Genomic DNA, 72,089 nt, shown 5'->3' with positions numbered 1-72,089 from the left:
CACTCAAATCTATTTCTCTACCCCATAAACCACTCCTTCAGTCTCCTCACGTATCACTATTTTACTATCAGATATATCAGTCTGGATGTCGCACCACTTCCTCAAACTTAATCTATCCAAAACTGAACTTATCATTTTTCCTCCCCCACATGCCACTTCCCCTGATCTCTCTGTCAAAATTGATGGCACAATGATCAGCCCATCCCCACATGCAAAGGTCCTAGGAGTAGTCCTAGACTCTGAACTCTCCTTTAAGTCGCACGTCCAATCACTGTCCAAATCTTGCCGCCTCAACCTCCCGAACATCTCCAAAATATGCCCCTTTCTAACCAATGACACAACAAAGCTCTTAATTCACTCCCTGGTTATTCCTCGCCTCAATTACTGCAACTCCCTCCTCATTGGCTCACTCATCACCTCCTCCCATGCTCGTCTCCAGGACTTTTCGAAAAGCCTCTCCAAGCCTATGGAACTCCTTACCCTGATCTGTCCATCCATCTCTTACTCTATTAGCTTTTAGACGATCCCTGAAAACCCTCCTGTCACGTACCTGTTTGGAGGCTGAAATGCCCAGAGGGATCCCCTTGCGGCTGAGTGCAGTACACCCCTGAAGTTGGGTACAGAGGGTGTAGTGCCCAGAGAAGTACAAGTTGCCAGATGGATCCAGGAGAGAAGAGCTGGTGTATACCTGAAGAACACTGGGTAATACAGGAAACACAGCTGGGATGAAGTCTCCAAGAATCCTCGGTAACACTTGGCAAGGTGTGCACAAGGAACAGTAGTGTAAGCCAGGCCAGGGGTCAAACACAGTAGATCCAGCAGGAGGAAGAGGCAGGTTGTAGAAATGGAGACAAGCCAAAGGTCTGGTATCAGGAAGCAGGCAGGAACAGATAACTGTAGCAAAGTCTGTGATACAAGCCGGCATTAGGTACTGGAGGAGGTGACAAGTCGGTGAAGCAAGCCAGGGGGTCAAACCAGAAGAGCAGATCAGACAGGTCAGGAACAAGCCGGGTCACAATGGAAAATCCAAACAGCAATTGTACAGGAACACAGTAAGGCTGAAGACAAACCAGCAATTGCAGACACTAGCAGGCTTCCTTATATAGGCCCATGTGACCTGCTGGTAAAGATACTGGGTCCTAAAGTCCTTCTCCTGCCAGAGATGCTGGGTCCTAAAGCCCTTCTCCTGCTGTTGGTTCTCTGACAACTGGCACTATTGCCAGTTCTCCTATGGCTATTTCCCTGACACCTCCTCTTCAGAGAAGCCTATCCCACCCACACCTAACAACTGCATTTTTATTTTGTACATCTGATCATCCCCCACAGCTATTACCCTTTTGTTCCACTTGACCCTCCCTTCTAGATTGTAAGCTCTAACGAGCAGGGCCCTCTGATCCCTCCTGTATTGTATTGTAAATGTACTGTATTCCCCGATGTTGTAAAGCGCTGTGCAAACTGTTGGCACTATATAAATCCTGTATAATAATAATAATAATAATCTCAAACTTCCAACCACCCGTTTGTATACAACCAAACATCTAGCTTCCTCCTACTCAAACACATTAATCTCTGTAAAACATATGCTAGCAAAAGTTTTCTCATTTGGGATTGTACTGAAATCTTAGATTTGTGTGCCTCCTCCCACATTAGAGCATTACAGCTATGGTATTACAGATATGGTAAGTTGCCTTACCTGAGCAGTTGTGCAATGAATCCTATTGAGAAAATATGATCTAAATTCCACTGGGGTTTAGAAGTTTTGTTATTGTAACTTTTGTTTTAGGCAGTAAAGGGGATCACAATAGGTAGGGGAGGTATTTAATGGATCTGTAGCTACTACTCTTACTGCCCCTATCACTTCTGCTACTGTGTTCCCAAATTGCATTATACTACAATACATACAGTATGTGTTTGTTTGCAGGTGGGAATTTGGGTAATACATAGCTCCTCTTCAGGGAAGCATACGGCAACCTGAAATGAAAAAAACAAACAAAAAAAATGAACTCTGTATTGTAAATAAGACCAATAAATCACACTTGTCATAAAGTACATCTAAAGCCAAAACATGTTTTTCTTTAGTTTAGTTTTTTAGTTTTGGATTGAGTAGGGATTAGTAGGGTTAGAACCCTTGTTTTTTGCTCTCTGTGTCCCCCTGGAGAGATTTACCATGATTCTTGCCCCAGAAACACAACAGTAATGTAGGCCATACACAATGCGAATTTCAAACGAAAATACAAATCGAAAGTAAAATCACTTGTTTTTCGTATCGTTAGTGTGGTATGTGCAACACGCTATTTCCATACGACAGCCGAAATTGACTGATCCAACAGGATTGTTTTTACGAAAACCATCCAAATTTCGTATCATTAATAGGAAAGTTGTACGATTTGACCTAAGAAACTGAACTGCTCATGATCCCCGGAAAATTCGAACCAGAAGGAAAACATACAGAAAAAACACTAACGAATGTTCGACTACAACTATATAATGATATTAATACAGGAAAAGCTATAGGCCACAGTAAAGTCTGATGAGGTGCCACCTCATCAGTCTGCAAGAAAAGTGAAATAAACACAAATGCCTGTGCATGTATAATGGCCATTCACACCTTCTATGACAAAAAATATAAAGAATGCAGGCAAGAAAAACCTACTGTAGTGTTTCACACCACATTCGCTATAAAAAAAAGAAAAAGAGTACAGCAAGTCTGCTTCATCCAGGAGGTGCCGACATGTCTGTGAGCAAAGTGAAATATACACAAGTGTCTGTGCATGTGTAATGGACCTTTCAAATCATGTACAACATAACAAACATCAAGTGCGTTGAATACAGGTGTTATCACATCATGCATATAATGATTAAAATAAAGACACTCCACACCAAATTTTAACAAGCACAGATTTATTGTACCAAACCCAAAACAGGAATGGTTTCATGTTTGTACCGTATGTATGAACAGGTATAATTATTTTCTTTATTAAAACATAAACTTCTGAATGCAAAAATATAACCTCTTTATATAAAATTACTATGCATTTTGTACAGTAGTAGTGCAATTCTGAAAAAGTGAACATTATCACAGTAGGGATGCAGTGTGCTAGTGTCTACAGGTGGACAACAGTACTGGAGGTAGACAACCACAAGCATATAAAGTGTCCAAATGTACAATAGGTATGCAATATACAAGACTGTACAGTTGGACCAAAACATAGCAGGTGTACAACTGCATTCAAATGTAATGAATTCTTGTAAATACATAATTACAATAAAGATGTAGTGTGCTATTCTGTACACGTATACAAAAACACCATAGGTTTACAAAAACTATTAAAGTTTGACAAGTGGCCATATGCACTATAGGTATTCATTGAGCTAAACTGTACATATAGTCAAAACATTGCCTACAACTGTTGTGTCATGTTGAAAAGGGTACATTTGTACCATAGGGATCCATTGAGCTAGGTTGTACAGATGGACAAGAACACTGTAGGTGTTCAAGTCCATTACTGAAAAGTGTCCATTTGTACAATCAGTACAGCTGTGTGCTAGACCATACAGATGGACAACATGATTGCAGGGGTAAAATTACAAGTGAAGTTGGACAAGGGGACAAAAATGTCTGCTGTTCAGTAAATGGTACAGAAGGACAAGAACACTGAAGGTATGTATAACAAAAGTTGCCGGTTAATGTAAAAAAACGAACCAGGGTATGCAAGAAAAAGAATATAAACATCTAAACAATTCAAAATTTTGATAATTGGTCAACAATCTCTTAAATTCTGCGTGGAACAGAATTCAGGGTAGTGCGAACTTTCTCAATGTCAGCATTTAATAACATTAAATCTGCAATAATTCAGATCGCTAATGCACTGTCAAATGTTGAGCTACATGAAACAGATGATCGAACAACTATAAGAAAAGCCAAATTATTAAAGAAAACAAAAAACAAACACTATTACCAAAAAAAAGCAGATTAGAAAAATATAGTTAATTTACCTAAAGTGGTCACATGGCTGCTCTCATCACTCCCTTCAACGGGAGTCAGTATAATTACCGTCGTGTCTGTCACCATGTCAGACTGAGCACTTGTCTGCTGTAAATCCTGGTCTATTTCCACCTCTTCATGCATCTTTTTTCTGCTTCCTATTAAATGCAAAATATATATGAATGACTTTTAGGTGCAGGTAAAGCATTGCAATATCATTTATACATTTGCAAACATGAAACCTTTGTATATTTGTAAAGTCAAGCAACCTAATACAATGTAGATTCCCATTCAAAGCAGAAAGAATGCACATGGCATATACAGAACATAACACTCACAAATGATGGCATAGGCATACAGGAACATAATACATGCATACCTAAAATATAGTACTTACTTTTGAGGATTATTTTGTTGATCTTTCTAAGCTGATTTCTCTTAATTTCAGGTCAGACCATCACTTTCTTACTTGATCTTTTGTCCGTTCAATGCCACGGCGTTTGCATAAGACATGTAGGACCTTCTCTAATATTGCATCTTTGCATATGTTCATATTGCTGTATACTTGCTCACGACAATCATAATCCTTCTTTTGCAGTATATGTCTACCATCTCCTCAAAAGTCATGTTGGTGGCTTTCTTCCTTCTCCTTCCTTCCTCAGAGAGGAAACAAAAGAAAGAATTTGGATTATGATACTGCTAATTTGCTGAATGATGCATCATCTATTATGAAACAAAAGGATAATGAATGTGATGCTGTGGGTTACCTTGTTGCACACAAGTTATGTAGGATGTCCATGCAACAGCGAGACTTATTTGAATCTCTACTTCATAAAATGCTTGTCATTGGACTTAAGGGACAGCTTACACAAAACACAGATCATATGGGGTAACAGGGATGTACTTCTTACCTACCTGTACCATCTGTCCCGAACTGGCAGATGAGTAATATGTCCCAACCACAAGCAACCACAAACTGGGCAATGAACCAAGAACCACATCAAGATTCTTGGTTTCATGACTCACAATACACTAATCTGTGAATATTTTTTCTTTATGTGTTAACTGTTCTTGTTCTTGTTGTGCACCTTATGTTGAATGTGAAACGGTCATTGTTAACTAACGATATTGTTAAATAAAAGATATATTCTGTTGCAAAATGTCTCTTTTTGGAAAAGGTGTACTTCTAGATATGGATTTTCTTAGAATTAATAGCATTTTTGCTAATTCTAGACACATTGCTGAATTTTAGATATTCTAACTCTATTTCATATGTATTCATGTAACATACATCAGACAGTTCACCATGTTTTCTTACCTTTAAATACTGTGGTTGGAGCACCTTTACTATGGCCTCATACGTTTCTGGTATAATCCAACCTAATGATTGGGCAGAAATTCTGGTTGTAAATTTCAGGTCTATCAAAAGACCTGCCTGTTTCCAAGAAATGAAGGGTTGCCATGAGCCTCTCCTCTGCGCTGATAGCCTTTCTCATACAGGAGTCTTGTTTGGTGATATGTGGCTGCACATGAGATAACAGCATCTCAAATGAGTCCTGTGTCATCCACAAATAATTTTGATAATCCTCAGGATTATTTTCTCTCAGGTTTGTCAGTAGGTTTACATGTCAGAATTTCTCACGTTGAAGGAGCCAGTTTTTTGTCCACACTCTGCTCTTCCTTCTATTTCTTCTTTTTTTCTTCTCCTCCAAGGCTATTATTCCAATTACCATGGCTGCCATTTTGTGCTTTCTATTGTACCTCTTGAAAGGCATTTTTCTCTGAACAAATGGATGTGCGCTGTGAGGAACGAATGCTCTTTTTGCAAATAGCGTGACCAGATTTTGTACAGTAGGGGTGTGTCCAGTAGAGGTGTGGTTAAAAGGTTAAACATTACATCACTTCCTCTATTGGCATGAAAACAGTGTTTGGAAGTACGATTTTCATACCTAATTGATGGTACACTCGCATGCTGTACGTGAGCGCCGCTTTTGTTTATCGCTCGAGAAATCGTTCAAAATTCGCATTGTGTATGGCCTGCCTTAGTGATAGGAAATTTTTCCAAAGTGGGGGAATATCTCAAATATCTCTTAACCACCTCAATATTGGGCACTTTCACCCCCTTCCTGCCCAGACCAATTTTCAGCTTTCAGTGCTGTCAGACTTTGATTGATATTTACTCAATAATGCAACACTGTACCCCTTTATAATTTTTTTTTCACACAAATAGAACCTTCTTTTATTGGTATTTAATCACCACTGTTTTTTTTTGTGCTACAAATGAAAAAAGACTGAAAAAATGCATTTTTATTAGTTTCTGTTATAAAATGTTGCAAATAAGTAATTTTTCTTCATAAATACTGACAAAAATTTACACTGCTATAGTTCTTTGGTAAAAATAACCCAAATCAGTGTATAGTATTTGGTTTATGTAAACGTTATAGATTCTACAAGCTATGGTGCCAATCATTGAAAAGTTATCACGACTGACAGCCTATCCCATTTCTTGAAGCCCTAACTTGCTAGGACAGTACAAATATCCCCCTTTTTGTAAAGTAGATTGGCCAAGGTATTTATTAAGAGGCATTGTGAGATTTTGGTATTTTTTTTCTCACAATTCTTTGGAAAATTAAGAAATAAACTATTTTTTTTCTTTTTTTAAAAATTTCATATTAACAAGTTATTTCTCACACATGGCATAGGCATACTTGCAACTACACCACAAAACACATTCTGCTACTATTCCTGAGTATACCACATATGTGAGACTATTTCATAGCCTAGCGGCATAGAGAAGCGCAACATCCAAGAAGTACTTTCAGGCATTATCCACTTTAAGACCATGCCTCCTTCTGACACCTTTACCACAAGTAAAAATCAGTATTTTTGCTAGAAAATTATTTAGAACCCCTACACATTATATATTTTTTAACATAGACCCTAGAGAATAAAATGGTGGGTTTTACTAATTTTTATGTCACACAGTATTTGTGCAGCAGTTTTTCTAATATAATTTTACACACTAATGTATTTTAATGAATTTCAATGCACACAAAGACAATATAATACCCACATTTTTGCTAAAATATAAAATATGGCATTGCGTAAGATACCAAACATGTCACACTTTAAAATTGCGCACGTTTGTGACATTTTATAAGCCTTAGTTGGTTACCAGTTTTAGAGTTACACAGGAGGTCTGGTGCTAAAACTATTGCTCTCGCTCTGACGTCCATGGCGATACCTCCCATGTGTGGTGAGATTTGCTGTTTATTTATGCGTATGAGGCCAACGTGTGCATTTGCCTTTGCATGCAAGTAGGGGGGTGCTTTAAATTTGTATTTATCTATTGGTGGGACACTGGTACGCTGACAGATGTTTTTGTGCACTTGTACACTGGTACAGATGTTAATCATCCACTGGAGGGCACTGATAGATGTTGATGTTGCAATGGAACACCATTGCCCTATTGCAGATGTTTTTGTGCACTGGTACGCTGATACAGGTGTTGAAGGGACACAGGTACACTGTGACAGATGTTTTGTGTTCTGGTACAGATGTTCATAGGACACTGTAACAGATGTTTTATGCAGTGGTACAGATGTTCATGGGGATACTTCATGGGACAGGCAGCTGTGACAATGGTTCTTGGTGTACTGTGTGGAGATGGCTGCAGTCTGTGTGATCTGTGACAGCTCTCTATGTAAAATCATCATTTATGCCACGTACACACGATCGGATAAGCTCCCATCAGACATTTGTTGTCAGAATGTCTGATCGTGTGTACACAGCTTTACACAATGAGCTGTCAGCACAGCAAGGAGAGCTGACACAGAGACATTTGTCCCAATGCGCCCAAATCCTGATCTGTGATGGGTTGTATCCAAAGATCACAGCCATCACAGGATTGTGCTGCTGCACTGCCTCATGGCCAGCAGTGCACCCATTCTGAGCAGCGACATACAGGTACATCCACTCAGAATGGAAAAGCTCCCACCCAGCCATACCAAAAAAAAAAAAAAACATTTCAACACTATACCTCTATTCCTATTTTAGTGACAACTGAAAAACTGGACTTCCCCTCCCCAAGTTTGGGCTTTCGTTATACTTTAACCATTTTAGTACCAGTCTGCAATACCCTTTTTTTTATCAGGTAAGTTTTCAGTTTCAGTGCTGAGATTGACAATTACTCCCTCATTATAGCTTTCTTTGCTGGAATGGACTACTCTTTAAACTATTTTTTTCATCTAAATGGTTTTACCTTAAAGTATTCTCTGCATTAAGGTTAAAAAACATTCCATTGTGCGCTCCCTCCCTCTCTAATGCTTCCCTGACTCCTGTATGGATCCAGCGATGTGCCCATCTGCAGGTCATCTCTCCCTTTCTTCCTGGTCTCACAGGCTTGCTGAAAACAGTGGGAGCCATTGGCTCCTGCTGCTGTCAGTCAAATCCAGTGTGTAGAGAACAGGCGGTGGGGCTGAGCCGCACTGTGTGTGTTTACCTCCATAGCAAACAACATATTATGGGGGCAGACACAGAAGAGGGAGCATTGGCAGGGGTCCCCAGAAGAGGAGGTTTGGGACCGCTCTGTGCAATACCATTGGACCAAGCAGGTAAGTATAAACCTGTTTTTTATTTTAATGTATGTTTCCCTTACTTTTTGTTATACAACATAGAAAATTAAAATGCCAGGGCTGTACCATCATTACAGAAATGAGCTATTTTTGGAAAATAGGCAATCCAAAGTGATCTAATTTTTGCCACCATTTTTTTTTAAACGAAAAAAAAACGTGTTAGTTTGAGGGGGGTAAATTGGTAAATTAGTAATGGTGCACTAGATACATTAATGTACTAGTCATACACAGAGGGAGGAGAAGATGAATGGGTTAATGTAAAGGTTACATGCAATGTAAGTATAGAGATAAAAAGTTTGATATTCAGATGTGCAGGATAAGATAGATGAAAGGGTTAATCTATAGTTACTGCAGGGACCATATGTAGCTGACATATACAGGGGAGGAGGGAGAGGTGAAAGGGTTAAATCTGTGTAGTGGCAGCTGATGCTCTAGAACTAATGAACAAATGAGTCAATGAAATAGGAAGGGGAGATCTCCCATATGTAAACATTACACTTTTTACATCATGTGATCACTGTGATAACCAATCACAGCTATCATCTGGTACATAGCCACTTGGATCAGTGTGTACACAACATTAAAAGGCACACTTTCCTCCCCAAGGGCAATTTCTGAAGTGACTTTTTTAAACTCCAGAAATAACTTTATTTTCAAAAGGGACTGTATGAGTAGCTGATGCATAGTTTTATTATCAAATGTTTTGAGACACCTGCCTTTACACGCACATGAACTTTAATGGAATCCCAGTCTTACTCTGCAAGGTTCGTCTGTCCAGCTCTTAAAAAACAACCCCACACCACAATCCCCCCTCCCCCACCAAATGATTTAGACCAGTGCCAATCAAGGCCCATAAAGACACGGATGAGCGAGTTTGGGGTGGAGGAACTTGACTGGTCTGCACAGAGTCCTGACCTCAACCCGATAGAACACCATTGGGATGAATTAGAGCAGAGACTGCGAGCCAGGCCTTCTCATCCACATCAGTGCCTGACCTCACACCTTCTGTAAGAATGGTCAAACATTCCCATAGACAAACTCCTAAACCTTGTAGACAGCCTTCCCAGAAGAGCTGAAGCTGTTATAGCTGTAAAGGGTGTGCCAACTCAACTCAATATTGAACTCTATGGACTAAGACTGGCATGTCATTAATGTGCATTTGCATGTAAAGGCAGGGGTCCTAATACTTTTGGTAATATAGTGTGCATATATATATATATATATATATATATATATATATATATATATATATATATATATATATATTGTACATATTTATATTACTGTGCAAAAGTTTTAGGCAGGTGTGAAAAAATGCTGTAAAGCGACCACCCTACGTACTACACATCTACTGCGGCACAGTGGGCACTGTGCATTGGATTGTGTATCTGATCATTTGACACAACACAAGCTGATCAGCAGGTCCTGGCCAATGATTGATTGCCAGGACCTGTTGATCAGCTTCATTATTAACGTAAACAACACAGAGTTCTTTATACTGACAGGTGATCTTGCTGTTTTTTTCTATTCCCTGCAAAGAAGAAAAAAACAAGATGGCTTAGTAAAAGCAGCACATATCATGCACATTACACATTGTTAGTCACACAGTTAACCCCTTGATCATGCTTATATGTTAACCCCTTCCCAGCCAGTGTCATTAGTACAGTGACAGCATATAGTAGTAGCACTGATCATTGTATTTGTGTCACAATGGATGTCAGTGTCAGTTAGTCAGTTAGTGTACACAAAACCAACTTCAGCTAATGTCAGATTGTCCGAAACACTATCACATGACTGATAACTGATAACCCAAATTACTAGTATATAAAAAAAAAACAGTATATATACCATAGTCCATAGACACTATAACTTTCACACAAACAAAATATTGTACAATTTTGGGGATTTTTTTTTTTACCAAAGACATGCAGCAGAATACATATTGACTTAAATTCATGAAGACATTTGATTTTTTACATTTTCTATTGGATATGTTTTATAGCAAAAAGTAAAAAAAAAACAAAAAAAAAACCCAGTAGTGTTTAAATATCACCAGAGGACAAGTTGTTAAGAATGCTTTCAGAAATAGAACTGTTAATAGGTTATTTTTATCAATTAACAAAATTTAAACTAAATGAACAGATAAATCTAAATCAAATTAATATTTGGTATAACTACCCTTTGGCTTCAAAATAAAACGCCTTGTCTTTCATCTGCTGCATTAAGTTTCCTTGGCTAAACACTGTCTCTATGTTCCTCAATGTTGCACGATCAATGGTGTCCTCAATGCTGACAAATACAGGCAGATAATTATCCATCATGCCATACCATTAGGTAGGCATAGGACTTGTCCAAAATTCATTCTGCAGCTGGACAATGGCTCCAAACATACAACCAATGTCATTAAGAACTATCTTCAGCGTAAAGAAGAACAAAGAGTCCAGGAAGTGATGGTTTGGCTTCCCACAGAGCCCTGATCTCAACATCATCGAGTCTGTCTGGATTACATGAAGAGACAGAAGGATTTGAGGCAGCTTACATCCACAGAAGATCTGTTGTTAGTTCCCCAAGATGTCTGAAACAACCTACTTGCTGAGTTCCTTTAAAAACTGTGTGTACAAGCACTGTGTGTACCTAGAAGAATTGATGCTAGTTCAAAGCCAAAGGATCAAAGCATAGTCACACCAAATATTGATTTGACTTCGATTTTTCTTTTATTCGCTCACTTTGCATTTTATAAAAAAAAAATATATATATATATATATGTATATATATATATATATATATATATATATATATATATATATATATATATTAGGTCTGTGGAAATTAACAATTAGTTCCTAGATTAATCATTAATTTTTTTGATCAATCAAAATTTTTTTGATCGGTAGGCTGCCTGCCCTGGGGCCGCTTTGGGCCAAGCTGTGGCTGCAGAGCAGCACTCCACTCCCTCCTCCTCCTCCTCCACTCTATGTCATACACAGTCTGCGGGCATCTCCTGCTCTATGTCTCTGAGCTGAGTGTGAAAACTTTGGCCGTGCTGTGAGAAAAGTCCCGCCCACCTCCTAGATCAGCTCCTGTGATAGGCGCAGTGTTCTGTCTATCACATGAGCTGATCTAGGAGGAGGGCGGGACTTTTCTCACAGCGCGGCCAAAGTTTTCACACTCAGCTCTGAGACACACAGCGGGAGATGCCCGCAGACTTTGTAATCCAGGCACAGGCACTGACTACAGTGAGGCTGCGATTATGGGCACGGTGAGACTGCATTATGGGCACGTTGAGACAGCATTATGGGCACGGTGAGGCTGCGATTATAGGCACGGCGAGGCTACGATTTTGGGCACGGTGAGACAGCATTATGGGCATGGTGAGGCATCGATTATGGGCATGGTGAGGCTGCGATTATGGGCATGGTAAGTGTGAGATTATGGGCACGATGAGACTGCATTATGGGCACGGTAAGGCTGGGATTATGAGCATGGATAGGCTGCGATTATGAGCATGGTAAGGCTGAGATTATGGGCACGGGGAGGCTGAGTGGCTGAGTTTATGATGTGTGATGTCCTAGCCATGCTCCGCTATGTCCGGCTTTGGCCATTGCCATAACAACGGTGCTAATTCAGCTAAAAGTAGTTGGATCTGTATGTGCGTTATAATTAATCAAAATGAGTTGATTAATCGATTAAAAAAAAAGATTAATCGAACACGAAAATTTTAATCAGTAACAGCCCTAATATATATATATATATATATATATATATATATATATATATATATATATATATATATATATATATATATATATATATATATATAGATATCTATACCTGGCTAAAACTTTTGCACAGTATTGTAATACCGTATGTATTATTTTAAACATGACTGCAATTATTTTTGTTGTATTCAAGTAATTGTGACATGCTTGCACACACAAAAGGCAGACTGGATGTACTGTGAAAAGGTTAGTTTGCTTTGATTCCCAGGCCTACAGTTTTCAGTCCTCCTTTGCTTCCACCTTCATGTCTAAACTCTCGCCTCCTACAATTATAGACCTAGAGAGTTTCCAGCTTATTCTACCTGTGCATTAGAGATTTTCCCACTGATGCTTACTGTATTCTGTACAGCATTTAAGAAAATTAAAAATTGTGTTTTTGGGACATATAAGTTGGAAATAACACATCTTCTTCATCTTACCTTTCATGAAGGAGTATAGTATTACTTTAATTGAGAAATTAGATATATACAGTACTTTGATATTTCAATTACATTGTATTTACATCAATTGCATTGTTTTTTTTTGTACAAAAAGTTAATTTAATAAGAATAGCCCTGAATAATATGCAAATTAACTCTTCCTACACACATTTTTAAATGTTACATTTTACCATAATTGCGATGATTTTATAATCATAAATGAGTAACAAATGAATACCTGAATTGGAACAGGTGACTAAAGTATTGTCAGTCTGTTTTATTTTATTGTAGTTTAGTGAAAATTTGTTGAAAGCACTGTCAGATAATGCCTACTAATTGAACTTGAAACTATTCATCTTTAACAATGACAAATAAAAAGCAAATTGTCATATGATGTTTTATTTTCTAAAAGAAAAATGTATAAAGAACTTAAAAGCAACTGGTAAAATATATATTTGCGTAAGCATTTATAGCAATAACATGCTAAGTGGTGTTGGAGTGTAACCACTCGAGTATCTGCAAGGTCAATGCTTTGCTTTAGTATTGTGTATCATTGTACAGTGAATATAATTATGTAATAATGGATTACTAAGTAATTTATTGGATTTATAAAGTACTTTAAACCTAGAGGTGAAAGGTACTGTACAAACTCAAGGTTGCCAAATAATTCATTGGTAGACAAAAACTCCTAAGAATAATTAGGCTATAATCAATGTGCAAAGGTAATCAAATATGAGAAATGTTAAATAATTAGACATCTATGTGAGAAGCTACTAGCATTATCTAGTTTGCATTTCTGTTTTTCTATTTTATCAATGTGTTTTTTTGCAAAGTGATTGCTTATGAACACAATAGTATTGCATATTTCTAATCTAAAGTTGTGTTAAACTGTACTATTACATAGCAGGCCATAAATGAGAACGGCCATAGGGTAGAAAATGAATAATTGCTCAAACCAAAATAGAAATGTCCATTTGATTAATCATGCGACAGTCACATCTTTATTTTGGAATTTGTGCAGCAAACTTACAATATTTTTCCGATTCAACAACTTTTTTTAAAATCGATTTCTTCAGCTCATGTACATTTCATTTTTAGTTTTTGCCTTGAACAAGTCCCCTATTAATGATTAAAAAATTGTTTGTTCTTAAAAAAAGTTTGCAACATGTTTGTTCATTCAGTTTCAATGATGCCGTAAAAATCCCCTGTGGCAATGGGTAAACTAATAATGCAAAAAGTTAACAATCAGTCTATCTACCTGAATGCATGTTTGTTTTACTACTTATCTATGGCCTGTCTAACTAAAGCTGTCTAAAAACATTGGAGGGTCACTAGCTATCCCTGTAAGACTCAGGAAAGCTCTTTTTACAAGCTTTCAAATTTCTATTGGGCTTACATACTGTATATAGTATGTGTCTATAAGGGAGGGATTGGGGAGTTCTGTGGGCAGCAGGCTGTTTTAGGGATGCAATAACTGTTAACTGAGAGAATCATCTGAGGTATCACCTCGGTACTGTTTTTTAGAGCCGACGGTCGGCTTTCTTGTGATAACAACTGATGCAGCTAAACAGCCACTTGGCTGTTATTAAAAGCAGTGGGAGGGAATATCCCCCCTTTCCGCTGCCTTCCATGGCTCACCCAGGCCCCTCCCTCCGGCAGGCCCGAGAGACCAGCATGTCATCCGGCTGGCCAGAAACCCGAACAAAGCTGGAATTGGCTTTGATCGGGTCTCGGATCTATTAACTAGTTTACTGAAGACTTAAAGGCGCCAAATTTAAAAAACATGACAGTATTCAAAACTGCCGAACTTGGCGTTTTGAATGCTTTTAAGTGCAAAGAAGGGATTTGGGGTCTTATAGACCCAAGATTGCTCCATAAAGAGTACCCGTCCCTGTCACAAAGATGTTTACATTCCTTGTTACAGCAATAAGAGTGATCAAAAAAAAAAAAAAAATTAAAGAGACAGTGTAAAAAATAAATAAATAAATAAAATAAATAAGATAAAAAAGTTTTAATGTGCTCCATCCCTCTGTGCTCACATGCAGAAGCGAACGCATACATAAGTCGTGCCCGCAAATGTAAACAGTGCTCAAACCACACATGTGAGGTATTGCCATGATCGCTAGAGAGAGACCAATAATGCTATTACTAGACCTCTTCTGTAACTCTAAACCTGCAGAAATTTTTAATGCATCACCTATGGAGATTTTTTTTGTACCATAGTTTGTCGCCAATTTTAAAGCATGGCATATTAGGTATCTATTTACATGGCGTAACATCATCTTTCAAATAAAACAAAAAAATTGGGTTAACTTTACTGTTTCATTTTCTTTTAATTCACAAAAGTGTATTTCTTGCAAAAAAATTGCAAAATTGAAAGACCGCTGCACAAATACAGTGTGACATAATATATTCAGCAAATGCCATTTTATTCTCTGGGGTCTATACTAAAAAAAAAATATAATGTTTGGAGGTTCTAAATAATTTTCTAGTAAAGAATATGGATTTTAACTTGTAAGCAACAAGTGTCAGAAAGTGGCTTAGGCATGAAGTGGTTAAATGGACACAAGTACGTTTACACCTGCCAGTCCACTGATTACAGTGGGAACAGATTGTCTTTGAATCATTATTATATATATATATAATATCACCACATTGATTGAATAATCCTATGGTTGACTTTTGTAACAGTAAGCCTTGATGGTGTATGAAGATCTGCACAGCTAGTTTTCTGCATGTGGATTTTGTCAATTATAGCAACCTGACTAATTTCAATAAAATGTTCCTCTGTTTAAACTCTTAGTTTATGCTAATCAGCCCCAATTAACTCCCTATTCTCCTTCTCTCTTCAACAATTATTTTCCTGATTTGCTGATTTTTTTGTTTCTATTTTCATAACTATTAATATTTAATCTTTTTAATTTTTTCTTTGTTTGTTACTATTTTTACAAATTTAACACAAATTTACATATTTCCCATTTAAAAAAGCACAATATTAAAAAACATTTTGTTGTGTTCTATTATCTAAAGTTTGCAAAAAAAATCATTGTTGTAAGACAATATCATGAAAAGAAAGCCTTGTTTATCCTAAACAAAGCAATATTTTTATTACATTGTTATCTTTAGTAATGGCAAAATTATTGTGGAATAAACAGGTTCAAATGGTTAAAGTGATACTAAACAGAGAAGTATTAATTGTCATAATTCATTCACCACATAATATATATATATATATATATATATATATATATATATATATATATATATATATATATATATATAAATAATGCCACTGTGTTTTTTTAAATCCTCTAGGTACCTTATTAATGCAGCACTCTTGTGTGGTCACATGATCTTTCCTTGTTCTTTGGCATCTGCAGGGAAAGATCCTTGAGAGGGGCTGTGCCTTGTCAGCCCTGATTGGTGCTGTGCCAGTCACATGACTAAAAAAAACAGTTTAAAGTGGTGTTCCACCCAAAAAAAAAAAAAAAATTCATGAACGCGCCTAAAAAAATAAAAAAAATGTGGAAAATGTTTTTTTTTTACTCACCTCTAAATGGCTGTTGCTAGGGGGTCCCTCATAGTCTGCCTGCTTGAGTGCCCGGGCTCTTGACATCACTTCCCCTCAGCGCAGGAAGGGCTAATCTCTGCCCCCTCCCTCTTGTCAATCATCTGGGACATGTGACAGGTCCCAGATGATTGCGTGGCCAATCACGCCATAGCCGGGCGCCCACAGTTACAATGCCAGCACTGCCGAATGAAGGGGGAGATGAGTGGAGCTTCGATCCCCCACATCACTGGACCCTGGGACAGGTAAGTGTCCGATTATTTAAAGTCAGCAGCTGTAGTATTTTTAGCTGCTGACTTTTAATTTTTTTTATAATGAGAACACCACTTTAAGAAGAGCAATAATAAAAAAAAATATCAAAAGAACTGGTTAAAAGCGCTATATCTTTATTGAACATCAGATCTTTATCTGTGCATTAATATGTGTAAGTGGAGTTAAAGATGATGGACCCTAGCTTTCATTTTGTTCAGACAGCAACCAAGGCTCTTTTTTACTTTACAAGTATTAGCAATTACATTTGATAGATTTCATACTGATTTATATTAAAATTAAGCTTTTTTATGATTCTCTTAGTGAATGTAATCAATCAGCATACTATATCCTGCCCCATAGTGTTGAGCAGAAGGGGGACATGGAGGAGGAGCCAGGGTGGGGAGTGTAATTTACCACTGTGTGTGCACAGATAAGAAAAAATAGGAAATTAAGACCTTAGAAGGACCTTAGCAGCATGCTCAGCAGAGGAAACCGGTTGGTCTACACAATCTCAGCCTGCAATGGGATGCAGACAGGGTGGGATGGACAGCTGAAGGCAGAAACAACCACGTATATTTCCCTCTACACAAAATGAATGCTTTAGTAGCTTTGTGATTATGCTCTGTTATATAGCATGTAATTCAACTTTTTCATAGTCTGAGTTTAATGACACTTGCAGCCTGTCATAGGAACACATTTATTTGGACATTGGACTGCTTATTTGATAGACCTGATAAGAAGCCCAAAGGCCAACTGAAGGATTGCACATGGAGACAACACTGCTGCTATCTCCATACAGTGGTTTAGTGTTGTGGTGTACAGGTGTGTCCAGTTGCCCTTGTTGTCACATACTGTATGTCAAAACTACAATAGATGTTAAAATAAAATATATGAGCTTTGATTTCAGCCTGTTGCTTTTCTTAAAAAAGGCTGGGTGTTATGAAGGAAACATCACCAGTATCCTCTGTAGAAGGACACAAAGTCCCTACACCTTGTTAAACTTGGCAGCACAAGTTCTTTTTATTTTATTTTTTAAATGCAATACAGTCATATTGAGGGAGATTTACTTAAACTAGAGAGTACAAAATCTGGTGCAGCGCTGCATAGAAACCAATCAGTTTCAAGGTTTTATCGTTAAAAAGCTTAATTGAACAAGCTGAAGTTAGAAGCTGATTGGCTACCATGCACAGCTGCACCAGATTCCCCAGTGCTCCAGTATGAGTAAATCTCCCCATCTGCCTTGATATTGTAATATATTCAAGGCAAAGACTAAAGAAGTAATTTATCTGAGAGCAATTGACTTTCTGATGAGTAGGGTTTCTCTCACAAATATTTTGGTACAGTGTGGCTTACCTCCATATTCAATATACCAAATAAGCCTACATATAGTGACAGTGGAATGGTGTATGAAAGAAGCCCTGGAAAAGGAGAGGTCTAATCCAGAGTTGTACATTGTTAAGTAAGATGGTAGTAAGACACAGCCTGTATCAATGTATTATTTATTATGGGAAAGAGAGCTAGATGAGAGAACTGGATGTCAGGTGAATAAATTGCTATCAAAGACAGCATTACCAGCTTTCATTCCTCTTTGACTCTTCAAGGGGGAATTATGACTTTAGCCTGAATGATGTTTGTATGCAGACCTTTAGACCTCACAAAGTCACAATCTATACAGTTCAATCAGGATAATAAAGAAATAAGTGGTCTTTGCCTCAGAAATTGGACATCTAGGCCACCTCATAGCAACAGGGAATCAGGTCAGTAAATACAGTCAATGACAAGGACGTTGCTTTATAAAAAACTGCCAATCTGTGAGGGAGGGAAATTTGCTTGGGTAGTATATCTCATTCATTTTAGGAAGGTTCACTATAAAGAGATATGCAAGTAGAACTTTTAATCTAAAATTTGAGACAAAATAAACCGTAAATTATACCTTTTATAAAATCTGATTTGGAAAAAAAAAATCCTTTCTTTAAAAAAAAAAAAAAAAGTAGCGTTGCTCATTGGTGGCAATTATTACCTTTCATCTTTATGTTCATACATCTTACAGTTGTTAGAGATGGTGAACTTAATTTACCTATCTGTGTACCTTAGAGCCAAAATAAAGCACATGATATAGATTCCTCATTTATTCATTTGGAATGTAAGTTCTAATGGTGGTTTACATGCATCAATATCCAAAACGAGCAAATGTTAAGTAAATGAAACTTTTTAACAGGTACACAGAAAGCAATTAGATTCACAGCAGGCATGTTAGAACATTAGCAGATTATTTGATGAATGTGCTGAACCACTTATATTCTTGTTTTCCAGTAATCACTTCCCACAGAACATAATTGTTAACTTGCATTAATTGTAGACCTGCATATGGATCTTGTGGCACTAGGAAACATAAATCATGCTCTTAGCTTTGATATTGAGAATTTCATTCTCATACAGTTAAAGGTCACTATTTTATATGTTTTGTCATCGGTTTACTTTACTCTGCAATTCTGGGAAAATTGTCTAACATTCAAGTGGCAAGCTTGGTTGCAACCTTGGATTAAACAATGCAAAATTTTCAATATTGTGTCACAGTTTAGTCACTTGTAGAAGAATAATCAAGCTACTCCTGAAATATTCTGAATACCGGTATTTGTACAGGAGCATTCAATATTATACATGCACATGCACTGTATAAACAATCTTTATTAGAGACACATTTCAGCTGAAGAGAGAAGGGATGCTTTAAACTAAAGTTATAATGTTTATGGATGATGTTATTTGGTCTTTATAAAGCTGAAATCCAAACAGCAAAATATACACTTCAGATACATAAGTTGAGGCTGTTTGAGCTACCAAAAGATTTACTTTGTTGCCTACCCATTGCTTAAATGTACACACCTTGCCAGACAGCAGAGCCAGGTTTGTGACCTTACTTTTTAAACAATTATGCAATAGAGCTGGGACACTTACTTATCCTGACCCTGTTATAGGGGAATTAAAAGTTCAGCAGCATATGAATGAGCTCGTCCTGTTCATGCTACTCTCTCCTACTGTCAGCATGTTCCTTTTCAGCATATTTGCATTCAGCAGAGCCATACTGAATCCCATTTCCAAATCTGTGCTCTGCTGACCAGGAGTTTACAGGAGGCTGATAGAGATGGGCCGAACACCCTCCCACTAGTACTCCTGAACAAAGAAAAAGTTCTGACCCAAACGGCAAACCCTATTAAAGTCTATGGGACCCAAACTTGAAAAATCAAAAACCCCAATTTTGAAGGCTTATATGCAAGTAATTGGTCATAAAAAAGGGTATGGGGGTCAGGGTACTGCCCTGGGGGACATGTATCAATGCAAACATTTTTTTTAAAAAGATAGTTTTTACAGGAGCAGTGATTATAAACATGCTTAAAGTGCAACAACAAAAATGAAAAATTCCTTTAAATATAGTGCCTGGGGGGTCCCCTTAGTCTGCCTGTAAAGTGGTGCATCTGTAGCATGTATCGAACATGCTGCAGCAAAAATGATATTTCTAAAGAAAACAAAATAAATTAAATAATATTAAAATTTCTGGCAACACAATACCATTTCCGGCAATAGAAAACTGTAAAAGGAAAAACAATGTAGGGCCCCCCTGTCCATACCAGACCCACATCAAAATTCATACCAGACCTTTTTTGACCATGCGGGAAAGGGGGGGACAAGTGAGCATAGCCGCACCAGATTATGCAGTGCTCCAGTATGAGTAAATCTCCCCTCTGCCTTGATATTGTAATACATTCAAGGCAAAGACTGGAGAGGTAATTTATCTGAGAGCAATTGACTTTCTGATTAGTAGGGCTGAGTTTGTGCTTTGGGGCAGAGGAGGCTCTGCCCCCTCTGCCCCAAAGCACCTTGTCTCCATGTTGATGGGGACAAGGGCCTCATCACCACAACCCTGGGCTGTGGGGGTCTGCAGGCAGGGGGCTTATTGGAATCTGGAAGCCCCCTTTAACAAGGGGGCCCCCAAATCCCATCCCTTCCCCATATGTGAATGAGTATGGGGGTAGTACCCTACCCATTCACCAAAAAAGTCAGAGAGTTTTGACAACTCTTCTATTTAAAAAAAAAAAAAAAAACAGTGTCTCCTGATTTTAATCCATCATCAATCACAACGCCCGCCAAACTGCCAGACCCCAAAAAAAGAACAAAAATTGCTATACAGTCAACTAAGGCAAACCGGGTGGCTCCACCCTTACCTATATAAGAACTGTCAAACGGCAAGCCAGGCATTCAGTGGTTTGCCTTAGGTGATGGCGAAGCAAATTTTTTTTATTTTTCAGGTCTGGCGGTAACGGCAGCATAATGATTGACAATGTATTTACATTGGGGGACACTGTTGTTTTTATTTTTTAGTAAAGGAATTGTTTAAAACTGTATCTATGTTTTTATTACGTTTTGACACTTTTTAGGTGAATGGGTAGGGGTACTATGTACCCTATACTCATTCACATACTGGTGGAAGCCAGGCGATAAGCCCCCTGCTCATAGACCTCCACAACCACAGCCCAGGTCAGATCATTTTTTATCAGTGTGCCAGTGGAGTTGTGCAAACAAGTGAGTATTGGAGGAAATGAGAAGCGTATATAGACTTTACAGAAGAGAAGTGTCCCTGAAGTTGTTCTAAGTCAAGTGGGAATCCTATAATACCCCTACCCCCCATCCAAGTTTTAACCTCCTATATAAAATAACAAATAAAAATACTGGACTGTTTTCCGACTCTGGGAGATTGTGAAAATTTGGTGTGCCTGGCTGTACAGGGTGGGGGAGCCCATTTTACCTGCAGCTCCTTAGGAAGTACGCTACACTTATGATGCCATTACACTAGAAAGAGTGTTCAAGTACCTGTTCAAAAACTTTACTTCTGTTTGAGGTTTTTTTTTCAGTTTTAGTCTTTGCATTTAAAAAAAAATATATTTTTCAATAAAATTCTTGCAAAACATATAAGCCAATCAACATCAGTGCAGCTCTATGATAGTGTCATAGACCTGCAAACAGTAGGATCTATCATAGGAGGTTAACCAGAAGTATGTTTTGCTTTCAGAAAGATTTTTCAAGTTTTAAAAGATGCATAGTGCGACCTATACAAATGTTCAAATGTAACCAAAATATAAAAATTATTCAGAGCGCATCTGCAAGTCATAGAAAACAATATAGGTTATAATGGTTAAGATCAATAAGTATGACATATTACAGGTTAGATTTGCAGTAAGAATACCCATATTATGGACCACATGAGGGTAGGTAGGAAAGGTAAATTGGGGGGAAAGGTGGTAGGGCAAACGTGTTAAACTTAAACTAGGAGACTCTCTTGAATTAGATAAAGTTGAGCCCTGAACAGAGGATAGTAAATATTAAATATAATAGCCAAGGCCTCCCAGAACCAGAGGTTAAAAGAAAAAGAGGAGGGAAAGGAGTAGAGCAGGATTGAAAGAAGAAGAGGAGAACAGAAGGATGTCAGGGACACCCTAGCCAGAAACTCTGGGCTCTCAATGCCTATAGCAGTGTGTCATTTTTGGGGGACATGGAAGAGTGGGTGTATTGTACGCATGGGGCCCAGGTTTTAAATAATTTCTTATGTGTCTCTAGGAGAATGCTAGTAAGATTTTAATTGATAAAAAAATTGTCTAGACAATGAAGGATTATCCCAGAAAGGAAACAAACTGTTGTTTCTAAGCTTTTGCAATAGTTTGTTTCACTGCTAGCAGAACATATGTACAAAAGAAGAAATGGCTGCACTCTGTACTTGATCAAAATTATTTTATTCAGAACATCCCAAAGTATTGACAGAAAGCTGGTAGATGCATTTCACACACTCCAAGTGTGCTCAGTCATTACCAAGAACATATGTAGCCAGTCTAAATTAGGATCTCGTAAGGTCTGGGGGTTTCAGATGCAGTAGAATGTACAAAGGATCCATGGGAGGGAAATGTTAGCAATGTTGGCAAAAGTTTTAGGATCTTCATCCAAAATCTAGAAAGTATGGTGCACAATCACTCCTCATACCCTGAGAGGCAGCAGACTCAAAAGCAGGTGCTGGACGAGTTAGGGCAAATGTGTGCTAAATGTGTAGGGACCATGTACCATCTGGACATGGATTTAAAGGTTGATTCAAGTGTAAGCTTGTTGATAGAGCAGGAGGCTATCGTTGTCCAGATTTGTATTGAGTCTTCCCAGTCTCTAGTGACCTTAGGGACACATAGGACATGGGGATGTCCGCCAGAATTTTTAGGATTATTCAGCTGCAAATAGATTGTTGAGACAAGTTTGGGAGAAAGGGGTGTTTTGAACAAGGGAAGTTGGTTTGAAAGATCCTTATTAGTAATTACGGTAGTTAACCAGTGTTTAATTTGTAAAAACTGAAAAAGCTCAGTGGATGGAACTTGGTATTTTTCCCAAGTTCATTTCTGTCCAAGTGTATACAGTGTAACCAGCGATAAAAGAGTAGATGCAATGAAAGTTGTGGGAAATCCACCAGTGAAAGGCAGCAGGGGACTCTAAACCCGGAGGAATGTTGTTTTGACCAGAAGAAGAAGGAGCCCAGACCACCTTGCTTTCTTTGTATGAACATAATATGTCTCAAAGTTTGTGGCCTTTTGTCTGCCCAGATTAATCACATGACATGGTTTTGAAAAAATTGAGGGCATAGGAGGGAATGGATATTGGCAGAGTATGAAATGGGTAAAGGAGTTTTGGTAAAATTGTCATTTTCACAGCATTAATCCTCCCTATCTACGAGAAGTGAAGATGAGACCAGGATAAAAAAAGGTTCTGAAAAAGGTGCCTGCCATGTCTTTTCTAAAAGGTTCAGAGGGATAATATAGAGAAGACAAAAAAGGAGGTGAAAATATTCATGATAGCAGAGAGGTTTGCCGTATCTTGTTAGGTGTTGTTAGGTAAGCGTAATTTGATGGGTTTAGTATCCTGAATATGGACTTTAAGTAAGTTTGCGAGCATCTGGCCTGGTTTGTTAGCACTTGCATAAAATTTACACTTTGACCATCGGAGTTGTTTTTCAGCCATATTGTTTAGGAGAAGGTTTATTCCAAATTTGATCGCTTCTATCACCTCTGTCAAAAAGAGGATTGTGATTCTCTACATTGGGATTACAACTTAGCAAGGTGGGAGGACAAAGTTTACCGATACTCAGAATATCAATATCCTGAAGAAATAAAAAGACATGTATATAGATTACTTCAGGGGTCACTGCAAACCCAAAGTGTCAGAGCGATCCAAGGGGGGACTCGGCACCAAATTCATACAGGTAACTTAGAGAACACATAGTAATACATTGAAACTTAATAACCTACAACAAAGGACAACATAGACCCGTCCTGGGTGACCTGCCATAATCAATATTAGACAAAAAGTCCATACATTTGCATTCTGATGTGAGGAGACTGAAGAGGTAACAAAATCATCCACAACTGGTGCGATCGTGCAGTTGGTGAAATCCTTGTGAAAAGCAGAAAGAGAATGAAAATGTAGATATTTCCAAGTTAGAGAAGGTGACACTCATAAAGGCTTGTCACCTGGAAGTAAAGCATTGTGTAGAAGTGGAGTAGAGCAGTCCCATATGGAGTTTTTCCCAATATAAAAGACCCCTTGATAATGTCCTATTGAACTAAACGTGTTGGGGAGGAGACACTAGTGCTGATGTCAGGCCACTGTCTGATACCGGGTCAGCAGTGGTACCCATTGTCATATGTTTATATGATTTGTTTTATTTTGGCTTATAAATCAAATAAATACTACCCTATTGAGACTTCATCTGGCTCCCAGAGGGCTTTATTTACCACAGCTACATATGGATGTTGCGAGTTTCTGGTGAGTGTCCATTTCACAGGTGTGTGGCGGATGATTTTGGAGCACTGTACTGGATCACCTCTTCATTTTTCTTTTTAATACACGTTTTATTGAAAATTGGTACAAAAGACATAGTGTGTCGGTAACAATACTAGTGGCAGGCATGACTGTTCCAGAACTCTGTATACCAGATTAAAATACAGCAGTCACAAAGATATAAGTTACTAAATGAGTCATAATGAGCTGAAGAGGACTTCTGGGAGGGAGGATCCTGGAGCCTGAAAAGTGCTGGAGAGTCTCTACAATTATTTTGACACTCATGTGGAGATAGTAAAAGCTAGAGAATATATATAACTTAAAACAAAAAGAAACAAAAAGAACAGAAAACAATGAAAATGCAACCACTAACATGTGGTACAGAACGGGTTACGGGAGACCATTTGGTCAAACAGGAATTAATGTCACTAAATTAAGGAGTCTAAGTTAGTTCATACAAGAGAACCCCGAGTGTTTAAGGAACCCATGATTTCCATTTCCGATCATAAATGTGCATATTGTCTGTAATTGTATGAGAAATTTTTTCCATAATTTGAATGGCAGACATTCGTCTAAGGACTTGGTCCCAGGGAACCCCGGGAGTGCGCCAAAACAGGGCTATACACCAATGGACCACACTAAATAGTGTATGGGACAATTTTTGGTCAGAGGAAGAGGCTCCAGGGATATCTGCAAAAAGTAAACCCATCTGATGGGTTATAGTGACCTGTACCCCTGCAATCTCTGCCACCTTGGCTGTAACTTTCTGCCAAAGGTCTCTCAGGGCCACACAACTCCAAAATATGTGTAGACGGGTCCCCTGCTCGAGACATCCCCTAAAGCAATTCTCAGAAACAGTGGGGAAGAATTTATGCAATTTAGCAGGGGTGTAGTACCACCTTGTGTGTAGCTTCATAACTGTTTCTTTAACCGCTACGGACCTTGTACACTTATGTAGATTTGTTATCCTATCTATCCACTCCTCAGGGGATACCACCTGTCCAGTCTCTGTTTCCCACTGAATCATGGCAGAGGATTTTTCTGAGAGGCCTAAGCCACACAGATAATTGTACAACAGTGAGATAATCCCTTTGTCTCTAGATGCAGGGCCACAAAGACCCTCTAATGTGTTGACAAGTGAGGAGACTGGTTTAAGAAAGTGTGAGTTATAAAAATATCTGATCTGAAGATATCTGTAAAACTCTGACCGGGGTAAGGAGTGGGAAGCTTGTACTGAACGATAAAAAGGAGTGGAGCACCCCATCCCTTTGGAGAGAGCCGAGCATGACCAGGTCTGCAGAAATCCATAGGGCAAAGGAATTAGGGTTAGGAAAAGCAGCGATAAATGAAGTATTACCAACAAACGAGGCCCATTTGGGGTAAGGTGGGAGTAGGGAGAATTTTATTTTATACAGGGACCACAAGTGTAAGGATTGGCCCACCATTGAATTAACGAGGGAGATATCCTTTGGACTGATTGCTGGGGCCCATAATAATCCAGGTAAAGAGTAAGGGGCTATGGAAGAATGCTCAAAACTGAGCCAGGGGATCCCGAGAGGGGGGACATGCCATTGAGCTAGCTGAGTGAGTCTGGTTGAAAGGTAATAGTGCCAAAGATTGGGAAGACCCAATCCTCCTCGGGCCTGGGGTCTGTAGATCATCTGCTTACCTAATCTAGTTTTTTATTGTGCCATACACATTTGTTAATATCTCTTTGGATGGAATCAATCGTTTGCCGAGACACATAATTTGTGAGGGCTCTAAAAAAAATAAAAGTTTGGGAAGAATGGACATTTTAATCGCCTGGATCCTACCTAAAAAGGTGATATGGTATGAATTCCACATGATCAAAAGTTGTCTGATTCTGGTAAACGCTGGTGGATAGTTAGCTAAATATAACCTGTAGAGAGAAGGTGCCAGTAAGTGCTAAGTAAGATAGGCACTGACCATCCATGGCTAAACCAAAGTTGGGTTGAATTGTAGAGATAGTATGTTGGGGAAGTTTATAGGAAGTGCAAATATAATAAAAGTGTACACTGCGCTAAATTGAAAGAATATATGGTGCGGAGCAGCTACTTACAAGGTGACAACAACCAAAGAAACATGTGAAAATAAAATAAAAAGTAGCGCATAAATGGTGCCAAAAATCTTCAATCAAGAAAACAACTAAAAAAAACAAATGTCCACAAATAATAAACATAACAGTGAAAAAACTTGTAAGTCTCTCAATATAAGTGAATAAAATCCTGTCGGTGAGTGGAAAACAAATGACATGGAATGTCCCACTGAAATCCATGTGTGGATGTAGGGAGACAGAAGTTAAAACGCAGGTGAATCAACAAATCATCCCCAAGTTGTATCTCTCAACAACATGCGACTTGGTAAAGGTGGTGTGTAAGAAACTCTTACCAGATATGATGGACTCCCTTGTCAGCGACAGGGAGTCACTTGAGCGGGTTGTCTCTCAGGGCCAGTGAACGGACATCACAACTCTGCGAACCTTCTGGGTCAAACTCTGCGCGGATCTCCCGGGGTCGCCAGGTGGGTCCTCCCAAAGGATGGCCAAGGTGCGGATCAGAGGGAACAATGCGTCACGTACAAAAGCTGGAGTGAAGGCTGGTTGAATCTCTCAGTAAGTATGTGGAGAAAAAATAAACAAGCTCCACATAGTGTAGATGAGCAAAAATAGGATTTTTATTGCTAAAAACGCCAAGTAACAATAAAATGTGATCACAGAGTATAAAATTGAAAATGGGCAACAAGAAGGATGCTGGGCGCTTCCAGCATCCTTCTTGTTGCCCATTTTCGATTTTATACTCTGTGATCACATTTTATTGTTACTTGGCGTTTTTAGCAATAAAAATCCTATTTTTGCTCATCTACACTATGTGGAGCTTGTTTATTTTTTCTCCACATACTTACTGAGAGATTCAACCAGCCTTCACTCCAGCTTTTGTACGTGACGCATTGTTCCCTCTGATCCGCACCTTGGCAATCATTTGGGAGGACCCACCTGGCGACCCCGGGAGATCCGGGCAGAGTTTGACCCAGAAGGTTCACAGAGTTGTGATGTCCGTTCACTGGCCCTGAGAGACAACCCGCTCGAGTGACTCCCTGTCGCTGACAAGGGAGTCCATCATATCTGGTAAGAGTTTCTTACACACCACCTTTACCAAGTCGCATGTTGTTGAGAGATACAACTTGGGGATGATTTGTTGATTCACCTGCGTTTTAACTTCTGTCTCCCTGCATCCACGCATGGTTTTCAGTGGGACATTCCATGTCATTTGTTTTCCACTCACCGACAGGATTTTATTCACTTATATTGAGAGACTTACAAGTTTATAGGAAGGGCTGAGCATTTAGAAATTTTAACCCCTAAACCCGAAAGGTCTTGGAAGGTATGGAGGGTGGAAATCAGGTTGGGGATCGAGACTATTGGGTCAGGAAGAAATAGGAGAACATCATCTGCGTAAAGACTTAATTTGAACTCTTGGTCCCCTTTTATATAACCTTTAATATTAGGGTCTAAGCTAATGGACTGGGCCAGGAGTTCAATGGCGAGGGCGAATAAAAGTGGTGACAGGGGACATTCCTGCCTTGTTCCCCTGCCTAACATGAAATATTCTGAGTTACAGCCCAGTAATCTAATCCAAGTGCGGGGCTGATGATATAATGCTTGAAAGCCGTGAACAAATGCTCCCAGAAAGCCAAATTTTTCTAAGGTTAGTTCGGGGTAGGGCCAGAGCACACTATCGAAGGCCTTATGAATGTCCAGGCTTAGAAATAGTACTTTACGGGAGAGTATGTCAGCGTCCTGTATAATATTAGAAGCCAGTCTGATATTGTCAGTGATTTGTCTAGTCGGGATGAAACCTGTTTGATTAGGTGAGACTAAGGAAGTAATGATAGTCGAAAGTCTGTCTGCCAAAATACGTCCAAATATCTTCAGGTCAGTATTGATGACAGAAATTGGCCTGTAATTTTGTGGGAGGGAGTGGTCCTTGTTGGGTTTAGGGATTAATGACATGTTCGCATGAAGCATATAATCTGGGAAAACATTACCTTTTAATATATGATTAAAGTTAGACTGTAGATATGGGGTCAGAAGTTGGGAGAATTTCTTGTAATAAGGGGCCGAATAACCGTCTGGGCCTGGAGTTTTAGAAGGTTTCAAGGATTTAATGATTGTAGTAATTTCCATGTCCGAGCAGGGGGCATTAAGTACTAGGAGCTGGTCTTGTGTTAGTTTGGGGAGAGGGATGTTATCAAGCCATGTATTAAGGGGAAGGTCAGGAGAGGAGGTGGGAGGGGAAAGCAGATTTTCGTAAAATTTAGAAAAGATCTGAAGGACCTCAGTTGGGCGAAATGTCTTTTATATTATTGGTGTTAAAATGGTCTTCTAGGTGTTTTGAGATCTGTGAGATTATGATAGGGTTAGTGAGGAGAGACTCATTCAATCTCCACCCAGCCACCTCTTCACTTTTCAAGTCACCACCAATTTTTGTGCACATCTTTGCACTGAACTTTGTGCTTTCACCAATAAGTACAAATTGATGATCCTATCATGGGACTGTGCATTTAAATCTTTATTTTTCATTATATTGTTTCTTATTGTTGATTTTCATTCAAGATTGGACTTATATATATATATTTTCATTGCTGTTTATTTACTCCTGCAATACACACTTTTTCTTAAGATTCTTAAGTGTGGTATATTACTTATCCGTGTCAGCTGCCACCTCTTCACAGGGCAGAGATATAGCTTTTTTATTTTTGCATTTTTATTGTGGGGTATCATTTATTACTGCAGTGCTCTCCACAGTCAGATGTGCTTGCACCTTAAAGTGGTAGTAAACCCTTACAACACACTTTTTGCTACAGGTAAGCCTATAATATGGCTTACCTGTAGCTACCATGGATATCTCCTAAACCTAAACGGTGTAGGAGATATCCCCTGTATTTGCATGTGCCAACATCATCGGCACATGCACACTGAAGCAAACTGAAGCAATGTGCCGTTGCTTCAGTGAGTGTGCCGTTACCGGTGGCTCCCGCACGCATGCATGGGAGTGACGCCATCGCAGCTCCGGCCAACCACAGCGCCAGAGCGCGCGATACCCGGAAGTAACTCCGGGAGCGATGTCGGCCACCGGAGCGGTGTACGAGGACGGCTGCAGGGGCTTTGATCTCAGGTAAGTAATTCATAATGAGCTAGTATGCTATGCAGCGGGCGATCAAGGGGTTAAATGTGTTTCCTAGGTGTGTTGTAACTGTAGGGGGGATGGGCTGCCAGGAACATTTTTAATATTATTATTATTATTATTATTATTATTCAGGATTTATATAGCGCCAACGGTTTGTGCAGTGCTTTACAACATGCGGGCAGACAGTACACTTACTATACAAATCAATACAGAGGGATCAGAGGGCCCTGCTTGTTAGAGCTTACAATCTAGAAGGGAGAGTCAAGTGGAACAAAAGGTAATAACTGTGGGGGATGAGCTGATGGAGAAAACGAAAATACAGTTGTTAGGAGTGGGTAGGGTAGGCTTCTCTGAAGAGAAGGGTTTTCAGGGATCGTCTAAAAGCTAATAGAGTAGGAGATAATTGGACAGATTGGGGTAAGGCATTCCATAGGATTGGAGAGACTCTGTTAAAGTCCTGGAGGTGAGCATGGGAGGAGGTGACGAGGAAGCTAGAGAGCAGGAGGTCTTGAGAGGAATGACGAGAACAAGTAGGTTGGTATTTAGAGACTAGGCTAGTGATGTAGCTGGGGGGCTAAGTTGTGGATGGCTTTGTAAGTAGTTGTTAGTATTTTGAATTGAATTTGTTGGGTGAGCGGAATCCAGTGGAGGGATTGACAGAGAGGAGTAGCAGACACAGAGCGATTGGTAAGGGGGATGAGTCTAGCAGCAGCATTCATGATGGATTGAAGGGGTGATAAACTATGTAGAGGTAAGCCAATGAGAAGGGAGTTGCAGTAGTCGAGGCAAGAGATGACCGGGGAGTGAATTAAGAGCTTTGTTGTGTCATTGGTTAGAAAGGGGCATATTTTGGAGATGTTGTAGAGGTTGAGGCATCAAAATTTGGACGGTGTTTGGACGTGAGGCTTAAGGGAGAGTTCAGAGTCCAGGACTACACCTAGGACCTTGGCATGCAGGGATGAGCTTATAGTTGTGCCATCGATTTTGACAGAGAGATCAGGGGAAGGGGCACATGGGGGAGGAAAAATTATAAGTCCGGTTTTGGATAGATTAAGCTTGAGTAAGTGGTGTAACATCCAGACTGATATGTCTGTTAGTAAATTAGTGATACGTGAGGAGACGGAGGGAGTGAGCTGTGGGGTAGAGAAATAGATTTGGGTGCCATCAGCGTAGAGGTGGTATTGGAAGTCGTATCAGCTGACCCAGGGAGGAGGTGTAGATTGAAAATACTTGGGGGACCCCAACAGAGAAAGGAAGATGAGAGGAGGAAGTAGAGTTGTAAGAAACGCTAAAGGTGTGGTTGGATAAGTAGGAAGAGAACCAGCGAAGAGTACAGTCATGAAGACCAAAGGCATGGAGTTTTTTGAGGAGGTGGGGGTGGTCAGCCGTATCAAAGACAGCAAAGAGGTCCAGGAGTAGGAGTACAGAATAGTGTCCATTGGTTTTTAGTAGATCGTTTGTTAGTTTTAGGAGAGCAGTTTCTGTGGAGTGTTGAGGACGAAATCCAGACTGAAGGGGATCAAGAAGAATATTATCAGCAAGGTGGACACTCAGTTGGTTGTAGACCAGACATTCAAGGAGTTTGGATAAAAAGCGGAGCAAGGAGATGGGGCATGGGTTGTTAAGATTGGATGGGTCCAGAGCGGTCTGATCACTGGGAACAGTAGATCTCTGTCATGCCTCCTTTCAGAACGCTGTTTGCAAATGTTTACAAAGGCAGTTCCCTGTTCTGCCTCTGTAATAGGCGATTTCAGGTTGCCGGTGGACAACAAGTCCACCCGACCCATGGGCACGCTCCTGCAGCATGCAGTGGGCATGATAGCGCACACCCCCACTATCACACTTGCACAAGCCGCCGTACAGCTACGGTGATTTGTGCAGGAGAGCCAACCTGCTGCCTTATAACAACGGCGGCTGGTCGGCAAGCGGTTAAAGATGCATAGACTGAACTTAGCAGTCTTGAAAAAGACTTGGGGCGTGACCGGATGAGGGTGTGGATGGAGTGTGGAGTGAAGCGAGCAGTGTGTTGAGAGTCTCCTTACCTCACCGTTTACCTGTTAATGCCGGAACGTCGGAGCGTATGGCCGGCTGCTACCACTAGGCAGTCTGGTACTTGGGGCTCGGAGTGGTCGATGCGAGACGGGCAGGCGAGGAAGTGTCCCTAGACGGAGAAGCCGGCGCCTGTTACCTGAACAAGCCAATTACATTGAGGCACCCTCACTGGAGCCGCGGTAGCTACTGCGCCTGCATGCCCGGGGACTAGTGGAGCGGCTTTCAGTGTGCCGCTACGGAGCGGTGAGAGAGGAGGACAGGTGGATGGGTGACTGTGGAACTGGAGACCTGCGGTGAACCTACGCCAAACTGACTGTGATACATTGTGGAGGTTGGTTGGGGGCTGGACGCTGAGTCCTGGGAACCCGGAGACCGGAGCAGGTGAGCGGGACTTGGAAGGAGGGTTCAAACCCTGTCAATTTACTACAGCTTATTGCACTTGGCTAAAGGACAGTTTGTTGTGACCCTGTGACCCTATACTACAACAGGGGGATGGAGGAGTGAATGGGCACCCGCGGCACATCTGCCTAGTGTACTAAATATCCAAACTGTTGAATACGAACACTGGCCGACTGGAGATTGCAGGGCTGTTGATAGATCCTTGCATTAAAGGGACAGTACTTGCCTGTGTAATCCTGGCCAGCCCTTTTCCTATTCCCTGGCTCCCCTCTTACTCTATTCGTTTTCCCCTGGTGGCATTGGGTATCTGGCTATATAAAGTTAACAATGGCAATGTCAAGGAGGAGAGGGGAGGAGCCAGTTAATATGGAGAATTTGGGGCCCCAGTCATTGCGGTCAGCAAAGGAGAAGGGGAACCAGGCGGCAGCAGCAGCAGCAAAACTGGAGAGGTTTGCACATACCCCTGAACAGACTCCCACCAAAAACGGGCAAGTATCGCAACTTAAGACCACCGGGGATAGGAAAAGTCAGGGACAGGCATCATCAATCCCAGCTGGAGCAGGGCATAAAAACCCGAATGTTAATAAAGGCACAGGGGCAGGGGAAAAAGCTCATTTACCATTACCAACTACCGTCTCCATCACAGAGGCAGAACCTACCTTGAGGGAAGTATTACAAGCGATTAATTCCTGTAAAGCATCAGTGGAGGGGTTAAGCTGCCAAATTAAAGAGGTTAAAGATGAACTGTTACTAATAAAGCAGGAGTTGCAAAAGGCAGTAGACAGGATAACTGGCTTAGAGGGAAGAGTAAGCCAAATAGAGGATGATGTTTTTCCCCTACAGCAAGATGTTAAATCCATGAAGGAGCAACTGGGTAGAATTAATGAAAAAATGGATGAAATGGAAAACCGCCTGAGAAGGGACAACATAAGAATAGTGGGTCTCCCAGAGAGATGTGAGGGGCATAGTCCTATTGCCTTTTTGGAAGGATGGCTTATAGAAACATTCGGAAGAGATGCATTTTCTTCACAGTTTGCGATTGAGAGAGCCCATCGGGTCCCTTTCAGGGCCCTGCTCCCTGGAGGGCGCCCCAGGTCCTTATTAATGAAATTTCTGAACCACTGTGATAAGATAATTTTATTACGTAGAGCCAGAGAGAAGGGGCTTATCCTTTATAACGGACCAAAAGTTTCATTTTTCGCGGACTTTTCACCGGAGCTGCAGAGACGCAGGGAGGGTTTTGTGGAGATCAAACGCACCCTACAAAAATTTGAGAGAGGAGAGGAAGGGGGGTTGCAAACTTATGTCAGAGAGAAATTAAAATGCACTTAGCACTTGGGGGGGTAGTTAGGGAGATAGAAGGGGGGAGGGGGGATGTAGGATTAAGCACACATGTGGTAAATATGAACACTATGAATAGGAATATGGAAAATAAAGGGGGGCACTTAGAATGTTCACTAGAAAGGAAAATAATAGTAAGGAAGCCCTATGGGCCTTAAAGTACAGAGGGTAACTAAGGGAACTCTTTCTCTTCTTTTTTTTTCTTTTTTCTTTTTATACGTAGTGCACAGCACGGTATTAACAGAGGGGTCTCTTTTTAGCTGCCCTACGGGTTTTGGAGTTATAATGGGTAAGGAGGAACTACTTTCTGGCACAAGGCAATATACCAAGTTTAAGGCGCCCATTGTCTCTGGTTTTCTAGGGGCCAATTCTTGCCTGTTGCTCGTTTGATGCAGTCTAAGGTTCTTAAAATAGGCTACTGGAACGTACGGGGGATGGGGAACCCAAATAAGAGGTCTGCCATTTTTTCGCTGCTGGAGATAAGGGGGGTGGGTTTGGTCTGCCTACAGGAGACACACTTGACAAAGGATACGATGAAATGTCTCCCAAGTAGGAGGTTTCAGGCCCAATACCACTCGGTTTACTCCTCCTACTCTAGGGGGGTGAGTATAATGGTAACAAGAAGTATGATGTTCTCCTGTAGGCAGGCCAGGATAGATAGTATGGGTCGTTATGTTTTTTTATACTGCTCAATTGAAAATAGAATGTATGTCATTGCTAACATTTATATCCCCCCACCTTTTAAACTTGAAGTGTTGTACAGCCTAATGGAGTTTATGTTGGATAAAACAGACACCCCGGTAATAGTGTTAGGGGATTTTAATGAGGTGTTGAATAGAGAGCTGGACAGATTTCCACTGAGAGTCCAAGCAAATAGTGTAGCAGGGGGCCGGTTGGGTCAATTCCTAGAGGAGGCAGGCCTGTTGGATGTCTGGAGGGCCCAGAACCCTGGAGTAAGGCAATACTCCTGCTTCTCTGCCTCCCACTCCACCTTCTCCAGGATTGATATGACCCCTGGGGAACGCGGAGGCAGTACCAATAATAAAGGATGTAGTATACTTCCCGAGAGGGGTCTCGGACCACTCCCTGATGGTGGCCTCAGTGGGTATAGGGGGCAGGGAGGCTAGAGGGTTTTGGAAGTTAAGCCCATATTGGTTGGAGTTAATGGGGGAACCAGAGAGGATAATAATAAAGTTAGAAGATTTTCTAAAATTCAATGAAGGTTCAACTACAGCAGGTATACAATGGGACACATTGAAGGCATTCCTTAGGGGCATTCTGATCCAGGGGGTGGCAGGAGTCAAGAGGAGGGCAAGGGAATGGGAGGAAGGGATCAGGAGGGAGCTGGAGTTGGCAGAGAAGCAATTTGTAGAGGGTCCTACACCAGAGAAGCAGAAGCTGTGGGAGGATAAACAGGAGACCTATAGAACAGCAGTCCTGAAGAGGGGTGAAAATAAGCAACTTTTCCAGAAACAACGGACATTTGGGGAAGGAGAAAGTGTGGGACGTATGTTGGCCTACTTGGTAAAAACCAATTCCTCCTCCTCGACGATTCCGGCAATTAGGACCCCAAATGGCGAGATATCCTCTCAGAGTTTAGAAATTACGGACACATTTGAGAAGTATTATGAAAATCTGTATAGGTCGCAGGGGATTGTTGGGGAGGAGGACATGGAAAATTTTTTTAAGGATATACGGGTCCCCATGGTTACTGAAGAGGATAGAGAGGGTATAGATGCACCAATTACACTAGCTGAACTACAACAAGCTGTAAATGGAATGGCAAACCAAAAATTTGAATGGTCTTCCGGTGGAGACTTATAAGCAATACGGGAAGATCCTCCTGCCAGAATTGCTGAAAACACTGAACTGGGCTCTACAGGGAGGGTGTTTGCCTGTTTCTATGACCGAAACAAATATTATCTTGCTTCATAAAGAGGGGGCGACCCGTTGGAACCGTCGGCATACAGGCCAATATCCCTGTTGTGTGCGGACGCCAAGATCCTGGCAAGGGTGTTGGCTGCCAGGCTTAACAAAATTATGCATAAACTTATCCATGTGGATCAAACGGGATTTATTTCCCATAGGACCACGAGTATGAACATCAGGAGGGTATATATGAATCTCCAGACCCCGACAGAGAATATGGGATCAAGAGCAGTAGTGTCCCTGGACATAACTAAGGCCTTTGACAGTTTGGAGTGGCCCTATCTCTGGCGGGTTCTGGAGGAGTTTGGCTTGGGTTCTGCCTTTATAAAGTGGATAAAAATACTGTATAGGGGCCCAAGTGTGAGGGTTAAGGTTAATAAAGAATTCTCAGGGAAAATATGCTTAGAGAGGGGGACAAGACAGGGGTGCCCCCTGTCCCCCCTGCTTTTTGCCCTCGCCATGGAGCCATTAGCAATTCATATTAGGTCCAGCTCAAAGATTGAGGGGTTCGTAAGAAGAATAGGAGAGGAGAGGATTGCCCTGTATGCCGACGACGTCCTATTGTTTCTTGGAGATATGGGAAGCTCTCTTAGGCAGGTAATGGATATAATGGAGAGGTTTGGCAATGTGTCAGGACTGGTGGTGAACTGGAGGAAGTCTGCACTACTGCCATTAGACACCCTTAATGGTCCGGTCTTGTCGGGAATTCCACACTTAAAAGTAATTTCAATGATTCGTTATTTGGGCATAAACATGTCAAAAGATCCCAACCAGTATATTGTAGATAACCTAGCTCCACTACTGGGTAAATTTAAGTGTAAAATAGATATCTGGAACCGGCTGCCCCTGTCTGTAGCAGGGAGGGGCAACCTAATTAAGATGGTTTGGTTGCCTCAACTGCTGTATTTGTTACACAATTCACCAGTGTGGGTGAATAAAAAGTGGTTTAAAAAAATCGATTCGCTATTTAGGGAGCTGTTATGGAGGAGGGGGAAGGCCAGGATCAGCCTTCAGAACCTACAACTGCCAGTCAAAGAAGGAGGAATGGCCCTCCCGCACCCAAGGTGCTATTTTCTGGCAGCACAGTTGCAGCATATAGGGGGTGGAAGTGCTGACAGAGGTTTGTTAACTCTGGAGGCACCCCATAAAACTGTGGTGGAGGCATTGGAGGCAGACTCACTATCTGGTAGCGGTCCCACAACCAAGTTAATAATAAAAGTTTGGAAGGTAACAAAGACCCTAATGGGATATGTTGGGTTTACAGAATACGCCCCCCTCTGGCATAACAGGAATTTACAGGAGATAGTGGTTATGGGGGAATTTAAGGAATGGGCGAGGTGGGGTATAAATAGACTATCCCAGTTGTACAGAGGGAACGTATTAAAAACTTTTGAGGATCTCCAAAAGGAATATGGCATTCCAAGACAAACATTCTTCAGGTATTTACAAATGAGAGCGGCTTTGGAGGTACAATTCAGGGCAGGTCCCCCAGTTTGGACAGATGCTGCACTGCTTCAGAAAGTGGTTAAACCTGGGAAGATAAAGGGTTTTATTTCAGGAATATATGCGCAACTGTGCAAGAAAAGTATTGTTAGATTAGAGCATCTTGGCTGCAGGGAGGGGTGGGAGAAGGATGCGGGAAAGTTAACAGATACACAATGGAGGAAAATACTGGAGGTAGGGCAGGAGGTTTCAGTTTCACCCGCACAGAGATTTTCTCATTTAATGTTGCTACATAGAGCATATTATACCCCCAAAAAATTATTCAGTTTTGGTGTAAGATCTGACGCCAAATGTCCTAGGTGTGGGGAGGAGGGCGATTTGATACACATGGTATGGAGGTGCCCCAAACTAGTCCGTTACTGGCTGGGGGTTGTAGGCTCCATTGGAGGCAAGTGGGGGATTTCTCTGGAGACAGACGTCAGATTTTGCATCTTTGGATATAGGGCGTGGGGCTCGGAGGAGGCAGCGGCTAAAATAGCAGTTTTGAGATGCCTTTATCAGGCCCGGAAGCTTATTATGCAAAGATGGCAAACAGCCCTTCCCCCGACAGTTGACGAATGGGTTAAAATAGTAAATGATGTAATATGGAAGGAGAGAGCCCTATATATTAGAAGAGGGAACCTTAAAAAATTTGAAAGGATGTGGAACCCTTGGTTAGTAAGCATAGGGTGTCAGGAATAAAGGAATGGAGGTAGGACCTGGCTTAGGGTGGGAGGAGAGTAAGGGAAAGGAGGGAGGGCTAGGGGAAAACAGCTTTCTGCCGCCTTAATGTACCGTATGAAGCTTATCCGCTGGATAGGATATGTAGATGTAATGGGAATGGGGAGGAACGGATGGGGGATATACGGCCCCCTTGCTAGTGGATTATGTCTACATGAATTTGAGGATGTTTTAATATGGTGTATGTAAAATTAAGAAATGTTAATAAAGATTATTTAAAGAAAAAAAAAAAAAAAAGATGCATAGACTATAAAATTGAACACTTATTCACTGGAGGTTGTTTCAACACTATTGTTTGTCAAGTTATACAATTATAATTTCATATTTTCATGTTTTATCAGTAAGCATTTAAGTACCGCTGCACTGTTCAAGAGTTTTTAACCAAAAATGTGGGCTTTTCTTTTACATTCACTTTTAATGATAACGGTAAACAGGATAAATAGGGAGGGTGAATTTCTCTAATATGGACACAGACAGCAGACAGCAACAACTATCAGGTGTTCTAATTCTTCTCCACAATATACAGAAACAAAAAAAAAGTATTGCCTTTAGTTAAACTTTAATTGAGCTGACTGGAACTAATTAATGAGGTAGCCTATTACAATTTTCACAGCACCTACTATAAAGAAGCCTTTCCATTACATAGAAATTATACTCTTTTCCCCAAGTTGCAAAGAGTGCTCCCTTGCCCTTTGCAATTAACTTAAAAAAAAAGTTTGCACCAAGTTTGTTATATGGACCATTTTGTATATTTAAATGTTATCTTAAAGTATTTGTAAAGGTTTTTTCTTTTTAAATAAAAAACATGTCATACTTACCTGCTCTGTGGAAGGGTTTTGCACAGAGCAGCCCTGATCCTCCTTTTCTGGGGTGCCCCGGTGGCGCTCCTGGCTCCTCCTCTTCATTAGGGGTCCCCCACGGAAAGCCGCTTTACCTGGGGGCAGCCGTGTGGGTGCGCTCACGAGTCCCGCTACTGCATCCATTGACACAGACAGCAGGACTTGGCCCCACCCCTGGCTCCCATGTCACTGGATTTCATTGACAGCAACGAGAGCCAAGGGCTCCTGCTGCTATCAATCTATCCAATGAGGACCCGAGACAGCATCTGTAACCATTGGTCTTGCGCACATCATTTTCAGCTAAGAAAAAGGGGGGCTCTGTGGGCAGCTGCAGCACAGAAGGTTTTTCACCTTAATGTATAGAATGCAGTTGAATGAAGTTGAAAAACCATGAGTCTTTACAACCCCTTTAAGCCCTACTTACAAACATGCCACACACAAAGTCAAGCCTCTTATGTGTTGATTTAAATATTTTTTTGCACACTGCACACAAAAAATTGATTGTTTTAATGGAACACTTGGAAGGAGGAATCAGTGACTAGAGCAGTAGGCAGATTTAACTACTTTAGATCTCAACCCTGTATACCCCCTTGTGGGCTAGAGCAATTCCTACATTTCTTTCTACTATGGGCCTAATAACCCTTTTGCTGCTGTTGACATAACTATTACGTTGGCAGAAGATTTCAGCTGCTATGGAAATTGGTTTACATTTTTATTCCAGTCGGCTTTCTTATAAAAAAAGGCTTTGGCAGTAGAAGGGCTAATTCAGTCATAATTATGTAACTTCGTAAGAAAAGGAAGTAATATTTTTTTTTCTTAAAAAAACACATTTTGCGTCGCAAAAATTATTGTGTATTTATGTAATCTATTGACAAGTACACATAGCAAAATGAAAAAAAAAAAATTCTGATTCAACCAGCTATTTTTAAAATAAATAATGTACAAGATAGAAGTGTCAATTTTTTCTATAATTTGTCAGGCTTATAATATCTACCTGTCACAACTAAATGTCATAATGAAAATGATGTTTCTTGCTACAAAACAAGCAAAAAACAAAAATGTTAAAAAATATACTAATTAAAAAAAAAAATAAGAGAAGAAAAAATTAATTACGACAAAATAAACTCCTGATGATCATAGATGTGGCACTTTTCTGTCAATTTCAACCACTTTCAATCTACTGAAAATCACACACACACAGTCACAAATAATCGCCAAAAATAGGAATCTACCACCCACCAGTTGATTGACCACAAGCATTGAGTTAGTTGTGGAATCAAAACTGGGATGTAAATTGACAGTTTCAATACAACTTACTGGAAGATTATATTGATAATGTGTAAAAAAAGCTACAGAAACTCTGTGGAAATTGGATTATTTCATTGTGTTTAATTGCAGCAATTTTGCTCCCACCTCTTTGCAGTTCAATGAAAGTTTGATTTCAGTATTAAACTACTATATATATGGCTAGCTATTGGGTTGGTAAGGGCTCAGACAAGAACAGTTCTCCAATAAGTGCAATCAAAGAAGCAGGCTTGTTTATACAGAAGCACTGTCAGCACTCCTGTAACAGACCTGGACCCAGATGTCTGTGCCTAATGATAAATCCAGCCGTGGCAGGCTAAACGTTTAAAGGCTTAAGTGTGCTTACTCCAAACAATGTTCTCTCTCAGTTATTGCTCTTCAAAAACCGTTCACATAGGATATGTTACTTTTAAGGTAACATTTATAGGCTATGAGCATCTCTATTCTCTATCCAATATTTTATTAACACATACAATTGCAGCAAATGGCAGTCCCAATGACTAATTGCATTAATGAGGAGTATTAACCACTTCAATTCCAGGCACTCTTACCCCCTTCCTGCCCCAGACCAACTTCCAGCTTTCAGCACTGTCATACTTTGAATGAAAATTGTGCGGTCATGCAACACTGTACTCAAATGCAATTTTTATAATTTTTTGAGACAGAGAGCTTTTTTTGGAGGAATTTATTCACCACTGAGGTTTTTATATTTTGCAAAATAAATGAAAAAATATCAACAATTTTGAAAAAAAAGCATTTCTTAGTTTCTGTTATAAAATTTTGCAAATAAGTAATTTTTCTTCTTCACTGATGAGCTTCAATAAGGCTGCACTGATGAGGCTGCACTGATGGGCACTAATGATCATGAATGAGGCTGCACTGATGGACACTAATGAGGCTGAACTGATGAGGTGGCACTGATGGGCATTAATGAGGCGACACTGATGGCACTGATGAGGCTGCACTAAAGAGGCAGAACTGATGAGCAATGATAGGTGGCACTGCTGGGCACTGTTAAGCTGCACTGATAAGCTGCACTGATGGGCACCGATAAACTGTACTGATAATCAGGGCACTGATGATTAGTGCCCTGATTATCAGTGAAAATTCTGTACTCAGTGTGCCCTAACAGATCAGTTCTGCTTTCCTATTATGCTGTCTCCGTGTGAGAAAAATAGAGCCGATAATTGGCAAGTCTGTTGGACACAGCTGATCACATGGTAAAGAGCCACTGTGGTTGGCCCTTTACCCCAACCTGTGATCTGCTGTGTCCAAGGCACACAGCAGTCACAGAGCTTGCCTGATGCTTACCCCAGGAGCATGTGGGAGGCAAACACATGGTAGGACATGCAAGGATGTCCTTCCAGAACTGGAGGCCAGCTTTGTAGCTGTTTATTGGCTATAGTGTGGGCATAGAGTGGTTAAGCTAATGGTATCACTGTTCTCTCTGCACACTTATGAGAGAGCTGTGTCTGGAAAAAGACAAAAAAATGGATTGTAAACAGTCATAGATTATGCAACTTTCTTTCCTTCAACCATGTTTTGCAGGAAAGAAAATAGCTCAATTCTCCCATCAACACAGCCAGTGTTGATATGGATATCCCTCCCACAGTGCTATTATATTTTGACAGTGGGAGGCATCCCCGCTATCAGAATACAATGATCACTGCTGGAGACTATAGCCATCTGCAGTGACCAAACAAAAAATACCTGACAGGCTGGTTGTACTGAAGTTTATCAATAGATCGAACCAGCCTTCCCATAGATGGATTGAAATTCATCTGGTCCCTGCTGAACTGGCCAAATTTTGATCTGTCTATGGTCAGTCTTAACACCTCATACTCATACTTATCTGCATATAACACCTGGAGATCTCCCCTAATAAGCAATGAATATGTTAGCATGGGTTACTGCACTGTAACCACTGTTCTTTATCCTGTAAGTTTACAAGTATTTGGAAATGTGTATTATCTTTCCCATGTATCTCTGCACTACAGAAAATGTGTTTTTTTTTTTTTCAAACAAAGCATTTGAAAAAAAAAAATATTTACTTAGCTATTGTAAGATAACAATAAATTAAACATTTATTGTATTTCTGTTCTCCATTTTTTCTTCCTAGTGAGAAAAGATTAAAAAAAACAGAAAAGGGAGAATCAGCTATACACATATTGCACTGCACATTACAAATGTGCACAATGACTAGTGAGACTATAAAGCCATGGACACAAATAATATCTGGCCATATCTCTGAATGTTAAAATCAATAATTTATTTTCATACTTAGCAGGAAGATAAATTTTCTGTGTTTTACCATCTTGATCGTGACAACTTGATGTGACTAGTAAAACAATGAAATGTCAACCTGCAGCTATGCTTGAAGTGAAATATTGATGATTAGATTAAACGAAGCATGTTGCAGATTCTGATCACACAGTGATTATTGCAGGGAGCCTAAATGTGCTTGTATAATAGTTGGCTACCTTGAAACAACAGCCTTGCAATCATAATAATCATATATATTATTTATGTTAAAAAAACATGCACAGTTAACAAAATACATTGCTAAATAATCTGTATAGGCACTTACATATGTCTATAATCTACCAAAATACAAGATATGATTATTCGGCTCAACCTGGTCTGAAGTCTCCTTGGGTACTTCACTAAGTCCACATAACAAACTCACTGCACAAATGAAAGGCGTGAATGGTTTCCAGTGGATGCAGTTTCATTATTAACCACGTGCCTACAGGGCACTTTCACACCCTTCCTGCCCAGACCAATTTTCATCTTTCAGCACTCTTACACTTTGATTGACAATTACTCAGTCATGCAACACTGGACCCAAATGAAATTTGCAGTCCTTTTTTTCACATAAATAGAGCTTTCTTTTGGTGGTATTTAATCACTACTGGGTTTTTTATTTTTTGTGCTATAAATAAAAAAAGACTGAAAATATGGTGAAAAAATGCCTTTTTCTTTGTTTCTGTCATAAATTTTTGCAAATTAGTAATATTTCTTCATAAATTTTGGCCAAAATTTATACGACTACATATCTTTGGTAAAAATAACCCTAATTAGTGTATATTATTTGCTTTTTGTGCAAGTTATAGAGTCTACAAGCTATGGTGCAAATCATTGAAAATTGATCACACCTGATCACACCTGATGTACTGAAGACATATCTCATTTCTTGAGACACTAACAAGCCAGGAAAGTACAAATACACACAAAATGACCCCATTTTGGAAAGCAGACACCCCAACGTGAAATCTATGAGGCATAATGAGTCTTTTGAACGGTTCATTTTTTTCCAGAAGTTTTTGGAAAATGTGGAAAAAAAATGAAAACGCATTTTTTTCCCACAAAGTTGTCCATTTTTAAGTTATTTCCAACACATAGCATGTACATGGCAAAAATGACACCGCAAAATACATTCTGCTACTCCTCCTGAGTATGGCGATACCACATGTGTGAGACGTTTACACAGCCTGGCCACATACAGAGGCCCGCCAGTGAAGTAGCATCTTCAGGCGTTCTACAAGCATAAATTACACATCTCATTTCTCAACCACCTATTACAGTTTTGAAGGCCCTGGAGCCCCAGGACAATGGAAATGCCCACAAAATGACCCAATTTTGGAAAGCAGACACCCCAAGGTATAATCTATGAGGCATAATGAGTCTTTTGAACGGTTCATTTTTTTCCAGAAGTTTTTGGAAAATGTGGACAACCAATTATTTTTGAAGGCCCTTATATTTCTAACACATAGCATTTCCATACCAAAAATTACCCTCCAAAATAAATTCTATTGAGGAAAGGGTAAAAAAAAAGTATTACCTGTGCTTTTAGTAGTGTCCCCAGAGGAGAGAATTGGTGCAGGCAGCAGGCAGAGATGTGCTTAGCAACAATAGTAATTATCCAGGCACAGTGGTCTAGTGGGTAGCGCTCTCACCTAGCAGTAAGAAGGGTCGCTGGTTCGAATCACCAACCACGACACTACCTGCCTGGAGTTTGCATGTTCTCCCTGTGCCTGCGTGGGTTTCCTCTGGGTACTCCGGTTTCCTCTCACACTCCAAAAGACATGCTGGTAGGTTAATTGGATCCTGTCTAAATTGTCCCTAGTATGTATGAATGTGAGTTAGGGACCTTAGATTGTAAGCTCCTTGAGGGTAGGGACTGATGTGAATGTACAATGGATATGTAAAGTGCTGTGTAAATTGATGGCGCTATATAAGTACCTGAAATAAATAAATAAATAAAATAATAATAAATAAATCCAGGCAGCAGGCAGGAATATTGTCTATAGTCAGCACAAGGATATCGTCAGCACAGCCAAAGCATTTGTCCATAGAAATTGTCCAGGCAGAGACAGCCAGCACAGCCATAATAATGGTCCTGGTACACCATTACTCCCTGCACTCATTATTGTACCGCTCTCCAGCCCTTCATAAACATACTGCCTCTTGCTACAGCTAATTATTTCCATAGTCCAGGTAGCAGGCAGAGGTGTGGTCAGTTTATTCTACAGGCAGGGGGATGGTGGCAGTAAGTCAGCAGCAGGCTGAGGGCTGCAATCAGGTAAGACCTGTGCACAGGGGTAGAGGCTTCGACCCACCCAAATCTCTGTGAAGCCTCCGGACATTTCTGGAGCCCCTCACATGTGAGACCCCTGTGTCCTACAGTAGCAGGGCAACAGATCAGTCCAAGCGGTAGGCAAAAGCATAGTCCATAAAACAGGCCAGGGTCAGATGACGTGCAAGCAGTCCAAGTGGTGGGCAAAAGCGTAGTTGGTAAAACAGGCCAGGGTCAGTTCACATGTAAGCAGTCCAAACGGTTGGCAGAGGCATAGTCAAAAAACAGGCCAGGGTCAGTTCACGTAGAAGTCAGTGGCATGGTTATTTGAGGAAGCATGGGAAATGGTCAGCACAGATGATGAAAATGGGGAAATGGTTAAGAATATGGGTTAATATTTTAGGGATGTGTGATACAGTCTGAAGCATTCACCAATGCAAAGGCCGGGTTCGGAGGTACACTGGGGACAATGGTAGTTGGTATCTCTTCGAAATCCTTTATTGCTGCATACTCAACATCTTTTTTGGTGTCTTCGGCCTGCTTCAGATGGTGGAATGTGGTCCAGGAAGTGGCGTTCATGGAGTCAGCTAACAGCATCAGAGCGGAGGTTTTCTGGGGGGGTCTTTGATGGTAGATGAGGGACCTGACAACTTCTTCTATGAATTTCAGGAAGTGGGCAGGGCTTTTGGTGGATTTGGTGTAAATTATGTAGGCATTATACATGGCCAAATGAATTAAATAGAGTGCTACTTTCTTGTACCAGAAATGGGACCTCCTTATTGCTAAATAGGGCTGAAGCATTTGGTCATTGAAATGAACCCCCCCCCGTACAGATTGTAATCTTGTACACATTTTGGCTTTACAATGGGACCTCGTCTTCTCTGAACTTCAACTGTAGTGTCGTCATGGATGGTGGAGATCATGTACACATTCCTGGTATCCTTCCAACTCTAGGCCAGAACTTTGTTGCATCTCAAAGTTTCTCTTTCTCTCCTTCGCAATTTCTTATTTACTATGGCTTGTGGGAAGCCCTTCCTATTCTTTCTGGAGGTTCCACAGGCCAGGCTTTGTGCGAGGTATAGGTGTTTGAAAAGGGGCAGGCTTGTGTAGAAGTTATCCAGGTATATGTGGTAACCTTTCTTCAGCAGTGGGTATGCCAGGTCCCATACAATTTTACCAGTTGTGCCCATGTAGGTCGGGCACTCAGGGGGTTGGAGCTGGGAATCTCTTCCTTCGTATATGCGGAACGCATACAGATATCCTGTGACTCTCTCGCAAAGCTTATAAAATTTCACTCCGTATTTGGCCCTTTTGCTAGAAATGTATTGTTTTATTCCTAGCCGGCCTGAAAAGGGTACCAGGGACTCATTTACACATATATGCTTATCGGGGACATAGAGTTCTGAAAATCGTTGGGAAAAGAAATTAACGAGTGGGCAAATTTTATATAATTTATCGTAATTTGGATGATTGCGGGGAGGGCACTGGGTGTTGTCAATGAAATGAAGAAAGAGCATTATTATCTCGTATCGGGACCTGGACATTACAGAAGAATAAATGGGCATGTGGTGAATGGGGTGGGTGGACCAATAGGCATGTCCTTTATTTTTTTTATGTTTTTTTATGTTTATGGTGAGGTCCATAAACATTTTGAACTCCTCCAGAGTCAATTCCTTCCACTCAAATGGACGGGCGTATGAAGATTTGGGGTTGTTGGCAATATGCTGCTGGGCATATAAATTGGTCTGGTCCATGATGAGTTTCAGCAAAGTGTTGGGCAAAAATAAATGAAAACAATCAATTTCAGAAAAATTTGGGGTATTGGCATGCACACCTGGCTGTGCGGTGAAAGGGGGAATTCTTGCTGATCCTGAGTCGGAAGGCAGCCATGTTGGATTGGCAAGACCATCTGGGAGATATGTAGCGACCCTGGCTCTTGGGGGACGTGGCACTCCAGTGCTGGTAGTTGGAGTTCCTGTGCTGGCATTTGGGCGTGTTGCTGCGGAAGAGCTGGTACTGGGCATTTCTTGTGGCCTTTCACTGGCGGCAGATCTAGTCCTGGGCCTTTGATTTTGGGGTCTATCGCTGGCAGCAGCGCTGGAACTGGGCCTGGGAATTTGATCCTGGGGTATATTGCTGGTGGCTGCCTGGTTTCCAGAGTGCCGTGCTCTTTTAGGAGGGATCCATTCTTCCTCTGATTCATTTGCCGATCCACTACTATCGATCGGTTCAAATGCGGAATTTCATTCATAATCTGAATTGGTATTTAAATCTGATGAGAACTCCCCGCTGTTCTCATCAGTCATGGAGAGGATTTGGAATGCCTCCTCACTTATATAGAATCTTTTGGACAATTTTTCTGATGGGCTGTGCGATGGGTGACAAATGACGGTTACTGATGGGCAACAGGTGATGGGTGATAGGTGATGGTCACTGATGGGTGACAGGTGATCTGTGACAGGTGACGGTCACTGGTGGGTAGCAGGTGACGTGCGACGGACACTGGTGGTTGACAAGTGACGTGTGGCGGTCACTGGTGTGTGACAGGTGACGTGTGACAGTCACTGATGAGAGTCTCTGATGGTGACTGGTGCACTTTATGGTACTGATAGGTGACAGATGAGGGTCTCAGATGGGTCACTGATGACGGTCACTGATGGCGGTCACTGATGACGGTCACTGGCGATGGTCACTGATGGGTGACAGGTGCACCGCTGATGGCAGTCTCTGACGGTGACAGGTGCACTTTGTGGGCACTGATGAGTGACAGGTGCACTTTGTGGGCACTGATGAGTGACAGGTGCATTTTTATAAGCACTAAGGGGTGACTGTTGGGTGACAGCTGTAATGGGGGGGCGATGTGACAGGTTCTCTTTGTGGTGTTGGTGCAGTACACTACAATACACACATAGATTGGTCATTCACTGCTCCTGGCTCTTCTCTCCTCAGACTGGAAACGGTGTGTGAGGAGAGAAGAGCCGGTAACAGCTAGTAACTGGTCTTTGTTTACATTTAGTGATCGGCTGTGAATGGATCACAGCCGATCATGTGGTAAACAGCCGCCAGCCATTGGCTGTTTACCCTTGGCAGTCTAAAGCGGGGAATACCCCTTTGTGATCGGCCGACACGGCGACACCCAGGGACACGGCGACACCGACAGAGCAGGGCTGCGTGCCCGCGATCGCGCGCATGCCCTGTGTGAATCAGCCACCATCATATGACGGCAGCCCAGAACAAGAGCCTCACCACCGTCATATGATGGTGGGCGGGCAGCAACTGGTTAAAGGACCATCTATGTCAATGAATTACATTTTACAAATGTGTTGCTATGTTAATAACATCTTGTTCAATAGATGAAAAGATTCACATATGTATTCCAGTGTATTCTGGTAGAGGGAGAAGACATTTTTTTTAAGAATTTTTTTTTTAATATGTGAGACTACAGTTCTGTATTGGTCAGACGGGGTGGTTTTGCTGGATTTAATTTATAACAATAAAAATACCACTTTGTATTATATTTGCTTTTTGGAGATTGCATATTTTATGGGTTTTATAAAAATTTTGGGTCTGTGTTCCTTCCTATACTAAGAAAGTTGTAGAAGGATGCTATGTGCTCTTCCCCAAGTAAACAGCACTGGGGTTTATTTACTAAAGGCAAATCCACTTTGCACTACAAGTGCATTTCAAGTGCACTTGGAAGTGCACTTGGAAGTGCAGTCGCTGTAGATCTGAGGGGGACATGCAAAGAAAATAAAAAACAGCATTTTTGCTTGTACATAATTGGATTATAAAATCAGCAGAGCTTCCCCTCATTTCAGATCTTCCCCTCAGATCTAAAGCGACTGCACTTCCAAGCGCACTTGCAGTGCACTTGTAGTGCAAAGTGGATTTGCCTTTAGTAAATCAACCCCACTGATCCACATCAGTCGACCACCTGCTCTTAACTCAGCTTCTAGTGGCACAAAGGGGTTGATTTACTAAAGGCAAATAGACTGCACACTTCACAAGTGCTGTTGCACTCTGAAGGACATTTGCTTCAAAGCTTAGTAAATTGGATGAAAATTGATTTTACAAAGAATAATAATCACTTGCAAGGAAAATAAAAAAAATGCAGTTTGCTTGCACATGGTTGGATAATAGCTGTCACCAGAGCTACCTCTCATTTACTAAGCTCTGGAGCAAACGCCCTCGCAAATGCATTTGTAAAGTGCACAGTCTATTTTCCTTAAGTGAATCAAATCCAAAAGGCTTTTTTGCTACCTCTTATCCTGGTAAATATATAATTGAAAGCATTTTGTTTTACCTTTTGATACATGCATAAGTAAATACCTGTCAGAAATTCAGAGATGTCCTGAGCACACTGTGATATCTCAAAAAATCTAGTTAGACTTCCTAGTTCATGTCTTAAACTACAGAATAATTCGTCTTTAGAGTTGTAGGAGAGTGGGAAGGTTTAAAGGGGTTGTAAATCCTCTTTTTTTTCTTTTTTTTAAATAACATACGTGCCTATACTTACCTGATCCATGCAATCGTTTTGCACAGAGCAGCCCCAAACCTTTTCTTCTGGGGAGCCCCGCCGGCGCTCCAGGCCCATCCTCTTCATCAAGTACCCCCATGGAAAGCTGCTTTCCCTGGGGACACCCATGCAGGCTCGCTCCCAAGTCCTGCTGCTGTGAACATTGACACAGACAGGACTCGGCCCCTCCCCTTTGTTCCCATGTTAATTAATTTGATTGACAGCAGTGGGAGCCAAAGGCTTCTGCTGCTATCAATCTGTCCAATGAGGAGAGAGACAGTGGCTGGAGCCGCTGCGCTTGTGCACATTGCTGGATCGGAAAAAGGCTCAAATAAGAAAAAGTGGGGGTCTAGGGAAAGTTGCAGCACAGAAGGTTTTTCACCTTAATGCAATGAATGCATTAAGGTGAAAACCTTGAGGCTTTACAACCACTTTAAGTAGTTTAGAAAAAAGACAACTGGCTGGTCCAAAACCACTAAATCCACAAAATTACTGTTTATTGTCACCCCACAACAGGGCTTCAGGAGTGCATTTATGGAAGGTCAACATATATTTTTCTGTACTTGCATATCTTTTAAATGGATAAAACATGGGGAAAGTTGCATTTATTGCGTGCACTACATTATGTTTTTTTTTTACCTTATTGTACCTGACATACACTTTAAAGGTGTAATATTTATCTAGGAATGAGCAAGTTTATAGTGCATAGAATCTCAAAAAAAGTCAGGGCACAGGAAACATGTTTATCGGACTATATATTCAGCATAGAAGATAACAGGACAAGTTAGGTTAGACCCCATTCTAAAGAAACCCAAAGTCTGTATTCACTCTGTTCCATGCACATGCAGCTTGTATGGTAAAACACACTTGTAGGTACTGTTTACAAGAAGGTATAGTATATAATCCTTACTCATTTACATAGGGGGAGGGCATATTGGTGTATCTTATTTTTGAAAGGGGCTTTCAAATTCTGATAAGCCCCTACCCACAGATCCCAACACTTATAAGTAGTACGTCATACAACCCACCAGAATACAGTACAATATTACAAGTAGGGCAGGGCAAAACATGTTGGGAGCATAGCCTGGATGAATTGAGATGAGGCTGTTTTACCTGCTAACCACTTGGGCCTGGTGAGGTGTGCAGTGGCCAGGCTAGTTATTTCTATTTCTGAACAATATTAGAAGTAGCCACATTTACAAGTTCAATAAACAACTGTCTGTGTTCTCTCTGTAATTCTCCTTTTAGTTTTTCCTATTGGCACTTAAAGAGGTATCAAACTCTTTTGTTTAAATAAGTATGCCCCTCCTGCAGGTTAATGTTATAATTTACTAGCATACACCACATACTAGCACAGTGTGACAGACTTACCTGTAAAGCTGATCCCTCCAGAGATGCACTGTCACTGCTGACATAGGTTCCATATTCATCTGGTCTTCCTTCCGGGTTTGTACACCTCAGCTGTTTGAATTATCAAGCCACGAGGACATGCGCACGCACACAGGAGTCATGATCCTGGCACAGTGCTCTGAATTTAAATATAGTAGAAAACACCTGTAGTAATTCCTCAATGTGGTGAGCGATTGGTGCTCTGGCTTGTAGTGTCCTCCTAGCACCCGAGCAAACATGTAGAAAGTTCCCGCAATTAATTTGTTTATTAGTCCAGGTGTGGTACAAAATAATACAGGGCTTGCGTGTTTCAGTGTGTAGCCTAATCGTAACCAATGATTAAGGCTACACACTGAAACACATAAGCCTTGTATTATTTTGTACCACACTTGGATTAATAAACTCCAGAAGATTGTTACCCTGAAAAATCTATATTTAAGATTTTTCATATCTCATAGATATGAGGTGGGTTAAATAAGAGTTCTTTTCGACGAAGAGTGAAAGCTTAAAATATAATAACATTTATTAGGAAGCAGTTGAAAGTCTAGCTAATACACAATCATCTATCTATCGCCTTACACCAAGGCAGAAAATATTAGGTTGAAATAAAGTATTTACATGAAGGAATATAGAGTATATTCCTCAATACAGTAATCTACACACATATTCAGTTACAAGTAAAAGGGCATTCCTTTCCCATAATTACCCATCCTTACCAAAGCTCCTTTCAGCTTGCTGGTCTTATCAGAAAGAGAACGATACCTCCCCCTTGGCTCTGAGTATATCAAACCAAGCTGATGTCTCATTGGTTGGCCTAGCTTGGATCATGATTGGAGGGCTTACTCCATAAGTCAGCCCCCTTTCATGCAAATCCTTGTGACTATGCTGGCCAAGTGTGTTAATTGCATTTCCCCAGGAAGTTAGGTCCATTGCATATCCCAGCATGGCACCCTTTCAAAGTAGTAGGTGTAGAACAATGGAATTGGCTCTCCATTGTTTGCATATACAAGCCTTGGCCCACATTCTCTGCTCTTAGCAAAAGCTTAAATGAAACCCTTTTTGCCCGGCTTTCATAGATGCCAGCTAAATGAAATATATTCATTATTACAATATTTTACAGTTATTAATGGAGATTTCAAATAAACTCATAAGGCAACAGATGGCCCCTTGTGGCCAGTTGAGAATATAAGACTCGGCCACACCTAGAATAATGGTTTATGTGCAATCTCCTTTAATATTTGGCACTTTTGGCTTTACCCACTGAAATTAAATAAAACTCATTGAGAAGAAAAAAAACTTTTAAACTCTCCATCTCTACAGTTCACACTTCTGGATCCCAGTATCAGTAGTCATCACTTGTTCTGGATGTCATAAGTCCATAATAAAAATCATGAGAAACAGCACCAAAACAAAACAATAAGGAAAAAAAAAAACAAAAACATGAGGATCCTTGTTCTCAACAGTCCAATAATAACAATAGTCCGATAATAACAGTACGAAAGTCCATAAGGCGAGTCTGGTCCTGTTGCCCTTGCTTCTGGGACGGCCTTCACTGGTGATTCCAATTGGATACAGCATACAATAACAGCCTGGGGACCAGCTTTTCCTGGCTTTCTAAGATTATACTTTATTAATGTGGACAAAGGTAGAGAAATAAAAAACACAAGTACATTTAAGACATATGCATTCAACTGAATGCTTGTCTGGTAAGTCTGAGCCATAAGGACCTTTGATTAGAATTGCCATAGATATACTGCGACATAGTAATGAGACCCCTTTCCCAGTGACATGTGTAACAATTTGAATGGTTACGCCCTTCAGCCAGGTGTCTGATTTTCATCCTCCCATCTTTCTTCCTCCATTGTCATATGCCTGCAAGTATATCTTCCCCACCTTCTGTGGAATACCACGTTGTGTGTGTGTATGACTCTTCACGTGTTCAGGGGAATTGTGTTGCTATTGCAACTCACCACTAACCCCTTTTACTGGAACTGTGTTCCGTTCAACCTTGGCTGGTGCCAAACCTTTGGGCATATAGCTCCGTCCTTGGCTACCATGTGTAGCTACGGTATGAGTCCTGCCTTTAGCAGGCTACAGAAGAGGTCATCACTTTAAGAGTTCTCCGTGCAGATTAGGCAGTGTCGCCTACGCAGACAAAAATAACTTAATTTCAGAATACGGATAAGTGGGATGTCATCAGTCACTAGTGGCTTCAGGATCAATCAAACTAAATTACTCTTAAGTACAGTTGTACTATACTCTCTGCTATTTGCCAATCACTATGAGTCTCACCAGTCCCAGTATATCTATATGATATTCACGCAATGCTCTTTGAACTTAGTTATGGCACGAAAAAGAAAACTGACCAACAAAAAAAAATTGATCAATGACCACATATGATGACTGCCCAATATTAGAACTGTAGAGAGGATTGTATGTCACATATATAAAGAAAATAGTCACATGACTGTTGCTAACACCCAGGTGTTACTGTCATAGTTGGTAATAGCTACAATCACATACATTTATATAACAATTATCCAATGTCGAAAGAGAGAAGAAAAACTGTTGGAACTTGGTCCATCCCCAAAATGCTATAGGGAAGCTTTAATATTCTATATCAACATTTCTAACCATTTTAAATGTTCTCCATATAATGTCCCCCTACTCCCCTCTCTTTTTATTTATTTATTTATTTATTTATTTCACCCTGGTGACACCAAACTCAAGAATCACCATACAAAAGAAAATTAAAAAAAATAAAACAAAAATAAAGGTACTATAGGAAAGAAAGTAAAATAGTAAACATTAAAAAAAAGAATTAAAAAAAAAATTAAAAATCTTTCTTCCCCCTTTGCTTTTTTTTGTAAACCAAAAAAAAGTTACCGTTAAGAAAAAAGAAGAAGAAAAATGAGAGAAAAAAAAAAATGTAACAAATTAAAAAAAAAAATTGAATCTGTATTCTGTCAAAAAAAAACCATTGAAATTGCCTTCAAACATTGTAGCTATTCAAAAGGCAACACCCTCTGTCGGTGGTGATTAACATATTAATTGACTCTCAGTGCAAATCAAGCAGGCCACAAGAACTTGTATTACAGAGAGCAGGATCTCTGTTTTAAAAAAAAAATGTTTAAATGTTTTTCTTTTTAGAATTTAGTTGGGCCTTACTGCAATTAATTAGATTCAAGGCTTCTCCTTAAAACAAAAATAAAAATTATGTTTTAAGGTCCTCTGTGTTTCAAAGTACTTTGTCCAGTCTGGGTCCAATCATTCGTCCTTGTCCGTGTATTTCTCCTAAAATACAAAACTCAAAAATTAATAACACCTCACTGTACCTCTCTGAGAGGTTCATAATGGACTAAACTAGTAGTGGATGATTGAAACAGACTTCCAGCTGAGATAATGCGTCCATCCACAGTAAGTACAGTCCAAAAATGTACAGACACACCCACATATCTGTACTCTGACAAATAAAAAGTTATAGGAAAACCTGGTGTGTTTGTAAGTACTTAAAGTTTAAGAAGACATCATGTAGACATAAAACCTTTACACATATTAACAGCACATGCGTCAATTTGGAAGGAAAAACAAAACACCAGACCTACTGAATCCATAAGATGCCACAAGGTGCAAAGCAATGCATTGTTATGTATTTTCCACGTATTAGAGTGAATGAAACTTCACTCTAAGCCACAGAAAAGGAAAAATTATCAAAACAAAATCCCTACAGTTTCTCAGAGTTATAGGGATCGAGATCTCTTATCTGTGCACAGGTTATTTATTCGCGAATAATGTATTAACTTAAACTGGTACCATTATTGAGCTCATTACAAACGAGAAAAAAAAATTATTAAAATAATCATAAACAGTACAAAGCATGCGCATTAGTGTGATCACACTTATTGATGGCTATAACACAATGGTGAGTACACCCCTACAAAAAAAAAAATCTTTGATTACACATGGACCGTTCATACCCATGTATTCCATCACTCAGACACACTCATTTATTTAGAATGAATCCCAGACATTCTGGATAGAGCTTTGTTAATTACAAATGAATAGCTAGGCGTTTCTGGCCACTGGGAGAATACAAAGGAAAGAAGAGAGAGAAAGAAAGCCCAACACAATGGACTGTTACACCTTACCTTTGTTAGGCGCGTATTTTACGCATATGTACAGCAACCTACAATACAGCTGCTTTATATGTACATTTATTTTCAGGAACTCACTTAACCTGAAAAAAAAAAACTTGTAGAAAACAGTTATTAACTCTATCCCCCTCTTTTTTTCTCTTTAACTTTATTTAAAGCAAACAATACATCATTCATACGTGTATATTGGTAAATGGTCCATAACATTCCTGTCTGGATATTGTGACACTTAAATGCCATAGAACTCTATAACATAACTTATATATTGTATTGCCACCCCGGCTTTAGTGTAGTGGTTTGTTTCTCGATGGACAAATTACTCCCTCCATTTTTCCAATTCAAGGAGTCAATAACGTTTCTTTTAAAGGATTGGAATTCTTTCACAAACTCATCCCGTTCCTGTTTAATTTGCCTAATCTCCTGCTGTAAAGCCTCATTTTCGGCTTTAATAGTTGAGGAAGGGATGTATGATTTTGCATTTTCATATTTCCTAGGCCCTTCACCCCAGCGCGGTGAGTATACTTCCACATCACGCCTCTTAGTTGTATATTGCTTGTGTTTAAATAACTTCTTCCCAGAAGACAAACAAAACTGTGAAATATGCCCCCATAACCCACACGTGTAGCACTTTACCTTTTGTAAAGTATTAAAGCATCTCTTAACAACTGGTGTGGTTTTAGGCCGAGAATATTCCATGGCTCCAACTTGATTAACCACTTTTCCTGTCTTCCTAGGAGGTCTAGGGGTATTTACAAAAGAGCTCTCACCTTTTAATGAGTTGTTGAAATTAACAACTTCTCCAGGAGGAGATAACTTCCTGTTGTCTCTAGAAATACTCAACCTGGTTGCATTACAATCTATGGTATGTGTAGATTGCACATGCTGCCCTGGGCTGGAAGATGCCTTAACCTGGCCACTAGGCCTTCTCCCATCTAAGAGCTCACAGCTCTGTTGTACATTGGTTGCGTGTGGAATGTGTTCCTTAGTTTTAATTTTGCCACTGAAAGCAGCCACACTCCTGAGTGATTTTACCGGTTGAATTGGATATACATCTGAAATCCCCTCATTTCTTTCACTATCAAACCCCAAACGTGTTTGATTTCCTTCAGGAGAGGAGAGGGTCTGGATCCTACCCGTGATGGGGAACTTGTCTTGCTCATCATTTGTGGACAGCTGGCCCCCATTGTTTAGTGGGTCTGTGACCATGGTGCATTCTCGATTTTCCTGTGGCTCAGCGATTTCTCCCATCGCCACAGGAAAAGTAGAATTAGGACCCATATCTTCACCTCCCCAGTACTTTTCATATTCCTCTGTGTCCCCAATTTCATAGGCACAAGTAGGTGCTGTAGCATTATCATGTTCACATCTGCTAGCCCCAGCCACCTGTCCTTTGAGAATTGAAATTGTTTGTAGCAACTGTGACTCTGTTTGTGTGCACTGTGTGTGATCTATAAATTTTCCTTTCTTAGTTTCATGTAACTGATTTTGGATCACTTTATATGCAGTAATTATGTGGTCCAGTTCAGTCTCCACTTTGGTTAGCATGTTTTTATACTGTACCACTTCTTTTTGAGCCAATTTGTACTTTTTAACATTTTCCTCCTGTGAGGCATTAACCATTTGATTAAGGGTAGTTGGTTATGTAAAGCTGTATTCTCCTTTTCCCTCTCAGAAATTGTACTATTTTTATTATAGACTATATCTTCTAATTGCTGTATTTTAGCATTCATAGCCATGCAAGCCGAATACATGCCTGCTACAGCTAAACCTTTGAGCTTTTTATCCTTTTTGGTTGTTTTAAATTGTTCTTCAAATAACTCTTGGACATAGGCCCAAGGCGAACCTTGTAATCTAGCATCACATGCAAATTCATTGCTCTTATATTTAAGAGTATAACTTGCTACAAACTTTTCTAGAGAGGACATGGCTGCCATTATCAACAAATAATATGCACAATTTGTAAACTAGATTAGGTTAAATGTTCCCCTGTACTATACAGTCACTATAGAAGGAGGGAAAAATCAATAAACAGAAACTCAAATAGAATAAAATTCTGAAAATACAGTAAAGTGTAGAAAATAAAAGATATTTTCAGCTCTCAATAACACAAGCTTTCAGCTTAATGGAGACACACTCACTAGCCTGTAGCCTACACACAATAGACTGTAGTTTACCTTGTCTGGGCCTACACCGGCAAAACAATAGACCCGGGGGATAAAGGGAACAATAGTAAAGCCACCAGAATCAAATAGGGTGGGTAGCCCTCTAGGTTTACAATAGAAAGGTAAACACAGCCGTGTTTACACCAATGTTAAACCAAATTCAGTTTAAAAAAAAAAATCTACCACAAACTCAGATTATCAAATAATTTTGGATAGGGTTTATCCTTAACAAAAAAAAATTTCCAGGTATAATACAGTATGCTAGAGGCACCTTATACCCTATAATAATAATCTTTATCAAATATTAGCTTCAGTAACAAGACGTCCACCGTTTTGTACTTTAACTCACGCCAATGAAAATATTACTGCTTGTAAATTCTCACAGCTAAAAACAAACAAACAAATAAACCAAACTATTCTCTTGTAGCTCATTTCCAATGTCCTACACACAATACTATGCCTTTAGTGGACACACCATTTAAATTAAAAACAAAAATCTGTTGAACCTTTTCAACAAAACTAAGACCACCCTTAATCGGTGTCTTTTCAATGAAACACATGTACTCACCATACAGCACAGTTAGATAGAGAGCAATGAAGCTTGGTGAGCCCAAAAGAAACAACAAAAAAATTTAAATAAAAAAAAATTAAAAATTTTCCCGCTCTGTACTTCCTCCCCATTACATTTATCCGGATTATAATGGTACATCCAAAGTACTTTTTTCAAGTATAATTACGGGATATTAAGCAAAATAAAATATGTGGTGTATCCTCCCTCCTTTTTAGAGTTCATCTAATACCCACTAATAAAACAAACAATTACCTATATTTTTCCCTAGATAAAATTGTTGTGACCTCCAATTTCCGGGACAAACTGACTCAGTTTAAATTCCCCCCAATAACCTTAATCTGCCTTACACAAATCTCGGTATTATATTAAATACTTTCAGTCTTGTAATCTACTTCAGTGGTCGCCATCTGTTACCCTGAAAAATCTATATTTAAGATTTTTCATATCTCATAGAGATGAGGTGGGTTAAATAAGAGTTCTTTTCGACGAAGAATGAAAGCTTAAAATATAATAACATTTATTAGGAAGCAGTTGAAAGTCTAGCTAATACACAATCATCTATCTATCGCCTTACACCAAGGCAGAAAATATTAGGTTGAAATAAAGTATTTACATGAAGGAATATAGAGTATATTCCTCAATACAGTAATCTACACACATATTCAATTACAAGTAAAAGGGCATTCCTTTCCCATAATTACCCATCCTTACCAAAGCTCCTTTCAGCTTGCTGGTCTTATCCGAAAGAGAACGATACCTCCCCCTTGGCTCTGAGTATATCAAACCAAGCTGATGTCTCATTGGTTGGCCTAGCTTGGATCATGATTGGAGGGCTTACTCCATAAGTCAGCCCCCTTTCATGCAAATCCTTGTGACTATGCTGGCCAAGTGTGTTAATTGCATTTCCCCAGGAAGTTAGGTCCATTGCATATCCCAGCATGGCACCCTTTCAAAGTAGTAGGTGTAGAACAATGGAATTGGCTCTCCATTGTTTGCATATACAAGCCTTGGCCCACATTCTCTGCTCTTAGCAAAAGCTTAAATGAAACCCTTTTTGCCCGCTTTCATAGATGCCAGCTAAATGAAATATATTCATTATTACAATATTTTACAGTTATTAATGGAGATTTCAAATAAACTCATAAGGCAACAAGATAAAGCTGCCAGCTTTCTTTCATCTACAGCGCTCTGAATGGACAGCAACTGGAGCGTGCCGTCCATTCAGGGCACAGTGCGCATGTGCTATAGATGTTGCCGGGTGCTAAAAATGTGAATATCTCCTAAATGGTGCACGTTCAGGAGATATTCACTGTACCTACAGATAAGCCTTATTATAGTCCTACCTGTAGATACAACTTAAAAGGTGGACTTTAAAGAGTGAAAGAGAAGATATGCTTGCTTTAAGGAATGTTTTAAAGTAAATTTGATAGCTGACACTCAATGACATAAGGTTTTATGGTTAAAAAGTTTATTTTTCTATTTGAATGAATGTGCTTTTCCTGTCCTGAAACTATGTAATAATAAAAAAAAAATCAATACAGTATATTTTGAGGGCTGAAAATGTTAACTTTTGGGACAGGTAATAACGAGGGGATACATAACATAAACCAATGATAATACATTATTTTTTGAGAGTCTGAAACAAAAACACCTCTCATTTTAATAATATAACACATACAGCAATTACCATTATCAGAAAATATGGGTTACATTATTTAAATTTTAATCTAAAACACAAATAAGAAAAAGTTATATATCATCTTTACAGTCATCTTTATTAATAATATATCGGGAACCTGTAGGAAGATATTTTATTTAGGATGTCTCAGTTAACATGTAGTGTAAATCCCCAGAAGACATTTCTTAGACTTTACACTTGGATATAGACAGTTTGAGGCTTTAAGGCATTTCATGCAGCTATGTGAAGAACAATAATAATTAGTGCAGGTTCTGATACTAGACAGTGTATGTGTGATGGCCAGATAGAAAGCTAAATACAGCAGACTGACTAATGATCACATATTAAAACATGCTTCTGTTGATAAACATATATGTAGCTGGCAAAAGACTGGCATGCTGATATGGTTGAAAAACTAAGCTCCAGGCAGATAGAGGCATGAGGAGGAAGTATCAGTCAACAAGGCTGACTGGAGGAGAGAGCAAAGCAAGCAGTGTTGATGACTTAAAGGGTAATTCCACTTTTGTGAAAAAAAAAAAAACAAATACAAAGAAAATGCAGCATTATACAATTGCTACACAAGCTATATTGTAAATTAATGTTATAAAAATACCTTTCCTTTTCATTCTGCAGCAGTATAATTTTCTGAAAGACTCAATGCAATATGGCAACCTGGAGGCGTTTTGTACACAGATGGTGTACAGAACACCCCCAAAAATGTAATTTCCTGTGTGATTGGCTCACTTATTTTCCCAAAAGTTTGCACTAAGATACAAGTAAGATTTTAGGCATCTTCTGAAATAGGACTTACGTTTTTTATTAGATACTCCCCAAGTATTAATTACTTTTAAAGGAGTGCAAATGCTGCAACATTCCTCATTAGAACACTGAAAGTGTATCGGCTGATTAGATTGAACAAAGAGACTTCTATTCAGAAATTAGTATTCCAAGGACATTGTAGAACATACAGCTTTTTCTTAGCTCCTTCCCAATATTGCCTCCTGGCCCTTTAAGAGCTTCTAAATGCTGTGAGGCAGAGACAGGCATTCAAGCCATGTGACCACTGTGATTGGCTGTCAAATGATCGGAAAGCTCCTGATCAGAAGCATCGGGAGCTTTCCGGTTCCTTCCGGTGACAAAAAAATCATATACATAGTGCGGCCTCTCTGTGTTAAAGCCCACCCACCAGGAAGCTGCATATATGTGTACCATCACCAGGAAGAGGTTAAAAACAAAATTTGTTCCAGCCTGACAAGCCTGTGCCATGTTTTACTGCCCATAGGCCACACTGGGAACACCTAACCCAGTTCTGTTATCATGTTGCAGTTTGTTTTGCACAGTTGTGCCATTCACTTGATGGACTGTGTATCCCACAGATCCCTGTAAAGGACTGTTTATCTTTCCACGACCACGAGGACCCTCAAATCTCATGGTGAGAAGCCTTCCTGACTCAGTCCTCAAGGTACCACTATCGAAAGGCAAGGCTCTTTAAAGTTCGGATGACAGCTTCATAAGGACATACTGTCTCATTGAGACTCTTACTGTCTAGCATGAAGTCTCCTCGCTTACACAGTTATTCCCTCTACTTACTCCATGATCCGACCCGGGGTGGTGTTCAGTGCAGCATGTTCTAGTAGGCTGCTCTGTTCGCCATCTCGGTCTGCTTTGGCTCTTGTAGTATGAGGTGAGTATCGGACACCTTGATCCGAAATTCGATTGGTTTTGGTGAGTTTGGAGGTTCTCCCCTGACCCCCTTACTCCTGAATTTATGGCAATATTATCTAGCGGCCAGACTCACCCAGACCGCCCAATGGCATGCTTCGATATCGGACATCCCATGATTAAAATTTGAAATGCATGCTGTATTTCCGTACCACCACCCGGGCCTACTGTGGTCCAAATCCATACAGGTGTGTAATATAGCTTCCGTCAACCATATTATTTTTCACTCCCTTCACCTCAGGTCTCTATTAGGGATGAGCTGAACCCCCTGTTCAGTTCGCACCAGAACTTGCGAACAGGCAAATAATTCGTTCGAACACGCGAACACTGTTAAAGTCTATGGGACACGAACATGAATAATCAAAAGTGCTAATTTTAAAGGCTTATATGCAAGTTATTGTCATAAAAAGTGTTTGGGGACCTGGGTCCTGCCCCAGGGGACATGGATCAATGCAAAAAAAGTTTTAAAAACGGCCGTTTTTTCAGGAGCAGTGATTTTAATAATGCTTAAAGTGAAACAATAAAAGTGTAATATTCCTTTTGGGGGGTGTCTATAGTATGCCTGTAAAGGGGCACATGTTTCCCGTGTTTAGAACAGTCTGACAGCAAAATGACATTTCAAAGGAAAAAAGTCATTTAAAACTACTCACGGCTATTAATGAATTGCCGGCCCGACAATACACATAAAAGTTCATTGATAAAAACGGCATGGGAATTCCCCACAGGGGAACCCCGAACCAAAATTTGAAAAAAAAAATGACGTGGGGGTCCCCCTAAATTCCATACCAGGCCCTTCAGGTCTGGTATGGATATTAAGGGGAACCCTGCGCCAATTTTTTTTTAAAAATGGCGTGGGTCCCCCAAAAATCCATACCAGACCCTTATCCGAGCACGCAACATGGCAGGCCGCAGGAAAAGAGGGAGGGACGAGAGAGCGCCCCCCCGAACCGTACCAGGCCACCGTACCAGGCCACATGCCCTCAACAAGGGCCTCATCCCCACAACCCTTGCCCGGTGGTTGTGGGGGTCTGTGGGCGGGGAGCTTATCAGAATCTGGAAGCCCCCTTTAACAAGGGGACCCCCAGATCCCAGCCCTCCCCCCTGTGTGAAATGGTGAGGGGGTACAAAAGTACGCCTACCATTTCACAAAAAAGTGTCAAAAATGTTAAAAATGATAAGAGACCGTTTTTGACAATTCCTTTATTTAAATGCTTCTTCTTTCTTCTATCTTCTATCTTCCTTCGGTTTCTTCCTCCATCTTCTTCTGGTTCTTCTGGTTCTTCCTCCGGTGTTCTCATCCGGCATCTTCCTCCGCTGCATCTTCTTCCCTTCTTCTCCTCGGGCCGTTCCGCATCCATGATGGCATGGAGGGAGGCTCCCGCTGTGTGACACTTCTCCTCTTCTGACGTTATGTAACCCCGCCCCCTTCTGACATCACGGGGAATGCCACAGGGAAGTCCCCGTCAAGTCCCCGTGCTTTAGAGGGGGGCAAGGTCACGGGTGGCTCTGCCCCCCCGTTATTTAAGAACCGTCAGAAGAGGAGAAGCATCACACAGCAGGAGCTTCCCTCCATGCCATCATGGATGCTGAGTGGCCTGAGGAGAAGAAGGGAAGAAGACGCCGTGGAGGAAGATGCCGGATGAGAACAGTGGAGGAAGAACCAGAAGAACCAGAAGAACCAGAAGAAGAAGAAGATGGAGGAAGAAACCGAAGGAAGATAGAAGATAGAAGAAATAAGATAGAAGAAATAAGATAGAAGAAAGAAGATAGAAGAAAGAAGAAGCATTTAAATAAAGGAATTGTCAAAAACTGTCTCTTGTCATTTTTAACATTTTTGACAGTTTTGACAGTTTTTTTGTGAAATGGTAAGGGGGTACTTTTGTACCCCCTTACCATTTCACACAGGGGGGAGGGCTGGGATCTGGGGGTCCCCTTGTTAAAGGGGGCTTCCAGATTCCGATAAGCCCCCCCGCCTGCAGACCCCCACAACCACCGGGCAAGGGTTGTGGGGATGAGGCCCTTGTCCCCATCAACATGGCGACAAGGTGTTTTGGGGGGCTACCCCAAAGCACCCTACCAATGTTGAGGGCATGTGGCCTGGTATGGTTCAGGAGGGGGGACACTCTCTTGTCCCCCCTTCTTTTCCTGCGGCCTGCCAGGTTGTGTGCTCGGATAAGGGTCTGGTATGGATTTTTGGGGCGACCCACGCCATTTTTTTTTTTAATTTTGGCTGGGGCTCCCCTTAATATTCATAGCAGACCTGAAGGGTATGTATGGAATTTAGGTTCGGGGTTCCCATGTGGGGAATTCCCATGCCGTTTTTATCAATGAACTTTTATGTGTATTGTCGGACCGGCAATTCATTAATAGCCGAGTAGTTTTAAATGACTTTTTTTCCTTTGAAATGTCATTTTGCTGTCAGACTGTTCTAAACACGGGAAACATGCGCCCATTTACAGGCATACTATAGACACCCCCCAGGTATGAAATTTAAAGGAATATTATACTTTTATTGTTTCACTTTAAGCATTATTAAAGTCACTGCTCCCGAAAAAACGGCCCTTTTAAAAACTTTTTTTGCATTGATCCTTGTCCCCTGGGGCAGGACCCAGGTCCCCAAACACTTTTTATGACAATACCATGCATATAAGCCTTTAAAATTAGCACTTTTGATTTCTCCAATAGACTTTTAAAGGGTTTTCTGTGGCTTTCGAATTTGCTGCGAACACCCCAAATTGTTCGCTGTTCGGCGAACTGGCGAACAGCTGATGTTCGAGTCGAACATGAGTTCGACTCGAACTCGAAGCTCATCCCTAGTCTCTATACCACAGCAAATACAAACTATCCTCACCATAAGCACCCCTTTATTCATTTCTAGGAGATTCTGACTTCTCCTCAGCTTTTCAACAGAGAGACAGTGTTCTTAGATGGAGGTCTAATGGCCTAACAGCCTTTGCATCCCTTAAGTCGGGCTCACAATTTAAATCTTTCGCCCAACTCAGAATAGACCATGATTTACCTTCCTCTGAACATTTTAGATATCTCTAAATTCAGCACTTCTATCAAAGCAGAGATACTTTATCATTCCACATTCGTAGTACTTAATTTGAACTTATTTGTGAACACACCTCCAGGGACAGAGGAATAATCTCACGCTTATATAGGTACATTAAAGAGGCCTTCCTTGACCAGAAAACTAAACTAATGACAGGCTAGGAAACAGAGGTGGCTCTCTATTTTTCACCTCCTGAATGGGAAGAGATGCTGGAAAATATGTATAAAAACACTAAATCCTTGTCAATCCATGAAACTGCAATTAAACTTCATACCAGATGGTATTTGACCCCCGCAAAGCCTCACACTATATATCCAGCTGTATCTCCCCACTGTCCTGAAACAGGCTTTTTACTCCATATCTTCTGGAGCTGTAAGTACCTGCAGCCTGTTTGGCAACAGGCAGCCACCAGAGCCTCCACGATAGCTGGTCACCTCCTTACGTTGACACTACAGATGTGTATCTTTTTCACTTCTATCCCTGATATCCCTGTTCCCTGTCAGAAACTGATTCACACTCTATTCATGGTCATTCATTGGGCCATTCATTGGGTAACAGGCCTGATATGGTGCTCCTATTCTGTGTCCTGGTCATAGGTATTGGCCAGGATGGAGACGATAAAATTATCTGAATGAATACATCACACACTGTATGATATAATGCAACTCTTTGACAGTAAATGGGAACACTGGAATTTCTCACTTTGAAAATATTTTTACTTCAGACGATAAAGTGCCAAACAGGCTATAAAAGTGCTACCAAGTTTATCAATTTTTTGTTTGTGTTTTTTTCTCTCTTCCTTTTTTTTCCTTGTTCCACATCTAAAAAGGTTCATTGATCTTGTTGTGTACTTTGCTCCAACCTTAATCCATGCCTAATAGAGCTTCCTCTCAATAACTCCCCTTTTCCATTGAATGTTGCCTATTTTTTTTACCTTCCATGTATGTATTTTATTTGCTTATTATTTTTTGCATGTCCGTTGATCTTCCAATAAAAATGTTTGTAATAAAAAAAAAGTTTGTTAAAATCACTGAAATGTACATCAACCACTAGGGGTTGTTTTTTTTTTTTTTCTTTTTTTTTGACCACTTGCCGCCTGCCATATAGCAGAATGACAGCGGCAAAGTGGTTTCAATATCATATGACGTCCGCAGGATATTGAGCTGCTGCGCGCCCCTGGGGGCACGCATCACGGCGATTGTTATTGCGGGGTGTCAGTCTGACACCCCACAACACTGATCTAGGTAAAAAGTCTGTGATGGAGACTCTTTACCACATGATCAACCGTGTCCAATCATGGCTGATCACAATGTAGATAGTAAGAGACGGTGATCGGCTTTTCCTCACTCGCGTCTGACAGACGTGAGTAGAGGAGAGCCGATCGGCTGCTCTCCTGACAGGGGGGTCTGTGCTGATTGTTTATCCACACAGCCCCCCCTTGAATCCCACTCAGGACCACCAGAGAAGCCGCCCAGGACCACCAGGGAAGCCACCCAGGACCTCCAGGGAAGCCATCCACACTGGACCACCAGGTATGCCCCCTAGACCCCCAGGGAAATACTAATCTGTGCCCAGGCAGCTGCCAATCAATGCCCAGGCAGCTGCCAATCAGTGCCCACTCACAATGCCTACCACTGCCAGTGCCACCAGGGATGCCTATCAGTGCCGCGTATCAGTGCCCATCAGTGCCACGTATCAGTGCCCATCAGTGCCCATCAGTATCCATCAGTGCCCAGCAGTGCTGCCAATCAGTGCCCAGCAGTGACGCCTATCAGTGCCCATCAGTGCCACCCATTAGAACCCATCTTTGCAGCGTTTCAGTGCCCATTAGTGTCACCTATCTGTGCCCATCAATGCCCATCGTTAGTGCCCGCTCATTGGTGCCACCTCATCTGTGCTGCCTTATCAGTGCCTGTCAGTGCTGCCTTATCAGTGCCCATCAGTGAAAGAAAAAATTACTTATTTACAAAATTTTTTAACAGAAACAAAAGCAAAACTTTTATTTTTTTCAAAATTTTCGGTCTTTTTTTATTTGTTTAGCAAAAAATAAAAACTGCAGAGTTGATCAAATACCACCAAAAGAAAGCTCTATTCGTGGGAACAAAATGATAAAAATTTAGTTTGGGTACAGTGTTGTATGACTGCGTAATTGTCATTCAAACTGCAACAGCGCTGAAAGCTGAAAATTGGTCTGGGCAGGAAGGTGTATAAATGCCCTGTATTGAAGTGGTTAACAAAGGTGGAGGTACTCTTTAAGCTGATTATACACTCTACATTCTAATTGTATAATCCTCTTTAGATCTACCAATAACATTTAATCTAAGGGTCCACTTGATTGGATCAGAATTGAATGCATGATTAGGTGTGTCCTCATATTACATAATTTTAATGAAGATTGTGCAGAGATTATGCATCAGATCAGATTGTAGTGTGTATGACCACCCATATTCTCTTTCTGCTCCTTCATTGTCCAGTTGACAACATGTGGGTGGGGAGATGACTCCTCTGTATTCCTTAACTATAACACAGAAGGTGGTGTAACTTTCCTGGTGAGAATTTCTTGGAAGAGTTGTGTCACAAAAATGGCTGGACAAAATCACAACTTCTTTGGAATATAAGAATATTCACATGTATGAATTTCAGCTGTGAATTTCTTTTTTTGTGTTTTATCTTTGAACAGTTTGATTTACATTTAGAAATACATGTTCATCTAAATTTAGTTAAAGTCAAAAGATACTGAGAGGGAGATTTACTAAAAGTGGCGCACTCAGAATCTGGTGCAGCTGTGCATGGTAGCCAGCTTCTAACTTTAGCTTGTTCAAATAAACTTTGACAATGAAACCTGGAAGCTTATTGGTTTCTAATGCAAGTTTTAGTAAATAGCCCCCTATATCTTTCTTAGAAAGAAATATGTAGGAAAAATATCAGTGCCTATACTAGAACACTCTTAAGCTGCCCATAGATGGATGGAAATGACGATAGTTCAACAGGGATGAGCCAAATTTTGATCTATGTGATGGGAAAAAGTGCAGGGCTAGAAATACAAATATACCCCAGGTATGAACCTAGGGAGAAAGAAACCTGCACAAATTAAATTGTTCTATAATATGCAGAAGGCTAGTGCAAATATTAGGGGTAAAATGAAAACACTAATGCAACGTGCGCTAATAGTGAATCAAGTGCAATCAATAATGTCAAAGGTCAGGTAGCACCATGAGATCAGGTGACTCCTTAAACTAAGAAAAGTAAAAACACATATAAGAAAATACCAAGTATACGTATTACATCAATGAAAATTAAACTTTAACACAATATAACACAGTACAAAGTCCATCAATAGTAGATGACATGATGTATTCCTCTAAGAAAACCCATGATGGTGTAGATATCAGATGTTAGATCTCAAAAAAGCATGAATAGTGATGATCCAATTTTCACAAGGCACCCAGGACTGTGCTTCCACTACCCAGGGGAGGGGTAGGTACTCTTACCATAAGATGTGGACACACACACCAGTGTCGGTGGGTCAAACAGTCATGGATAGAAGCTGGGATCCCAGGTCACCATCTTCTGTGGTTGGACGGGTGCTTCCGGGCCGTGCCCCCTGCACACAGCGTCTTTTGACACTTGTGGAAGGGGAACTGACGTCATGATCGGCCGGAAGTTGCGGGTGGAACACAGGAACGCCCGCACTTCCTGGTCCTTTGGGCGGCGTGCGTTCCACACGCTGTGTGCAGTGCCTGGCAGTGTGCAGTGTATGGCTCCTGGGAGCCGGAGAAGCCCCATAATATCCACCGTGGTTTGTCCACGGCATGGGGCTATCAACGGAGCTGCATGCAGGAGGAGAGGTATGTGTGGTCGGCGCCCCCCCTTCCCCCCCCCCTTTTATGGTCCATATTGATAGTGTTACAGATCTGTTGGCTCAGTACAGAGCAAGCAGCATAGAGTGATTCTTGTTGCTTATTATTATTATTATTATTATTACTAACCTTTGGCTGTAAATGGGGATTGCACTCAGAGGGAGGGGTGTTGCCTTTTTTGAGGGGGCGTCACTACCAATTGGGTGTGGCAGACACAGGAACATATGCACACATATATACATCTATAGAGAGGCAATTTCAAGAGACCAGCCATTGCCCGTTCAGGCTCTGAAGAAGGGGGTGCTCCCCTGAAACGCGTTAGCCATTGACCATTTGCACCGGTCTGACCCTCTTGGCAATAGGTCCTGGTGTGTCGATCCACAGAACAGCGCATTTGCGCCCTTTTCAAAGCTGGTTTTGATAGTTCGCTTGTGAGTATAATTTTTGCTGTTTTTATGCTGCATTAAAGTTTATCAGTGGTAATGCACTAGGTTAGTGCGCCCTCCTTTTTTTCTGTTTTTTTCTAGCTTGAATACCCATTGTTCAAAGGAGGGCTGCAAGACGCTAGGCAATACCTTTTTTAGGTGGTCGCACCACATGTTCAGTTCCTGGACACCTGAGCGCAGGAGAGATTTTTATTGTGTTGGACAGGTGCGGACACACATCTGCGATGATGCAACAGACCATTGATACAGGAAACAGAGATTAAGCCACGATCTCCTGGATTGTGCAAACTCTTTGAAGCTCTCCTCCCGCCAAGGAAAAATGGTGGTCATAAAAGAAAAAAGGAAGGCTTCCACATGATGTAGGTCAAATAACGTATGGATTTAATAATAAAAGAATGTAAAAACATTGCTCAAGATGTGTACATTAAAATGTTATCACAAAAATTGATAAAAGAGGCGCAGTGTATGGAGCACTATCAGGCAATAACCCAATGCGTTTTGTCCTATGGGACTTCAACTGGGGTGTAGCTGCTGTCACACACTGCGCTATATATATGGCAAACTTTATAACCTAATTAAACCATTATCAAATGCCTAATTAAGGTTCCATCTAGGAGGATTCTCCCCTTGCTTTGGCCCACCAATCACCAATCATAAGCATCAAGTGTAGCATCAGGGTCATGTCATCACGACGTATGTCGTGTTGTTTCTTGACTCACTTCCGCTCACACGTGACAAGCGTCATTACTAGGGATGAGCCTTATGTTCTATGCTACTACTTTTCTGGGGGTGTACACAATACATACAGTGCACCTAAAGTTGTTATTACACTTCTGTTGGTGTACACAGTACCATGCACCCATAGTGCAGTTGCTACTACTTTTATGGTGGTGTACACAATACATACAGTGCACCCATAGTTGCTATTAGACTTCTGGTGGTGTACACAATACCATGCACCCCTAATGCAGTTGCTACTACTTTTCTGGTGGTGTACATAGTACATGATACATACAGTGTACCCATAGTTGCTATTAGAATTCTGGTGGTGTACACAATACCATGCACCCCTAGTGCAGTTGCTACTACTTTTCTGGTGGTGTACACAGTACACAATACATACAGTGCACCCATAGTTGCTATTAGACTTCTGGTGGTGTACACAATACCGTGCACCCCTAGTGCAGTTGCTACTACTTTTCTGGTGGTGTACACAGTACACAATATAGTGAAGTGTGGTTTTGCTAAAGAAAATTTACAGCATGTTCGGAAGGCCACCAGGGAGAGGCAGTTGCTCACAGGCCACTAAAAGAGGGCAAGCAGGCTCTGTGTCTACAGTTGACAGTGCTAGTCATGGACACGGTGCATCCTCAGCACGTGGCTGTGGGACACGCTTGTCCTTTATTTCTGCAGCTGGCCGTGTTATTGAGCCACAACATGCAGAAGAGTTGGTGGAAGGGATAACAAAGCTGTCCTCATCCTCCTCATCATCTGTCACCCAGGCTCAGAGTAGTTTGCCTGCCAATGTAGCTGCCAAAGTGGCCTATTCCATCGGCTCCATGTCAACAGTCACTCCTTCCCTAGCCCCGCCATCATGCATGGAGGAGTCCCCCGAACTATTCGACCACAGTGTTGGGTACATGCTGCAGGAGGATACGCAGCGATTTGAAGGCTCCAATGATGGTACCCAGGTTAAGGAAGAGAGTAACGTGAGCCTAGAGAGAGGGGTGCCCAAGAAGGTCAAGAAACTGGCAGCCATGTTCCCCCAGCTGCAGCATACTGCCAAGTTTGCTCCAGTGACGAGGAGAGAGGGAATGATGAGGTCAATTACTCTACTTGGGTGCCTAATAAAAGAGAGGAGGAGGAGGAGGCACATCTCCAACGAGGCAGGATGCCCTCCAGGGGGCATCTTAAGAACAGTCACCCTAATGCATCACACCACAGAGCTAAGCAGGTGCAGGGCGCTGCTAACTCCACGCATATTTTGAAAAGTTCTTTGGTGTGGGCCTTTTTGACACATGTGCAGCAGATCATTTGCAACATATGTCTGAAGTGTATCAAGCGTGGCCAAAACAGCAGCCGCTTGGGCACCACATGCTTGACCAGACATATGATGACCTCCCATGCAGTTCGTTGGTAACAGCACTTAAAAGACCCACATCAAAGAACAAGGTGGACCACTCCTTGCTCCTCATCTTCTGGGATCTCCAATCCCACTATACCTCCAGTCCTCTCAGAAACCTGCACTGAGAGAAATGAAGGTATAGAAATAGGTGTCCCAAGTACTTGCAGCCAATCTGCTAGCGGTACACCAACATCCAATTTTAGCAGGCAAATTTCCCTACCCCAGTTGCTAAATAGTCAAAAGAAATTTGGTCCCAGCCATCCACATGCTCAGCATCTGAATGTTAGCTTGGCCAAATTGCTAGCACTGCAACTGCTGCCTTTTCAGCTTGTAGACTCTGCCCCCTTTCATGAATTTGTGGATTGTGCAGTACCTCAGTGGCAGGTTCCCAAATGCCATTTCTTTTCACGGAAGGCCATTCCGGCTCTCTACCAGCATGTGGAAGGCAATGTCTTGGCCTTGTTGAACAGGACGGTCAGCAGTAAGATGCATATTACCGCTGACTCATGGTCCAGCAGGCATGGACAGGGACTTTACCTTTCTTTCACAGTGCACTGGGTAACTCTGCTGGCAGCTGGGAAGGATGCAGGACAGGGTTCAGTATTGTTGGAGCTTGTTCTGCCACCACGCCTCCAAAATGCTAGTAGTGGTGATTCTGCCACAGCTCTCTCCTCCACCCCCTCCTCTTCTTCTTCCTCTATGGCCTCTTCCTCTGCAGATTTGTCCTCTGAACCAGCGGTGCTCTGTAGGCATTCAAGGGGCTACACAAGCACTCAGGCAAAAAGATGTCATGAGGTGCTTGATTTGGTCTGCTTAGGGGACAGGAGCTAAACTGGGGCAGAGATTCTGGCAGCTCTGCAGGGGCAGGCTCAGAGATGGTTGACACCATGCCAGCTTCAGCCAGGAATGGTTGTATGTGACAATGGCACCAAACCTCCTCTCAGCCCTCCGACAGGGACACTTGACCCATGTTCCCTGTTTGGCTCACATCCTGAATTTGGTGGTGCAGCAGTTCTTGAGCAGGTACCCGGGCTTACAGGATCTCCTGAGGCAAGCCAGAAAAGTCTGTGGTCATTTCCACTGGTCATATAATGCCAGTGCTCGACTGGCTGACATTCAAAGAGAATGCAACTTGCCCAAGAACCACCTCATTTGTGACATGCCCACCAGGTGGAACTCAATGTTGGCAATGCTGCAGTGGCTGCACATGCAACAGAGGGCCATCCAGTACCTGTGTGAGTATGGCACCAGGACAAGGTCAGGGCAGCTTGTTTTTTTTGCCACGCCAGTGGCTAATGATCAAGGATACATGCACTGTCCTGTCACCATTTGAGGAGGCCACGAGGATCATGAGCAGTGACAGTGCATGCATCAGTGATACTGTCCCTCTTGTCTTCCTGTTGGAGCACACGCTTCATGGAATAATGGACAGGGCACTTGAGGCAGAGGAAGAGGAGGACTTCCTTACCTCTCAAGGCCCCCTTAATCCAGATAGTACTCCTGCGGGCCCGCCGATCACACAGGAAGAAGAAGAAGAGGAGGAGGAGGATTGTGTCAGCATGGAGGTGGAGTCAGTCACTCAGCATCAGCAGCAGTCTTCAAGGGATCATTTACAGTCCGAAGAAACCCATGGACTTGGATCATGTCGTCCTTAGTGACCCAGAGGACTCTGGACTGAATGCCTCAGCAAACCTACGCTGTATGGTCTCCCTGATCCTGCAAAGCCTGCGGAAGGATCCTCATATTCGTGGTAGCAAAGGGAGAGATGATTACTGGCTGGCAACCCTCCTTGATCCACGTTACAAGGGTAAGGTTGCGGACCTTATCTTGCCGTCGCAGAGGGAGCAGAGGATGAAACATCTTCGGGAAGCCTTGCAGAAAGGTTTGTGCAACGCGTTTCCAGAGCCTGGGAGGTTACAATTTCCTGGTACTCCTGGACAACGTGTTGCTGAGGCTTTGGTCAGTCACAGAAGGAGCGGTGGAGAAGGTGGCAGTCTGACCGATGCGTTCAGACAATTTTTTAGTCCGCAGCCCCAAGGT

This window comes from Aquarana catesbeiana, linkage group LG02 (assembly GCF_042186555.1).
Source record: "Aquarana catesbeiana isolate 2022-GZ linkage group LG02, ASM4218655v1, whole genome shotgun sequence".
Taxonomy (NCBI): Eukaryota; Metazoa; Chordata; class Amphibia; order Anura; family Ranidae; genus Aquarana; species Aquarana catesbeiana.
Note: the sequence above shows the minus strand (reverse complement) of the source record.